Here is a 72089-nt window from a genome sequence, read left to right as displayed (position 1 = left end):
TAATGTGTTTAATAAACCTATTTTTGATAGACCAATTGATCTGGTATTGAAGTAATCCTCATTTAAAGATAGCTATAACATTGACTGTGCTCCAGTTCTCTTCTATAGTAGCTAATTTTAAGATAAATTTTATATTCTTTGTCAGCAGCTCAGCCACTTCATGCATAAGTTCCTTCAGAACTCTTGCTGATTACCATCGGTCTTGGTAACGTACTGCTGTTCACGTTATTCATATGTTCAGTGGCTCATCTTTATTACCTGCAAAGAATAGCTCCTGGAATATCTCTCCAGAAGATGTAGGGCCTGATCCTATCAATATCAATGAAATTGACTCACGTGAGTGGCCGAGCTTGGCACTAAACAGTTTTCCATCCAATGAGAATTTCTGAGATTTCAAAAAGTTTCCCTATCCCAAAGCAGGACAAGTCAAAATCTGGAAATTTTTTCATGAATCTAATATTTGCGGGGTTGGGGGGGGGGTGTTGGAACAATCAAAATGGTTCATTTTTAGTTTAATTTTTTAAATTTTTTTCTTAGTTTTAAAACATTTGTTACTCTAAATTAACTTAAATTTTGAAACAATCTCATTTTGAACTGAAAAATGGAACTGTTTCATGTAGAAAAATGGAACTGTTTCATGCCAGTTTCAAAACTCTCCATTTTACCAACATCCTTCTTGAATTGTGGGCACCAGACCTGAACACAGTCTTCCAGCAGCGGTCGCACCCAGTGCCAAAGGTAGAAGTGAAATAACCCCTCCATTCCTGCTCAAGATTTCCCTGTTCATGCATCCCAAGATCACATCTGTTCTTTTGGGCATAGCTAGGAGCACATGTTCAGCTGATTATCCACCACAACCCCCCAAATTTTCTTCTGAGTCCCTGCTTCCCAGGATAGATTTTCCCATCCTGTAAATATGGCCTACATTCTTTGCTTCCAGTTTGCCACATTAAAACGTTTGCTTGGCAAACCGAGTGCAAGGAAACAATCTAGCTCACTCTGAATCATTCTTTATTATTTACCACTGCTCCAATTTTTGGGTAATCTGCCAATCAACCAATGATTTTGTTTTCTTCCACATCATTGATAAAGACGTTAAATAGCGTAGGACCAAGAATGAATCCATGAGGGATCCCACTGCAAACAGACTAATCAATGATGATTCCCTGTGTACAGTAATATTTTGAGACCTATTAGCCAATTTTTCATCCATTACATGTGTTTCATGTTAATTTTATATCTTTCAAGTTTTTTAATCTAAATTTTGTGCTGTACCAAATCAAATGCCATACAGAAGTCTACATATAGTATGCCAACACTGTTGTCTTTATCAACCAATCTTGCAATCTCAACTGAAAAAAAAATCACGTTAATTTGACGGGGTCTATTTTCCATAAATCCATGTTGATTTGCCTTAATTACATTACCCTTCTTTAGTAATTTATTATTGAGTCCTGTATCAACTGCTCCATTATCTTGTCCAGGATCAATGTTAGGCTGACAAGCCTTTAATTATCCCAGGGTCATCCCATTTTCCCTTTTAAAAAATTGACACCACATTAGCTTTCCTCCAGTTTTCTGGAATTTCCCCAGGGCACCAAGACTTATTGAAAATCAACATTTACAATCCAATGATTGTAAGCACATCAGCCAGTTCTTTTAAAACTCTTGGATATAAGTTACCTGGACCTGCTGATTTTAAAATGTCTGCTTTTAGAACCCTCTGTTTATCATCCCCCAGAGATACTAGTGGGATGGAAAGAGTGTTGTTATCCTATGATGAGAGTATATTATCTATTTTGTTCTCCAAATACAAAACAGAATTTTTTCTGAACACTTCTGCCTTTTCTGCATGATTATAGATAATTCTTCCATCTCTTTCTAGTAATGGTACATATGGTAGGTGTTTACTGAACAGTCTACAGAGCAGTATGCAGTATAAAGTTCACATAGCGGATGTGACTTCAAATTCATACAAACAGTTTCCTATTAAAAAATGTATGACTATTATTTTTGCTGGGATGGTATGCAATGAAGACTGTTGCACTGATGTAGGCCACAATCTTGTGGTTAGATCCACGAGTACAGAACCTTGCTAGCAACAGATTTGTCAGCCAGCCAAGGTCCAAATATGGGATGAAATGTATGACAAAGACCCAAAATGAAGGACACACAATAATTGAATATGTAGGAAACACAAAATGCTGTGGAATTCCTTTTTTTTAATGGAGATAACTGCCTGCGATCATCTTCTTATGTTTCTTTATTTCTGATGTAAACAATTTTCAAAAATAACACTCAAGAAACACCAAATTTATGTGGAATATGAGAAGTTTGGGATTAAAATGAGTGACATCCTTGCAGGATGGAGGCCATATTTTGTGTTGCACTCAAACAAAATACTAATAAAGCAAAATGGAATGTTTTCAGCTGATTTTCCAGTAATCATTTATTCACGAGTAAAAGTTAAAAAAAAAATCAACAGCGCTAAATTGTTCTTTATTCTACTTTTGCTGCAGTGGGATTGTTTTTAATAAGCACAAAAGGAAATGTGCAAAAACAGTCTAGAAAAATCAAACTGATTGAGCATTAGGGCTATTCATAATCTTCTTTTCTCCAGTGAGTTTGATCAGTACTATATCCAGTGCTGCTCCATGATCGATTTTTTTTTCCATCCATGATTGGAGGTGTAATTTTGATGTTAACTGATGATGCTCACAGACAATTGCCTTGTGGTTAGTCAGTGGAAAACTTCATGTTACTCAAAGGTTAAAGCCAATAGTAACATCCATAAGCAGCAAGATAGGGGCTAATAGCCACTGATGGACCTATCCTCGATGAACGTCTAGAGCAAGGTTTCTCAATCTTCTCCTAGTACTCATCCCTTACAGGAGAATCCCAGTGACTTGGTGCTAAGTATGATAGCAAGTCTCTCACTGGTAGCCTGGCAGCCAAGAATTCTTTGTTTTTTCTTTGTTTTTCAACAGCTTATATTGGGCTGCCTCTTACCCCATTATTTTGCTCCCATCTTCTCTCTCCTCCCCGGCCCCTGTCCTGTCACCAATCAGGGCTCCTACCCCCACTGACACTTCTAGCTTTGGATTCTCGTGACTGGCTTTGCTTTCCCTTGTGGCTTCTGTGCAGAGGTTGACAGGTTGATGGACAAAGTCTACTGTGGAGCTAGTGTTGCAGCCAATCACAGATTGGAAGCAGGAAAGCCAGCAGAGGTAGGAGGGATGTTCTGCAACTGATTTGATTAGGGAGCTAAAGGAATTACCCTGTAGGATGGCAGGTAGCATAGCTTTAAAAATGAATCTGAGGGTTTTAGCTGTCTCCCTAGTAGGTAGGATGCCATAATTCCAAGAAACCATGTGCCATCTGGTGTGATTAGACCCACTTAGTTTGAAAGATATGGAGGAAGCAACAGAGGTTACTTACAGTCTTCACTGTGGATCTTTAGCACTGTCAGTCCTTGTCTTTTTTTTTTCCTATTGAGCTCTAACTTCTGATTTTCCCTTTTTTTCTATTTCCAGAAGGCAAATTTAGGACCCCAAACTTATGAGGTGCTCATTAATCCCATGCTCCATCCTCCTTTCTATCACCTCAAGAGGTCCCTCCCAATAATTTTTCCTCGCATCTTGTTTTTCCTCACTGGATTCAACACTAGCACCACATCACCCTATATCAAAAGATCTTTCTTCAGCATGACTGTCATAACATGTTTTCTGAGACTTCTGACTCATTTCAAGATAATAACTTTTGAAACCTATAATCAATAAACTCTATTTGTCTTCTAGGACTAACCCTAGCTAAGCAGCTGGGGATCTCTTGTTTATTCTAGAAGCCCCTTGCGCCCCCCACACCCTGAGTCTAAGCAGCATAGAGATGCTTAGTTCTTTTGATTTGGGGATCTATCCCCCTCCTTCCTTGTGCTCTGAGCTGCAACCTCATCTGATGGGAGGAGTCCACTTGCATGACTCATCTTCACGGGGAGGAGAGCAGAACAACAACAGTCTTTAATCCTTTTGTTGTTGGGTTTTCAGTCCAGATGCAGGGAGTTTCCAGTTGCAAGACCCAACCCTAACTCATCTGGTATTGACGGGTCTTCTCTGTGGAGAGGGGCATAACAATTTCTATAGAAGAGCCACTCCTCACACTAATTAACTCCCCTCTCCTGTATGGTGATTTACATAGTCACAGAGGCTCACAATACGGAACACAGATATTACAAGTAAGATTTAATGCATTCTTGGGGTATCATTAAAACTAACTATATACCAAGGTCTAAAACACCCAGAGCATCTAAAATTTTGCAACAGGAGAAGCACTGATAAGATTTGGCTGTACAAAATTTTTTGGGCTTTGAGTAAAATAAAAAATCCCCTGACAAATTTGTATTTGCAGAAAATGAGAGATGTTAACGTTAAAGAATCATAGTATGCTCTCTAAAATTCCCTTAATAGACTAAGGGGGAGCATAACATGCACAACTGATCTAAAACGTTCAAAGGAAGGATTGTTAATGATCAGAGTTAAAAGTTTTGTTAGCTCTATTTGTAATGAATTGTAATTAGAGATATTGAGAAAGTAGAGATAAAGTAACAGGCAGGCCCAGGTTTTCCCGGGCATCAGTGTATTTTTGTTAATTTCTTTTTGATGTAACTGGCTGATTTGTTTAGTTATCCTGCTAGCAACAGCATTTTAATGTGTCATATTAGAAGATGTAAGTAAAAGATACCAACATGTAATGATAAACAAAATCTTGCTTTTTTGTGGGAAACTTAAAAACTGGATGGCCCAGGGCAAAAGGACCCAGAACCTGTAAATTCATCAGGAAAACTGTGGATATTAGGTGATTGTGCATGTGTAATACACAGGTTATGTAAAATTCAATGGATAATGTGTTGAATGTGATGGGAGGAAAATTAGGTAGTGGAGAAGGTAAAAATGTATCAGAATATATGTAAAATGGCCCCCTAAAAACTGGAGAAACACTGGATCAAAAACTGAAGAACAAGACTAAAAGACCAGCACAGGAGCTGAATGTCATGGAAGAAGGATGGATTTCTTCATCCCCTGGACTGTGGTAACCTGAGCCCATTTATCTATTCTGTCATTACTTGTCTGGCATGAATGTATGTGCCAGATACAAGAAGTGGTGATAATTCTGTCTGAAATTGTATTAAATAAAGACAAAACTGATTAAGCCTAAATTGGGGGGGATGAGACTCTGTTTCCCACTCTCTGCTCCCCAAACCATGCCACAGCTCACAACCATTCAATAGATTCTGAACACGTTCTTATACCTATTTCATCAATACTCAGCCATAAGTGAGCCAGACACATTCCAGCTGTGTATCTATCAGTGTCCCGCTGAGACATGGGGACCTCGATATGAGCTGGCACCTGGCATGCCAGTGTCACAGCATCTCTGCAGCGACCCCCAAGGCAGCTGCTTTGAGCTCATGGTGGGGTGGTTTTGTGATATGGTCACTTGTTCAAAGGGAACTGGCCTACAACCCCCATACTGCCATCAGGGACTGTGGCCTTTTGGTTATGAGACTTGGGTTGGGTGTGAACCAGTCACCTCAGGAAGGCTCTGTATTTCCTAGCCAGCCAGTCCCCTCCACAGTTCGAATGACACATTGTAATGGAAAGCATAAGGGAGCTGCTCATGTTTTCAATTACTTAGAGCAAGACAGCGACTAGCAAGAAGAGCACAGCACATTCCGGTCCCCTCTTGTGGCTGTGGGGTCTTCCTGCTGCCTCTTGACCCCAGTTCAAAGAGAGACACGAGTGGTTACAAGGTACCAGCTCTGTGGGTACCTGGAGCCTGCGTGTACTAACGGTGCACACACGGCTACCCTCACTGAATCCCAGCATGCAGCATTCCACTGAGCAAGTGTTTCCAAATTAACTGGAGGAAGGTGGTTCTGCCCAGGCACAGTCCCTGATCCTGACAGTGCTGTCACGTTCATACCAGTGTGGGATGGGAGATGAACAGTCCCCACCCCCGCGTGCAGAACTGCATGGACACCAAAGTACTTGACTTGGAGTTTGAGCAGCATCTGTGGGTTAAAACCCCTGGTGCCAGCCAGCAGTCTGCCATGGGGATCTCTGCCTGACTTAAAATACCCATGTGGGGTGGCAGAGCTATGCCATGTGTTTGAGAGATGTTGAAGCAAAGTGGTTACAGGCTGATCAGTCGTGTTACAGGTGCTTCCACCACTCAGTGCTTTCTGTGTCCTGCTCTCCTCTGCAACATATTTCCTTCCCTCACCGTGTGGGTTCCCCACTATGTACCATCTCTGCTGCCCCTGCTGTTGTGCTAGGGGCTGCAAGATTTGCAGCATGGACTGTTCCCCATTACTGAAAGGGTTGGGGGGGGGATGCACGTGTCTTGTTGGCTGGTTTGTGCAGGGTGCTAATGACACCAAGAATGTAGCTTTTGGGATCTGTCTTTTGTCTGAATGCTGTGGACAGTGGACAAAAGAAGAGGGAGGGAGGCAGTCAGGGGCTGACTCGGAGGTTAGACTGTGCTGCTAACAGAGTTTGCTTCCCCGTGCTTCCTTGTAGCAGTCCTCAGCTTGTAGCTACTGCTCTCCTGTTGATACTCAGTGAGAAGCACTCAGAAGAGGGAGGCAGCCAGCAATGACCTATTTTCTGCTGGAGAATGAGGGAATCGGGTCCATTTCTGCTCCATACTAAGCAAACACTCTACCATTGGAGCCTTTAGCAAAGTGATCAGCCAGGTCCAGCTCCCCAGCTGCAGCAGAGCGGACTGGAAAATGGAGACATTGAGCCCATCACTTCTCCCATGGAAAATGAGTGCTTTGCCATTTGAGAGAATCCACCAGGCACCAGCCAGGCAGACAAGGGCCAGGGCTGAGCTGCTTTTCTAAGCATTCCCCCCACCCCCACCCCCACCCCCCACCCTGCATTTCTTGCAAGGAGAGAGGACGGGGTTCTGGAAATGTACAGTCGACAGGCTGGCAATGCCCATTAAAAAGGAAGAGCAATCAGTTGGCACCCAGCAACCATCTGCTGGAAAATGCCATCAGCGACTCCATGAGCTTAGATGTGTGCAAGGAGCCCTATATGAGTTGGGCTAATTCCCTTCACCAGAAAAATATCCTGCTCTGCTGATGTCAGCTCTTAGGCTGCTGGTTCCCAGTTGCGGCCAGTTGCTAATATCAGCAGTGGCCATCCAGCGGCGGGCTGGTCCTGTGCTGGGTCACTGAGGTGGGTAGAGCAGAGTGCTAACACCACCAGTGCTGGGGATGAGGCTTGAGGTAGGTTATTGGGTGAAATGCTGCTGCACAAGCTCCAGCCTGTGGGGTTTTTTTGCTTGGTTCCTGGAGGGCCATGCTGGGAAAAAAGGGCCAAAGACAACAGAAGTGGTGAGGCCGACCCAACCATCTCGCAGGGAACTGGTGAGCTCCACAAGCCCAGGAGATGGAGAATGAGAACATCAAATCAAAAACTTTTGAATGTAAAGCAAGTGCTAATCCCTCAAAGAGAAACTGGCCCCAATCTGCCCTTGTTGTGCCAGAAGCCACAAAGACCGTGGGGTGGCCCATACCTCCTTTACAAAATAGCTGTGGGAGGTGTGCTGATTGTGGCCCTGCTAGCTCAGCTGGCTAAAGCGTGGTGCTAGCAACTCCTGTACACACTCACCTTCCTGATGCCTGAGTGACCCCCAACTACTTCCAGCCTAGATTGCTATGACCCCCCATGTGATTGCATTGCCTTTATACCCTGCCTCACTGGTCCCTGCGTGACTCATTGACTCCAGACCTGTGTAATCCCACTGTCCCCAGCATAATCCCCACGGACCCAAGTCATGACCCCGCACTGCCTCCAAGCTAACCATCAGTGAGCAAAGTGAGACTCCACTGACATCGGCCTAACCCTCACTAATGACTGTGTAACTTCACTCCCAAGATCCAGCTTGACAATACCTAGATGACACCAACTTCCTCCAACTTCTTCCTCAATGACCCTGCATGATACCCCTTAAATCAGAGCTACGTAATCCTTAGCTTCATAGGACCTCAGTGATTTCATTCCAATCCTCACTGACCCCTTCATGACCCCAACTGAGTGTAAATTCAGCTGCTGTGACCCTAGACGACCCCAACTGCCTGTAATTTTTTCCTTCATGACCTCGTACGACCACCACCTTAATCAGAGGCTTAAGCTCCTTGTCCTCATATGACCTCATTGACCTAATTGCTTGTAAATTCAACTACTGTGACCCTACATGACCCCAACTGCCTTCACATTTTTCCTTCATGACCTCGTACAATCCCTACCTTAATCAGAGGCTTAAGCTCCATGTCCTCATATGACCTCACTGACCCCTTCATGACCCCAATGGCATGTAAATTCAGCTGCTGTGACCCTAGATGACACGAACAGCCTCCCAATTTTCCTTCATGGCCTCAAATAACCACACCTTAATCAGAGGCATAAGCGCCTGTCCTCATATGACCTAAATGACATCATTCCAACCTTCCCTGACCTCTTCATGACCACAAGTGCCTGTAAAGTCAGTTGCTGTGACCCTAGATGACCCCAACTGCCTCCAAATTTTTCCCTCATTACCTCATATGATCCCCACCTTACCCAGAGGCTTAAGCTCCTTGTCCTCATATGACCTCACTGCCCCTTTCATGACCTCAACTACTTCTAAATTCAGCTTCTATGACCCTAGATGACCCCAATTTCCTGTAATTTTTTTCCTTCATGACCTCATACGACCCCCACCTTACCCAGAGGCTTAAGCTCCTTGTCCTCACATGACTTCACTGACTCCTTCAGGACCCCAGTTGTTCATAAATTCAGGTGCTGTGACCCTAGATGACCCCAACTGCCTCCAAATTTTCCTTCATGACCTCAGATGACCCCCATCTTAATCAGAGGCTTAAGCTCCATGTTCTCATATGACCTCATTGACCCCTTCATGACCCCAATTGCTTCTAAGCTGAGCTGCTGTGACCCTAGATGACCCAGATTTTTCCTTCATGACCTCAAATGACCCCACCTTAATCAGCGGCTTAAGCTCCTTGTCCTCGTATGACCTCACTGACATCATTCCAAATCTCACTGACCCCTTCATGACCCCAATTGCTTGTAAATTCAGCTGCTGTGACCATAGATGACCCCAATTGCCTCCAAATTTTTCCTTTATGACCTCACATAACCCCCACCTTGCCCAGAGGCTTAAGCGCCTTGTCCTCATATGACCTCACTGACCCCATCATGATCCTCATTGCTTGTAAATTCAGCTGCTATGATCTTAGATGACCCCAACTGCCACCAAATGTTTCCTTCATTACTTCGTATGACCCTCACCTTAATCAGAAGCTTATTCTACTTGTCCTCAAAAGACCTCACTAACCCTTCAGGACCCCAATTTCCTGTAAATTCAGCTGTGGTGCCTCCAAATGACCCCCAACTACCTCCAAATATTCCTTCATGACCTCAAATGACTCCACCTTAATCAGAGGCTTAAGCTCCTTGTCCTCATATGACCTCACTGGCATCATTGCAACCCTCACTGACCCATCATAACCCCAATTGCTTGTAAATTCAACTGCTGTAACCAAGATGACCTGAACTGCCTCCCAGTTTTTCCTTCATGACCTCATATGACCCCACCTTAATAAGAAGCTTAAGCTCCATGTTCTCATATGACCTCATTGACCCCTTCATGACCCCAATTGCTTGCAAATTCAGCTTATGTGACCCTAGATGACCCCAACTGCCTCCAAATGTTTCCTCCATGACATCAGAGGACTCTCACCATAATCAAAGGCTTATTCTGCTTATCCTCAAAAGACCTCACTGACCCCTTCATGACCCCAATTCCCTGTAAATTCAGCTACGGTGATCCTAGATAACCCCAACTGCCGCCCAGTTTTTCCTTCATGACCTCGTATGACCCCACCTTAATCAGCGATTTAAGCTCCTTGTCCTCATATGATTTCAATGACATCATTCCAACCCTCTCTGACCCCCTTCATGACCCGAATTGCTTGTAAATTCAGCTGCTGTGACCCTAAATGACCCTAATTTCCTCCAGATTTTTCCTTCATGACCTCAAATGACCCCACCTTAATCAGCGGCTTAAGCTCCTTGTCCTCGTATGACCTCACTGACATCATTCCAAATCTCACTGACCCCTTCATGACCCCAATTGCTTGTAAATTCAGCTGCTGTGACCATAGATGACCCCAATTGCCTCCAAATTTTTCCTTTATGACCTCACATAACCCCCACCTTGCCCAGAGGCTTAAGCGCCTTGTCCTCATATGACCTCACTGACCCCATCATGATCCTCATTGCTTGTAAATTCAGCTGCTATGATCTTAGATGACCCCCAACTGCCTCCAAATTTTCCTTCATGACCTCAAATGACCCCACCTTAATCAGAGGCTTAAGCTCCTTGTCCTCATATGACCTCAGTGACATCATTCCAACCCTCACTGACCCTTTCATGACCCCAAGTGCCCGTAAATTCATTTTCTGTGACCCTAGATGACCTCAATTGCCTCCAAATTTTTCCTTTAAGACCTCGTATGACCCACACCTTACCCAGAGGCTTACAATCCTTGTCCTCATATGACTTCATGACCCCCATTGCTTGTAAATTCAGCTGCTGTGACCCTAGATGACCCCAACTGCCTCCAAATTTTCCTTCATGACCTCAGATGACCCCACCTTAATCAGAGCCTTAAGTTCCATGTCCTCATATGACCTCACTGACCCTTCATGACCCCAATTGCTTGTAAATAAAGCTGCTATGACCCTAGATGACCCCAACTGCCTTCACATTTTTCCTGCATGACCTCATACAACCTCCACCTTAATCAGAGGCTTAAGCTCCTTGTCCTCATATGACTTCACTGACCCCTTCATGACCCCAATTGCTTGTAAATTCAGCTGCTGTGACCCTAGATGACCCCAACTGCCTCCAAATTTTCCTTCATGACCTCAAATGACCCCACCTCAATTAGAGGCTTAAGCTCCTTGTCCTCATATGACCTTAATGACATCATTCCAACCCTCACTGACCCCTTCATTACCCCAAGTGCCTGTAAATTCAGCTGCTGTGACCCTAGATGATCCCAACTGCCTCCAAATTTTTCTTTTAAGACCTCATATGACCCTCACCTTACCCAGAGGCTTAAGCTCCTTGTCCTCATATGACTTCACTGACCCCTTCATGACCCCAATTGCTTGCAAATTCAGCTTCTGTGACCCTAGATGACCTCAACTGCCTCCAAATGTTTCCTCCATGACATCAGATGACCGTCACCATAACCAAAGGCTTATTCTACTTAGCCTCAAAAGACCTCACTGACCCTTCATGACTCCAATTGCCTGTAAATTCAGCTGTGGTGACCCTAGATGACCCCACCTGCCTCCCAGTTTTTCCTTCATGACCTCGAATGACCCCACCTTAATCAGAGGCTTAAGCTCCTTGTCCTCATGTGACCTCACTGACCTCTTCATGACCCCAATTGCTTGTACATTCTGCTGCTGTGACCCTAGATGATCCCAACTGCCTCCAAATTTTTCCTTCATGACCTCAAATGACCCCACCTTAATCAGCGGCTTAAGCTCCTTGTCCTCATATGACCTCACTGACATCATTCCAACCCTCACTGACCCCCTCATAATCCCAATTGCTTGTAAATTCAGATGCTGTGACCCTAGATGACCCCAACTGCCTCCAAATTTTTCTTTGATGACCCCGCATGACCCTTCTTAATTATAGCCTTATGCTACTTGTACTCATATGACCTCACTGACTTCATAGGTACCCTCAGTGAACCCTTCATCACCTAAATGTCCTGTAAATGAAGGTTCTGTGACCCTAGATGACTCCAATTACATTCACAGGAAGCTGGCACTCTACCACTGGTGCTAATCCAGTTACACTGGGACTCTTATCACCTTCTTCTATCATGCTTTACACTGAACGTCATTGTGGTGTATGTTCCTTCTTCCCAAAAGGGGCAGTGGAGGGCTAATCTTTGTGGTCCATTTAGCTCAGCTGGGCAGAGGCTTGTGTTACAAACACTAACATCATGAGCTGAAGCCAGAGACTCGGAACGCGTTTTCAGGCTGTGGCCAGTGCTTTTTGGCTATGGGCAATAAGGCCAACACTAGAAAAAGAGAGAGACCGATTATGTGGCAGGGACTGGGAGAGTGCGTTCTCTGGCTGCTCTCAACCGCTTGCTCTTCTTGTGGGCCAGCTCGGTTGTCTGGTTACATTGTGGTGCTGTAAACACCTTCTAAAAAGAAGGGAGGCTGCTTTTCCTTCCCCTGCCTTCTGCCAACCTTCTGCGGGACAACAGGATCTATGGTTCTAATTACCAGGGAAACGAGTGCTTTGGTTTGATGAGTGCAAATGAGCAAAACACATATTTGCTGAGTAGTTTTTTTATTGAAAAATGCTGTTTTGTTCAACCTGAAACTATTTGTGAATTCATGTCCTATTTCCTCCACACCGTCCACTGATCCAGAACACAGCAATGATATTGTTTGGAAACATCAGAGCAAAATATTTTGTTTCGACTTGAGTGAAATGTGTTTGTTTTTTTGATTCACTGACATTCATACTCATTACTTTGTTTTGCCTAGCCAAACAAGCCTGTTTTTAGTTTGCCAAAACTGCCAGCAAATTGAACAAGCCATCCTTCCCCCAGCTTTATTTGTAAGGGGCTTGTTTTGGAGTCATGTGTCCAATCAATAGGCAGCAAATCTCTGAGGGTGGGCTGCAGCCAATTTTCAGGTGCTGGAGGGGCTGTCAGAGGCAGATCTTGTACTCCTTGTGGGCATCTGGCCTTTCCCTTCTGGCTAAGGACTCCCTGTAGAAAATTCCCTCCATCCATTTGCCACTCACTTTCTGTTCCTCCTGCTCAGCTACTGGTTGCTCCCCCCTGTGGGTTACATGCTCTGCTCCCTGCTAGGGCTTTAGCAGGTCCCATCTCCGCATTAGTCACTCAGCGCACACTTTCCCAGCCTATCCCAGCCCTCCTTGTCTCCTGAGCAGTCTAATCCTCATGCATGCAATGACCTGCACTGGCTGCGCCCTTCTATGCACCACACTACTTCTAAGCTGCCTATTCTTCCCCAGAGCCATCATCCATGGGAGAGGATCTCTCTGACCATGTTTACTTAAGGTGGAGCTATCACTGCTTCTAGCTAACCTGCAAGGTAGTTTCCTCCTCACTGATGTCCCCTCCTCAGGTGAATCCTTCCTTGCTACCAGTCCCAGCCCTGACTCCCGCTTGGATAGTCCCAGGTTCCCCTCCCTTTTCTGTACCACCTCATTTATCCAGGTATGTTCTCTGCTGCCACATTTGGCTGGGGGAGGTCCTTCCAGCAAGCTCCCCGGGCTGGCTTTTGGCATCTGCACTCGGTCCAGAGAGCATCCCCGTGCTTTAGAAACAACCAACAGATGCCTTAACTGTTCCTGAATCTAAATGGGTAACAGTTGAGGCCAGGCCGAGTCAGATGACTCCATCCAACGTGCTCTTCAGTCTCCATTTGTCTGTGTGTCAGGGGAGTCTCGCAGCAGAGGGACGACAAATTCTGTAGGTGATCCTAATGTAAATTTGCCTTTAGAGCCCTCTCTAGCCTCAGCCTGGGAGGGTACGATCTGCTACCGGCTCGTTTCTCCACAGGGATGTTGGAACCCAGCTGGGGAAGCAAAGTAGAAGCCATGTCATGTTACCTCCCACACACTTTAAGCAAGTATTTAGTTTTATTGTTTAGCTCTTTCCCCCAGCGTCCTGTGCTAAATCCAATCCTGGACCGTGGGTTTCTTCTGGACATTCCAGTGCTGCCCTAAGCTCAGAGACCACTGCCCCCCGCCCCATACAGCCTGGGACACTTCCTGTCCGTCCGAGTCGCCCCCAGTCTGCCCTTTCCCTGGAAGGGGAACTCTCTGGGTTAGGCGGCTCCAGGCAGACAAGGAGGAGCTGGGTACCATGCGCCAGGGCCCACCCTTGGGGAACATAGTGGGCAGTGTGAGAAGGAAGATGAGCTGGGAGATCTGGTGGGGCCTGGCATTCATGGAGATGGGCTTACTATCCCCTCCACCACTGGTTTCCTGAATGACCTTGCCCAGTACCAATACTCTGCTCCCCATCTCTGCCAGGGGTGGCAGTGGATCCCTGGCTCGGGAGCTAGAGCCCTCGGATAGTGCCACTCCTGCATGAGAGGGACCCACCCTCCACCTTGAAAGGTCCAGGCTCGTCCATCGGGAACCCCTCTGATCTCATCCCACTCTGCTGGCCCCACGCAGCAGACTGGCTCTCAGACTGAACAACAGGTTCTCTGGGGAGTTTGCTTGAGGCCAGTGCTGGTGAATTCTCCCTGCTGCTCAGGCTAGGGAAAATTTAGCCCTGGACAGAACCAGCACAAGAGCAAAGCCTGATTTTCAGGCCCGATGTAGTAAATACGCTTTGTGGGGGGTGGGAACATCAGGATTGCAATGGACAACTCAATGTTTATCAACTTTGGGGCCTCATCTGGGAGCAGAATATTCCTGATGTAGAAAAACCAGCACCTGGAAACTTAGCACCTAAGTGCAGGGCAGGGTGTTTTCAGACACATGGACCCAGAAGGACTCAGCCATTCCCATGCCAGAGCCAGTTGCACCAGCCTTCTGCAAGAACAAGGGATGCAGAGGATTCTCTGTCACTTCCCGGCTTTCCCTCAGGACTGGCTCTTTCCAAAATACAGGCTGTAGCCCAGCCACAAGCTGTGGGTCATTGGATGAAATGGTCCCCTGGGTAATGCAAGAGGCCAGAGTAGATGGTCACAATGGGCACTTCTGGCCTTCACATTTCTGACAGTAACTCTGTTCCCTCTGTCGGTTTGATTATTTCACTGAACACTCTGTCTGGGATCTCTGCCTCTGTCACTTGCTCCACCAGCTCTGCCTCTTGAGCTAAATGTTCCTGGGTTAAACAGAGGCACTGCAGTGGGTGTCCCAGTGGGATGAGAATATTTAAAACATCCCCAAAGCACAAATTACCACTAATTACTCTGATTTTACAGTTCACATCATCTACAGTCCAGTTCACACAGTCATGACTGCTCCATCTGGGGACATCTATGACACAACTGGGCAGCCCTCAGATTACATCTCTCTCCGGCAGTGCCTGATAACCCACACAATTGCACACTTCATGGTTACGGCCTCGCACAGGCTTGACGCCGTATTTCTTCTTCAATGTTAGATCATACTGGCCTATAGAATAAGCATCTCTTCTCTCTCGGCATCCTGTTGAGCATCTGGTTTGGGGTCTAGGCAATACCAGATCAGGCCCAATCCATTTGCTCCTTCAGAGCATTCGGTGTCCAGATTCTCCAAGTCTTCTGAAGAACCATTGCTGAGCTGCTAAAAAATTTAAAATAAGAAATACGTGTGTGACATTAAGAACAACCCAAGAGCAGAGGACAAAGGGCACAGAATTACAGCTGGCTTAGTCAGTTCAAGCATCCCCTAATTCTTTAATGCCAAGAACTGTATCTGATAAGTGTCATTGAAATACTCATGGCTCTGTGGACATTGGAATTTCAAAAACAATTGGCTTAATTCCACTAATGGACCATGCAGTTACATTGGTGTAAAACCACAGTAGTGCAGGTGAAATCAGGCCCAGATAGTTTCACAATGCCAGAGAAATGCAGTGAACATAGATATTTTGAAGTTCCATATTTCAAAGTGCCAAATACGTAGCATGGAGTTAATGCACAAATCCACATTGCTTCCTCCTGCTTCTGAGCCACTTTGCCAGTTTATCTTCCTGTCTTAATCTGTTCCTTTGTTCCATGGCTCCCTAACAATGGAAACGGCAGTAGATTTCCTGTGCTGCTGCCCTTACAAGAACTCAGTTGAAGGCAATAAGAGGAAGATCCTCCCAGATCAAAGGTAGCAGGAAGACCAAGAGAGAGTTTCCTCTGAGGTTTACCACTGAAGTCAAGGGAAGGATGTGTCAGGCTGTCTGGAGTGTCTCACGAACGTGGGTACCAACCTCCGGACAGACTATTACAGACCAGGGTGCAAACTCCAAACTAGTTGTGAGTTCTATACTTAGATTTCACCACCCAAATATCAAGTGTGAACAACTCAAGCACTTAACATAGAGTCATAGACAGTACCCTTGGGCAAGCCTGCCTTTGTGAGAGATTGTCCCTTACACAAAAATCACAATGATATTCAGGTTACTCCCAGTCCCAAAGGATGTCACTTACCTCAGGTCAATTGCCCCTTAGCTGGCTCAAAGACAGCGCCTGTAGCCAATCCTACAGGTTTATTAACTAAGAAAAAGATAGGAGTTATTTACAAGGTTAAAACAGGTAAACATAAACAAAAAAGTTACAGCATTAGGTTTCAAAGAGCAATAGAACCTGCGGTAATGTGCAAGCTCTATATGTCTCTTAGGGCTAACCCAAAATAAGCAGGATGGGGATCCCTTGATTATTGTGGCAGGGCGTGCTTGCCCCACACTGGTACTGCAAGGGTTAATCCCACCCTTTGAGCCGGGGAAGCCATGCCCCCTCAGCCCTGCTGGGCATGCTCGGGCTGGAGACCAGGTATAAAAGGGAGCAGCTCAGTTCATTCTGGTTTGACTGTCCAGGAGTGAGGATACATGCTGTAGGCTCCAGCCTGGGAACTGCTGAAGCCCTGGATGGTGTAAACCAGAGATGTTGACAGCCAGGTGATTACCCAAACTCCTGCAGACATCCCAGGAGTGATGTAGCTGCACAGGCAGAAGATCCCAAAGACCTTGGAGATGCCAGGACCACTACACCAGGGATAGGGTAGGAGGTAGCTCAGTGGAAATTATTCATTGTGCTGGGTGCTGTCAGGACATTTTTGCCAGCTCCCCACTAACCTAGTGGTGAGTGCACTTGCCACTGCCAGGGCCCTGAGCTGCGAACTGGTGGAGCAGGGAGGGCCTGGGTCCCCCAATCTGGCTGCCATCTCCCCCACTCCATGGCAATCCACTTCCCTGGCCAGTGGGCCCTGCAGACCTTGACTTTTGCCCCTAGGCTATGCTATCCTGAGGCAAGGAATGATTGCACAAACTTAGCTGTGGGGAAATAATAATCCTCACCCTGCCCCAAAAGGGGATGGAGTGTGCTTGCCCCATGACTCTTATGTTTGGCAATATTGCCCTCTCCAAATTCAAAGCTGTACAGTGACACATTTCCTTCTGGTCAGGGATTTTTATTCCCTTCCCCCACTGTTCAAACTGGGACCACGGTTTGTGCACAAAAGTGTGGAGGGCGCAATTGGTCTTTTGTCCACTGATGTTCCACAATGGTTCATCTGGTGTCTATGGGCCTTCTTTGAGATGGCATCTCTTGTGGTAAACTAGTATTTCACCCTTGATAATGCTTCTCTCCTGACTATGGGGGCTCATAACAAACACTCTTATTAGCTACGTGCATCCATTGTCTATGTGTAAGGTAAAAGCAGCCAACACTGTGGTGCTACCCCCCCCTTCAGAATTTGTGGGGATATGGGAGGCTAGCACAGCTGCTATATGGAGTTCCTGGAATTGTGGCCTTGTTGCCATAATTAACTCTGCTGCCTAAATTGGTGGGTGTCGTGCAATAAGATTTAGGTGCATAATGTTCCATGTGGGGCCTTAATTCTAATCAAGGTTGCACAAGAATGTCTTGTTTCCCCCATGTCAAAAAATAACTCGTTGTGTTATGACAGATAAAGACCTCTTTCTCCATATTAAAGGAGGCCTGTCCTACTTTATTCAATGTAACACGACACAACAATTGCCCCATTTCAGCCCTTTGCCATTTTCTCTCAGCATGCATGAAAGTTAGATTTCTCCCCCCCACACCACCACCTTCACAAACTCACCTGTGGCTATCTGAATGACTGAGTGTTGTTCTAGGTCTGATCTAGCTCTCATTGGGCTGGATTGGCACCTTCTAATCTGGCTTGATTGCCCCAGGAGCAGGGTCAAATTCCCAATCCTGCTTCCCCATTGTTCAAGGGACAGTAAACTCTGAGCATTTCCCCCTCACTCAGCTGTGCTGGCTAGTGCACTGGGGAGGGGGGCTCTTGGGGCTGGAAGAGGATGAGACTATCACACAAGAAAAGCTGGATGATGAAAACTGGAGTAACAGAAATGAGATGAAATTTTAATAGTGCAAAGTCATGCATTTAGGGACTAACAAGAATTTCTGCTATACACTGGGGATTTATCAGTTAAAAGTGACAGAAGAGGAGAAAGAGCTGGGGGTGTTGGTTGATCATAGGATGACTATGAGCTGCTAATGAAGTCCTAGGATGAATCAAGTGAGGTATTTCCAGAAGAAAGGGAAGTGTTAATTGCCATTATGCAAGGCACTGGTGAGATGTTATCTGGAATACTGTGTGCAGTTCTAGTCATGGTGAAGTGAAACTGGAAGAGGTGCAGAGAAGGGCTACTAGGATGACCTGAGGAATAGAAAACCTACCTTATGAGAAGAGACTCAAAGAGCTTGGCTTGTTTAACCTAACCAAAGAAGGCTGAGGGTAAATTGATTGATTTCTATAAATATGAGGGAGGGAGAGGAGTTACTTAAATTAAGTACCAATGTGGACACAAGAACAAATGGATATAACCTGACCAGCAAGTTTAGGTTTGAAATTAGACAAAGGTTCAGAGAAGTGAAGTTCCCGAAGGGCATTCCAAGGGGAGCAGCAGGGGCACAAAACCTAACTGGCTGCAAGACCCAATTTTTTCCTCAACTTTAAAAGGTGGCATGTTCTTGGTGTTTGGTTTTAAATAGTCCCCTGTGAGAACTGCAAGTCAATCACTGCAGTGGTGTGTTTAAGAGCCTGCTGGAAAGTAACTAGCCTTTAAACAGTGAAAGTGACTTGAAAGTGTCTGTTTCATTCCTGTTTTAAGACCCTTTCTTGTCTTTTATTCTTTGTTAGGGGGAGCCCCAGGCAGATGCAGTATCAACTCATGGGGCCTTGACCTAGTAGGATGTTTCCAAAAGGTAAATGATCTGTTCCAAGCTTGTTTAACTGCAAAATGTAAGTAGCCTAAATGATAGAAAGGAATCTACATTTTTCTAAAATTGTTTAAATTGTTGAATGCAAGAGTTAGTAATCAAGTAAGAAGATACTTTAACATTTTAACCCTAACCAGTGTCCCTTAAGGGACTTGCCACAAGATGTCAGAACATGTTAGTATTAGAGCTGAGCAGGTCAAATATTTAATTGTCTTTATATAGGAATTAAAAATTAGCTGACAGGAGTATTGAATCTAAGTTATCTGCAAAAAAAAAGCTACTTTTCAGGTGCTTCAGTAGCCCCTGGAATCATGCTTAAAGTTCCCCTCCCCCAATCTGAAATGGTGCCCCTAGTTTAAACTAGTGTAAATGGTGGAGTCTCTATAATTTGAAATCTTTAAACCATGATTTGAGGACTTCAGTAACTCAGTCCTAGGTTAGGGGTCTATTACAGGAGTTGTTCTGTGGCCTGAAATGTGCAGGAGGCCAGACTAGATGATCATGATGGTCTCTTCTGGCCTTAAAGTCTGAGTCAAGGGTTTGTCTAGTCCCCATCTAATGGCACAGGAGTGCAACTGTTGGCCTCTGCTTTATCCATTATGCAAGAAGGTCTGGAGATGTCTTGCAGTGCTTTTCTCTCCTGAGTTGGGTGGTTCAGTGGCTCACAAGTTAGCCCTTTGTGCAGGTCTCAACTGCACCTTTCTTTTTTGACAGATAATGTTTATTTCAAAGTGGCTGAGAGGCTTGATATGAAATTAATAATTTAAGAATAGTTGCATAGGAAAAGCAGCACTAGTAGTTCAGTGTGAGACGATACGGTTACATTTTGCAAGGCTCCTTTGATATCTCTGGAGGCTGTTTGCCATTTCAACAATCATAATAAAATTGTTGCATTAAAATGGTCTTCAAAGATTTTAAAAAATTGCATGCAAACGAGTAACAATCAGTATAGCATAAAAGTTGCACTAACACGTAGCATGTCAAACAGCAGAGTACATCAGAAATCAAACTTCCATGTCTACTAAGTCTGGGTGACCAATACAAATTAAAGATGGCAAAAGGGAGCCCCAGGCAAATATTTTAGTTATGAAGTAAGATAACTGCATGGAATAAAGGCAAGAGAAGGATACCAACATCCTGAACACCATTATAATTAGTGATAGGTCTGAGTTAACCCCCCCAACTTGAGCTTTATGGTGAATGTTAGAAAAACCAGCTCCAGATAGGAATCTGAATTTTATGAATAGCCAAAACCACGACAGCAGAGCTGAGCACCCCCAGGCTGGGGTATTTATATGAAAAATTTGAATTTTGTGGCCTGGGGTCTCTCTATAATAACTGCTATCTGTATTATATAGCACTTTAAATATTGGACCAGATACTGCTGTAATCTAAACACTAGTTTAATCAGACTGAACAGTATCCTGATGTTTTGTTCTATCTAGCAGGTCGGTCTGACTCCTCAGGACTGCACTCCATCTAGTGGTGATTGTGCTGCCTGCACGTGAATGGACACAGAAGTGCCAGCAATGCCCCTCTGTCATGTACATTGGCCAAACCAGACAGTCTCTATGTAAAAGAATAAATGGACACAAATCAGACATCAAGAATTATAACATTCAAAAACCAGTTGGAAAACACTTCAATCTCCCTGGCCACTCAATTACAGACCTCAAAGTTGCAATATTAGAACAAAAACTTCAAAAACAGACTCCAGTGAGAGACTGAGAAAGCAATCGAAACACCCAGAAGCAGCTGAGGATCCTACGAAGTTGCAACCATAGGCTGAGAACAAAAAGCAGCCAAGAGCCCAGAGACCCCCTTTATCCTTTCTTCCAGCCTACTGACATGCTACCTGGGGGTAGATATTACCCCAATTAGCTGAGGTGCTCTCAATCTTCCTTTGAGGTGGGGATGTATCCCCATTCTGCAGATAGGGAGCTGAGCTAGAGACTAAAAACCTGATTTTTCAGCAGTAGATTTATCCCCTAGAGATGAAGATAGCAGGTATTTGCATCTTTGGGTGCCCATATATCTTTGAAAATCTGACCCTTAGTGACTTACCCGGAGTCCTTGAGGAAGCCTGAGACAGAGAAAGGAATAGAACCAAAATACTCAGGGAACTAGTACAGGGCTCCATCAACCAGCTCCTCCTCCTCTCTGGCTTTAGCAGAATAGCACAGCCACGGGAGAGGCTTGGGGTTTTTTTATTTTAAAGTGAACCTATGATTATTGCAGTCTAGTCATTCTGCCTCCTTAAAATTACCTTGGTGGGTTCAGTAGGGTTAGGGTTCTAGAATTTTCAGTTTGATTCTCTACTACTTGTACTAGGGCTAACTGCAGCCTTGGAATAAGTAGGCATAACGCCATTAATCTATTCCATGTGTCTCTATTTGGATTCATGTTAATGGCGCTACATCCACTGACTGTTGGACATTTTCCACATTTCACCCCAGAGGTGGCTGCATTTCCATGCTCAATTAAATTACCCCAGTGTATAGTCTTTTTAGAGCAGTGTTTAGGCTTTTGGGGGACAAAAGGTGCCGTATAAAAGTAAGATATTAATTACGGGCCAGATTCTTAGCTGGTATGAATGGTGTAGCTGGAGCCATACAGATTTACACCAGCTTATGAGTTGGCCCTTAGTCTATTTTCTGAGCAGTGCAACAATTTTTTTATCCTGTAGAAGTCAAATGTACTGTGACCAAAATTGCATAATTCTTCCCTGCACATGGAATGCAGAGGGCAGTTTTGTGGGGAACAGAAATAAGAGGGGAAAGCAGTAACAAAAGCTAGCACTGTGGTGAGCTAAAAAATATTTGATGCTAAATTAAATCCAGCAGTCCCCGGTCACAGTAATATTTCAAAAAGACACAGCACTTTCTGGACAAATTCCCTTGGAAATCACTCTAACCTGCGGCTTGCTAGAAAAGGCTCGTTTATGAGAATTGGAGTCTCTGATCTGTCTTACAGAAAAGGAACCTCAAAGTGAAATACAAGGCTGAAAAGAGGGATGCATCTTTTCAGAAAGCAGGGAAGAAGGTTTTTATATAAAGTTTCACAGATCAAAGTTGTTTCCCTACAGTCTTTGAAATACACTGTTGCTGCATATGAGGCAAGAGCTCAATTTAAGTTTTATTGAGAGAGCGCTGCTGAAAACAGGCAGATAAAATGGTTCTCTCAAAGGGAGAATATTTTTTCATTTTTATTTTTTGATTCATGATTAATGAACAAATCCCAGGCTGTGGTAATAGAAGCACCACAGTTAAGGTTGCATTTGAGAGTTCTGTTTTAACAGGAGCGTTCAACCTTTATTTTGTAGCCATCTTATTGAAATGGTGCAATCCCACCACAGAATATAAACTTTGGTTATATTTGACTTTTTCCTGGTTTGAAAATTCCTTGAGCTGGGAAAGTGAAGACCAGGAGTTCAAAATCTCACTTCTAAGAGCAGTTTATATTTCCATGCAACCTACTACCCTTTTGACTAACTGTATAGAACCCTCACCAAGACGACAGGGAAGTCAGGGGGTCTAGAACATCCCTTCAAATACGCCTGGAGCCAAATGAAGATCAGTCTTGCTGAGATCCCAAACACCACCACCCATACTTTATGAGAACTATGATTTGTCCCCCATGAGCCTCTTGTGGCTGGAAGGTTGGGGAGCCATTGGTTTACCTCTAGTTGGCCACCTAAGTGACTTTCTCTGAGACCAAAACCAAAGTTGTTCAGTGGATTGGAGCAGCTGGGGAAATTAGCCTTTTTTTCTCCCTAGTGCCAGGAGTGCTCTTCACTCCCTCCCCGATCTTCTAGAAATCAGAGGACTGAGGTATGATTCCTGCTGCCTACATTGTGTGCAAAACAACTCCCCAAGTGTCCAGTTTAGTTACAAGAGTGGTCTATTGAAAGCAAAGGTATTGGAGTGATCCTTAGGTCATAACAAACAGCTTTACTTTTCAACTATGAGAAAGGTAGTTAGTAATTTGCTTCAAAGAATGTGAACTCTTTATTTGCACTTTCAATGTCACCTGACACAGGGCTACAGTTGGGATCATTTCAACAGCAGTTCAGCCTGTCAGACAAGATTTGAGCTAGATTTGCATGGCATCATCCATCCTTTGACAGAGCTCACAAATCTGAGATCACTCAGATTGGGACCCATCCTCAGCTTGTGTAAATTGGTGTAGCCCTGTTTGAAGTCATGTGATGAAATCCTGGGCCCATTGAAGTCTCCCATTAACCTCAGTGGACCTGTATTTTACCCATGGAGTTGTACTAATTCGCACCCAGCTGAAGCTGTGACCCATTATTGGCAAATCTCACTTCACAGTAGAGATGATCCAGTTCACTGAGCCAGAAGCCATTACATATGCAGAGCTGTAGTCTAGGAATGTCAACAGATGAAATGAAGACTCCAATTAAATTATTGGCCTGCTAGCGTTAGGCACAGCTGTGAAATCTATTTCTTTAGTCGCTGGGGAAGTAAATTCAGTCCCATGTAGATTAGCTTACATATTGCATTGCTAAACAAAAACACCAGTTGTTCAATGAATAGTCTGTCCCTACACATTGCACTGTGGTGCCAGAAGACCTCTAACAACACAACACATTAAGTTGTTTCAATACAAATGTCAAGGGCTTTCCTGACCCACTTAATCAATAATAAATATTAATAGTAAAAAGGTCAAGCCCTTTATTGCTCACCTAAACCCACACCTGTGATAATTTACTTTAGTGATAACTCCAGTAAAGTGGCCCAATGCTCCAGCAGTTTCAATTGCAAATACTCAACACCTTGCCCAGGTCAAACTGTTCTGTAGTGGGGTAGGTGTCCTGGCTGGTTATTAACTCTCATGGGGTTAGGTTTAGATGTGCCTGAGGCCACAAATAAAGTGGCTTTTGATGCATTATTTCCATACTGTCACAGCTGCAGTCAGCAGGGCTTTTGAACCAGATCTCCTTTATCAGAGACATGGGGCACCTTGCAGGGAAGTCTCTGAAACATGCTTCCCCACCTTGCTCTGAAATAGCCCAGACTTGGTAACTTTCCAGGCTGCAAAATGTCTGTTTGCTAGGGCTTTTGGAGGGGGCTGAGGTCATGTTTCCTATAATGCTGGAGGGGTGGCTGTCTGGCTGCATTGCTATTGAAAAGGTCACTATAATGCTGCTAGGAAGTTATTGATTGTTTGTTTTATAATGCTAGGGTACCTAGACCAAGATCCTCAAAGGTATTGAGGCCCTAACTATTTTAGGGGACCAGGTACCTTTGAGGCTCTAGCCCTTAGCAGCTTGGATAAGTGTGTTTTTATTTTAATTCTAAATACACTTTTTTTAAAAAAATCTATTTTACTCCCCAATAGACATTTGCCCACATTATGAAATGTTGCTGACTACTCGGGACTACTGGCTGGAATCTGTGCTCTGGGGATGCCTGCAGAGAAATGGTGGCAGAAGGGTTGTTTCTGGTGGGCACTGGCAGAGCTTTGTGAGGAAAACAGCAGGTAGCTACCATATGGATGATCTTTCTCTAGTGCTTGATTTCTCAAGAGTGGGAGTTGCAGATAAAAGCACCAATAATAAAAGGTGTACTTATGGAATATAAATGGATTTGGTAGCTGGCATGCTGAATAATGGAAAAAGGGATCAAGTCCATTCCTGGAATAACTCTAGACAACAGTAAGTTACGGCAGGGATGAATTTCTGTCTTACCTGATCAATGTGGTACCTGTAATAGCTTGTATAAAAAGGACTCTGGTTTTGTTCATATGAACTCCCAGCATTAGCTACCACACAGACCAATTGTCCCAGTACTGGGCTGAGGGAGTCAGTCTGGGCTGGGTAGGGAAATCTGCTTGTGAGCTGGCAGGAGGGTATTGGGAGTTAGAATTTTACTGTGGTATGTGACATCACCAGACATTCAATGACAGTCCTGTATCACCCAGCTGCCTTTATTCATTCTATCAGTAATGGGTTGTGGGGAAGTAAGACAACAGGTTGGATTCCCCCCTGGTGGGTGTGTGCTGACCAGATGAAAAATAAGCTGCATCAATTGTGGAGGGCATGGGAAATTGCTAAAACAAAATAGGCACACAAAAGTTATTATTTGTAATCCTCCGTTTTCTTACGCCGGCAGGTGCTTTTGCTGTCGTGCATTGCAGTAGTTTCTGTGCACCTCTCACCTGAAAAAGGCACAACAATGGCTCTCTCCCTGCTAGGCAAAACCCTGCGTTGAGGTAGAATGGAGCTGTCCCTTGCCAGCACAATGAAATTCTGAGTATGGTGAGGTAGTGGTGGAGATCCTCAGAGGTATCTAGGGGTTCTTGTACTGCAATTCTACCTGTGTTTGTGATCCACACAAGGAGGCGAAGGCTCTTTACGCTCTCCCCACCCTATGCACTTGTGTAAGGACCAGGCAGAACCCCTGAGGGTCACATCCAGAGGTTCAGTTATAAAAACGCATCAATATTTTCATTTCAAATGTGAATTCACAGTATCCTACAAATGTAGGGCTCGAAGGGACCTTGAGAGGTCTTCTACTCTACCCCCTGCCTGAGGCAGAGCCAAGTAAACCTAGACCATCCCTCATAGGTGTTTTGTCTGACCTGCAAGAATAAACTTTAGTGATAGGCTGTGGAATCTAACAAACCTTAGATTTTGATTTTCCCCCACCCCTAATATTTAACTTAAATCTCCTTTGCTGCAGATTAAACCTATTACTACTTGTGGACATGGAGAACAATTGACCACTGCCTTTATAACAGCCCTCAACATATTTGACTGGTATCACGTCCCCTCAGTCTCCTTTTCTCAAGACTAAACCTGTTTAGTTTTATTAACCTTTTGTCACAGGTCAGGTTTTTTTAAACCTTTTATAACTTTTGTTGCTCTCCTCTGCACTCTCTCCAATTTGCCCACATCTTTCTTAAAGTGTGGTGTGCAGAACAGGACACAGTACTCCAGCTGAGGCCTCACCAGTGTTGAGCAGAGCAGGACAATTCCCTCCTGTGTCTTATATATACCATTCCTGTTAATAAACTCCAGAATATTAGTCTATTTTGCAATGCATCACATTGACTGATACTCAATTTTGATCCACCATACCCCCTCAATTATTTTCACCAGTACTATTGTCTAGCCACTATTCCCCATTTTGTAGCTGTGCATTTAATTTTTTTACTACTGCATGGAGTACTTTGCGCTTCCTTGAATTTCATTTTGTTGATTTCAGACCAGATCTCCAATTTGTCAAGGTAACTTTGAATTTTAATCCAAAATGTTAGCAATTTCTCCAAGCTTGATGTCATTCACAAATTTTATAAGCATACTCTTCATGCCATTGTCCAAATCATTAATGAAAATATGAATTGTACCAGATCCAGAAAAGGCCCCTGCAGAGCCCTACTCAATGCATCCTCCCAGACTGACAGCAAACTATTTAACTCTTCTTTCAGAATAGTCTTTCAACCAGCTCCAAACCCACATTATAGTAATTTCATCTAGATCACATTTCGGTCATTTGCTGTCAAAAGCCTTACTAAAACCAACTTATTTCAGGTTTACTGCTTCCTCCCAGCCACTAGGCCATAACCCTGTCAAAAAAGAAATTAGGTTGGTTTGGCATGATTTGTTCTTGACAAATCCATTCTGGCTATTTCTTATAACCCTGTTACCCCCTAAGTGCTTACAAATTGATTGTTTAGTAATGTTCCCGTATCTTTCCAGGAATCAAAGTTACGCTGATTGGCCTGTACTTCCCTAGGTCCTCTTTCCTCCTCCCCCACCCCCACCCCCTTCTGAAGAGCTTGTTTGCTTTTCTCTGTATTTTGACTTTTGTAGGATTCCTTTTTGATTTCCAGGTAATTTTCAGGTAGCTTCTGATGGAGCCAGGGTGGCCTATTCTGCCTATCTTTCTTTCGCATAGGGATAGTTTGATGAGCCATTAATATTGTCCAATGGAGAAACTCATTGTCTCATAAATCCCTTAGATTTTCTTCTCATGGGATCTTACCTACCAGTTCTTTGCATATGTTAAAGTTTGACATGGGCAGAATCAAATAAAAAATGTCAGTCCCTTGCTTACTTCCTCCACCTTCTGTAACAAAGTTGGACCCAATATATTCCAAGAACTTATTAGATGTTTTGTGATATTACTTTCCCAACAAACTCTTGGATAGTTAGTCCCCCATTACTATTGTAGTTAGATGAGGCCCTGAAACATAAACCCTTGTATTAGAGGCCTGGTATGAGGCCTGAACTAAAGCAATGGTTAAGACTTTGTAACATAAAGCAAAGTTAAGCTGTGAGCCAGAGGCAGGCCCTTCTCAGTCTGGCAAGGAGAGGGCTGATGTTGCAAACACACCCATACCTAAAAGGTACTGGACACTAGAGCTATAACCATATGCCAGGATTGTAACAGAACACACTGATATTAGCACATTCCACACAGATAAGAAGGAACATGCTGATCCATCCTAAAGACAGGGGCAAAGGGGTAATATGATGGATGGGGTTGTTTTGATCGAACCAACGTGTACAAGGTGATGGGCGACACCTTACTGCGTAGAGGGGTTGTACCTCAATACGTCAGGAATGAGGTGTAACTTTGTTTGTACCTGTGTATAAGAATGCACTCCTGAGGGGTTGTCTGTCTGGCCAAGGAGGCAGTGTTTAACCCCTACAACTGAACCGGTCCAGTGTCAGGGAGCATATGTGTATTAGCAGAACTGTAGACACCTGATGCAGGGAACAAGAGACTCTCATTTGGCAATAAAGCTGGCCAGGTTCCTTCATACCTTATCGGAGTCTGCTGTGCCAGCTATCTGTGCAGATCCACAGCAGCACACAGAGGGAACACATGCACGCAGCTGACTTATCAACATTGGCTAGAGCAGAGCACCACGTTGCCGATGCTTGATGACAACTACCAAGTCTTGTTGGGATACTTTGTCTAACTCCTCTTCCTGATGTGGTGGACTATCGACTCATATAGATATTTCTAGTTTTTTGAAACAGGCTCCATAAAAAGCACCTGCAGTCAGTACAAACTAAAATTTCATATGATGACAAGTATATAGAGCTGTATAAACTATATGCTGAAATGCGAGTAAATATTTATATTCCAATTGATTTGTTATAATTAGATGGCAAAAATGAGGAAGTGAGCAATTTTTTAGTAAGTGTGTCATGACACTTCTGGATTTTGTCTGATTTTTTGTAAGCAAGTAGGTTTTACGTGAGGTGAAACTTGAGGTACATAGGACAAATCAGATTCTTGCAAGGGACACAGTAGTCTGGAAAGGTTCAGAGCCACAGGTTTATAGTAGATCCCTTTTTTCTCCCCTTTAACCAGAGCTTCTCAACTGGTCTGCCTTTCATGACCTACTGGGGATTGCACCACATTCAGGTGCATTGCTGTATACCAGCATACTAGTTACAGACCAGATGCAAATCTCATTGAAATAGAAGCAATCCCCTTGCCTTCACTGGGTTGTGGATCAGGTCCTACGCACTACAGAGGTGGTTATTGTCATAGCAGCTACCCATTAACTGAACATTTAGGGCCCTCTCTCCAGCCATGATTTACTTCATTTAATGAATGCAATGTCTAGCTGAATTGTTGGCTGCATTCCCAAGTGCTGCATGTATAAAGCACGGCAGAGTAAATAATCCTTGGAAGACTCGAGTACAAAAGGAGGAAATGAAATTTCAAAGTGATATTTATTTATTTTTTTCATAGTTTGTAGTGAGATTCCCATTACTGAAGGGAAACGATACATAGCGGGCAAGCTTATACATCAGTTGTGAAACGTGTTCTTCACACTGTCACTGCAACGTGCCCTTGTGATCTTGTCAATGATCTAGCATTTCATCTTGCAACTGTTGTGCAAATTGATTTGTCTTAACAGCATCAAAAGATGGGAATTACTAAAGGACAAGAAGGCAACAGCCATAAAATAAATTAAAAGCATCTGTAAAAGTTTTTTCCATATACAAATAACTTTTTTTGGTAACTATTTTTTTACTTACTGCCGCTGTCTGTACACACTAACTTCCAAACTAAAAACATTTACAAAGGTTTGGTTTGTTTGCAAGGAGAAGATGGGTCAATACTTTAAAATGACCCTGCAAACTGCTGAGCATCTCCCAAGTGATGGGAACTTAAGGAGGTAGGCCCTTGGTACAGGGACTGGGGCCTTGGAGGCACTTAGCACCTCTTGGCAGATGCTCAGTAACTTACAAGGTCAGGCCTCCAAAGACACTCACTCCTGCAAATCTTCACACAGAGGAGTGGTCTCATTGGCTTTACTCCTGTGTGAGTAAAGATACTTGCCTGGATTTGCAGGCTAGGCCTCATGGTGCATACTGTGTAATATGCTAATAAGCTTCCTTATTTAGGCCTGAAGGTGGAGGGTACTTCACAAGCCTTCAGCACTAACCTCACTATGCTCCCACAGGGGAACTTTACTGCTGTCATCAGGGGAGCAGAGTGAGGCCAATACTAAGTGCTTTGGAAACCCAGCTAAAGAGGTATATGGCTTTAGCTCAAGTTGTTCTCTTGTGTTCTGAGCCAGCTGCAACAATGCACTAGCACGAGATGGGATTTGTTAGCTGGGAAGCAGAGCCCTTTACCAATGAACAGATAGATAATAAATGAAATCCTACCATTCGACAGTGCTGCACACAGACTCAAATCAGGATGGTTTAAAGAAGCCAATAGGACCATTGACTATAAGGATTTTATAGGAATAGAAACAGGGCCTGGATTGCTTAACAACCACATTCATAGCCCAGCTGCATGCTGTACTGCTGAATATGAAAAATCTATGGAAGAGAATCATGTCTGATGTCCTTCTAGGAGCTGGTACAGGTCAACTCTCATGTTTGTACACTGAACAGTTATATATTGCTGTAGCCCCATTTCTTCTTGGATACACTTCTGTGGTGATTTGGAATTCTTTATTGTTGCTTTTGCAGGTACAGAACTGATGGAACATGGGGCCAAAATCCTGAAACTCACATAAAAGTTGTAAGTTCACAGTCTGTGAAACAGATGAGCAGCAGCCAGATTGTGCTATCAGTTACATGGCTCTGCCAGTTGAAAGTAACTGATAATGGGGATGCTCTGGCTTGAACAGGTGTAACTGAGGGCATGTCTTCATTGCAGATAGGTGTGTTCTTAACTCAGGTTAAAATGGCACTGTTCATTGAGGCATACACCTCCCGGTCAAACTCATCCTTTTGGTCAGACACAATGAGCCTTTCCTGTCTTAGGCTCCAGGCTTACACCCTACACTGTTGACAAAGGCTCTATTCTTCTTTTGCATCATTACTAGAAATCTGTGTGTCTTGGCCTACTTACATTATACCTGCCTAACTGGCTGAGATGCCTTTTACATTGTGGAAAGATTTAGGCCCATGAATCTGTTGTTCACTCTCTCAGCCACACACAGCAGTTATAAAACCTAGAATAAGAATTTTCTAACATTCCCTCCCCACCCAAACTGCTGTGAAAAAATTCTGGCTAGCTGTAGAATAATATATTTCTCCATTCCACGTTAATGACGTCAATAGCATAAAATAGTCCCCATTCCTTAATAACAAGAATAAATGCTTTTTCCCCCCTAATAAAAGTAGATACATACATTGGCAGAGACAATTGCATACCACTTCCTTAATACAGAACTGTTAAGAATTGCAGGCTTTCTGGAAGGCAGCTGGTAAATGAATCATCCCTACTGTAGTGTGTGGCACAAATTGTAGAAAGAAAAACATTGCAATATTTAAAGACAAATTTAGGACAAGTTCCACCCTCATGTACAGGTGAACGGCTCCCATTGTCTTCAATGGAAAGTGTGGGTGCATATCACAATAAAGAATTTAGCCCCTAATGATCATCGACAATATTACATGGGAAGAGATGGGAAAGAAACTATTTGTCTTTAGCTGGCACCTAAACCTAAAGGGAAAAATATCAAAACTACTGACTCGGCTCCCCACTAATGCTCTGCGCAATTTTCTTTTTGACAGTCTCGCTAATGGTTAGTGACTAGAGCTGGTCAGGGTTTGTTGTTAGCAGCCTTTGATGTACCCTTTTTTTGATAAAAATGAATTTTTTCTTTGCAGCTAGTAGGGAGGGAGTTTATTTAGAAACCATCTACATTTTACTTCGGCAAGGGCTGATGTGTGTTAGTGGGAGCCAGTCCTGGGTCCCGTGCACTCAATGGCAAACTCCCAGTAGCTTCAATGGATGCAGGATTGGGCCAATAGTTAAAGTTCAAGGCAATCCTCACAGAATATGGGGACTTGGGTACTTTGAATTGTCCTTTTAAATCTTTCCATTTATGCTGTATGGAGGATCTCTCTCTCAGACAGACACACTTGCTTCCACCAGCAGCAATTCAGGAATCTGTTGGGTGAAGGAAGGATCTTTCTGTCTGCATCTTTCTTCCCTTTGCATCAGAAAAATGTGGCCCTCTCCTTCCTCCCCCCCCATCCCCCCGCAACTGTTCAGACATAACTCACCACATTTCAGTGCTAACTCTTCTGCCACACATGGAAGTACATCAACTATTAAGGAATTCGAACAGGCAGAGTTTATGAACACAGGGGTTGCACATCCCTGGTTTGCGTCTTAGAGGCTTACATTTCTACTGATCTCTGTTACAGTTCATTGGAACTCCCCCTCTAGGGCAAAATTCGGAACACTTGAATTTTTATGACTTTAGGGACTAGATCCTCAACTTGTATAAATGGTCATAACTGACATAGCTCCACTGAGCTTACACCAGCTGAGGATCTGGCCCCAATTCATACCAATAATGAATGAGCTTTGGGCCCACAGCAAATTAAGGACTTAATCTACAATTTTTTCTGAAGCAAAACTCCCACCGATTTTTCAATGGAACTTTGTCTATGTTTCTCCACACCTGCAGACACACATCCAGTTGGCAAACATGATGGCACTGATGACTCAACAGTAAATTATCATTGGTAGTTTTCAAACTAACTTGAGCACCACTGAAGCTTGTTGATGACTTCAGTACAGTGGGAAACTTAACACAGCAGTACAGCTCTCAGCTGCCATGAGAGCTGTGAAGGGATTCGGTTATGAGAATTTGTCCCCTTGTCAGGAAATGTGAATATTTTACGATTAGTGATGCAGTTTCACAAAGTTAGTTACTGACGTGGGTTTCGAAAAAATGGAAGGTTGGGACCAGAATTAATTTTAACAAATTAAATAAACTAAATTATTGTTCTTTCAAGTGTTGACCGGCAGAAGTCTCTTTCAAAAGCATCTGTGTCTCTAGGTTTCATGTTGCTGAAAAGGAGGAGTTGGGCAAATACCTCAGAAATGTTTCCATGAATATATTCCCTTCAGTAAAAAGTGAAATCTCTCCAACTGTGTTTATGGGCCATAGAATTCACTTTCTTCAGCTGTTCTAGCAAATGTATTTACAGGCAGGAATGTTCATGGAAATGCCACATTTTAGGTATTTATTAGAGAAAACTCTCATGGAGCAAATTTTGAACTGGCAATTTGATAAAAGCAACATATATCCAATAAGGGAATGGAAACAATACCACCTGACCTCTGTAGCCAGTCAGAACTAGCTAACAAACTAAATCAATTAAGTTCATACAAATAAGCTACAGAAAGAATTATTCAGCAAATTTCATGTTATAATTTTAGACATTTATGAGTTCCTTAAGGACTATCTGCACACATGAGATAAAATATTTGTTCATTATTCAGCCAGCTGTCTTGTTGAGTATGATACTTGCATTTTGCTAGGCTGGTGACTTTTTAACCACTTTTTTCATTTGCAGACCCCTAAAAAATTTCAAATGGAGGTAGAACTCCCTTTAGCATCCTTAGACATAATCTGCAGGTTCCCAGAGATCTGTGGACCACAGGTTGAAAATCACTGTGCTAGGCTTTTGGGTCAGTTGTTTCCCACTATACTCTGGCACGAGAGAAAAACCTCTCTGTGTGACATCACAACTTCTCATGTAGCATAAATGGGACTTACATTATCTAATCGAGGGGAGAAATGTCACATGGTCTGAATTCTGAAGAACATGCTAAACAACAATGAATATACACATGAAATCAATGATGTCATATCAAGGAAATAAATGTTTAAGTTGAATTTTCTAAGGCTCTTAGGATAAGTTAGATTTGTTCAGGTTATTCAGCACTTGCTGAGCTGTTCAGTAACCCAAGGCCTAGCTTCAAATGTATAATGTATTTCTTAATCTCCCTCCCCATTAGTCAATAGAAGAACAGAGACAAAAAAAAATAAATCAAACAGCAGCTGCCGCTTTCAAAGCCTTGTACAAAAATAAATCAACCGCTGTCCTCCTGCCAGTTCCAAAAAATCCCGAACAGTCTTTGTAAATTTCACTTTTCATTTGTACATTACAACAGAAATAGTTAGCCCCAGTCCCTAAAGCTTACATCGCAGTCAGATTCAAGGGTGAGTTAAGTTTAAGTTCCCCTGCCTGGATATCTCCATTCAGTATCTTCTCTCTTATTCAGGTTTGTTTATAAAACTATTTTTTGAATGAAATGCATTGGCTGGGGAGAAAAGAAAAAGCAACAGCTCAATTTAGATATTTCAAAGGGCTCATTTGGGATGTTATCTGCATGCACAGGACTCCACTGTCATGTTGGGGTAGACCTTAAGCACCACGTTCTTATTTTCATCAAAGAATAAGATGCTGAGAGAAGACATTTTGTCAGGGACGCAGCAAGGCTCAGGAATACCAGGGATGACCCCAACTGCTCTCACTATGCTCTGGATGGTGGCATGGTTCGACGGCTTCAAGACCTGCAGAAGAAAGAACAAGAAGAGAAGGAAATGTTAAGGTGCATGTTAAAATAGAACTGTATTGTTTACATGGTAACACTGTGTTTCATTGTCTAGGACAAAATATAGCCAATTCCCTGAAGAAAGATAGCGATGAGTCAAAAAGGCTAGCTAGCGGCAGCAATTCTGAATACCTCTTTTAAAGACTGTTCTCAAGTATCATGGTATATCCCCTTGGGATATCTTCAGGGAATACCATTCTTGGATTAATTTTACTGGCCACTGGGTGTCACTGTTGCTCTACAATTCAGCTAGAGTTTTCTTACTCTGAAGAAAGTGGCCCTTAACTTCTTGCCTTTTCAAGAGACACACCCCATCTAGGGGCAACCGCTGCATGAAAAACATATAGACCAAGTTGTAAATTATATGCCGGATGTAGCTTAGTCAGAAAAGCAGTGTAAGTGGGTATAAATGTATCTGATTGTAACTTACACCATTTACATCATTGCACAATTAGACCCAACAAATTCCATCAGTAGTAAACCTATTTACACTAAGGCAAAATTCTGCTCTCAGTCGCAAACCTGAAGGTACCTGGAATTACATTTCTATAACTGAGCAGAACTTGGCCACTGACTTCAACTAGAAAACAAAATTGACTGAGCTAACTTCATTGTCCAATATGAATAAACAAACTTAGAACAAGATTTTAAAAATACTTTCATTTTCAGTAACTGAAGTAGCAGTACTAGTAACATGGGAAAACACAGTAATACAACAAAACCCAACAAGAATATGATTTTTTTTGTTGATACTGTCCTTTAAGAAAGATGTTCAGAACTTCATTTTATAACTCATCTCAGACCTAAAACCTGGGAATCACAGAGTTAAAAATACTCCTACTCAAATGTCAGGCATGTATACTATAAGGTTCAGTGGGCCAAATATTCAGAGTGCCTGCAATTTTCCTGACACAACAGATAGAATGTGTGTCTGTAAAAATCAGTCACAGGGATTAGACATCTAGCTACCTGATTTGCAGGCCCAAGTGACTTTCCACTGAAAAAGCACTGGAAAAATTTGGAGATTCTGGCTCATTATGTCATATACGCAATATAATTAGGAATATCTATTTGTAGTTATGTTGGCGGTGTGCATGGATTTCCAACCTGCTCCATTTAAGCAAACAAACACCAACTGTATTCTTCTGCTTTATCTCAGAGATAGGTGAGCCTTAAATTCCAACCACAATGAGTCAGAATGGACATTTTCCATATTATGTTGCTAGAACTATTCTCAGCGAGGATAGGAACCATTTGATGCAAGATTCAAAAGGATCCATTTGGGAACATTCCACTATTTTTTTGTTAGGGTTAACATCATCCAAACTTTTTTTCCCCCTTCTATTCTACCACTGAAAAATCTATTCTAGTACTCAGAGACTGAGCAATGCATGGGACACATCCTGAGTTCCTCTAACTCCATTTTAAGGTAGTTAAATTTGAGGGCAGTCAGGCTCACAACTTCAAACATATTTAAGCACCTAACTTCCACTGAAATCAGTGGGAGTTAAGTGCCTAAATACCTTTAAGGAGCTGAGCCTCAGAACCTTGCAGGAAGCTCTCTGTATCTACCTGCAGCAAGACACTCCCCCCTTTTTTTTTCTTAAACACGAAGTTCGGTAAAATTCTCTTTTTAATTTCTTGCAGGAAGCTTCAATAAGCTTTACATTATTATGATTTTAAATAGAACAAAACTACCACAGACCTCCATGTCCCCAGTGCAATAAGGCATGGCGGAGTGCCTTATAAGCCATGAATTCTAAGCAGAGCCCTCTTTATAGCCATAAGCCAAATATGGTTGAAAAGGGACTGCTCAAAAGTACAGTTATCCAGACTCGGAGATCCTGCAGCGAGACAGCTTTTTAAAGACAGACTGTGATTTCCTCTGCAACGTTTTATAGAGCATTTTAAAATTTCAGTGCTCCCACGGCCTAAGATTTTTGTATAAATTGTGAAGTCAGAAAGCAGGTGATAGATAAGGTTAAGGTTGTATTCTACCCTTGTTCCAGACACACAGCTCTCAATCAGCATTCTGCACAAAAATCAAAGGGAGCTTATGGCCCTCGATGTCCTGGGGTCCCTATAGTTCTCACAAAAAAACCAATAAGAATCTTGTTATTGATAAAATAGCCACAGTGTCTATTGGATCGATAGGAACTGAAAATGGATTTTCATATTTTCGCTGAGCTTCTTATTGGGAGCCCTGAATGGCTCTTCGGACAGGGAACCTGTGCTACCGCAAGCTCACTACATCAGGTGCGAGGCATTAGAGGATCACGGATTGCTCGTCATCACTGAAATGGGGTCTAAGGTGGTGGCCGTTCTGCACTTGGAATGCATCTCAACTGTCTGGAGGAGGGGAAGTGAAGATTAATCAGTTTTAACAAAGTTGCTATTTGGTGTTTTAGTTTAGTTTCCTAAAGACTTTGCATTTCTCCCCACTCTTATGGTTTCCTTTGGTCAAGTTTGAAACTATCAGCCATAATTATGTCACACAAAAGAGGAGAGCAAAGATTCCCTGGTTTAGGGTATAATGCCCGTCCTTAATAGCTGAGGTTTCAGTTCAGCTAATCACTAGATCTGACTCAGTCTGGGTGAGGTTTTAAATTCAAACCCTGGACTACTCACTTTGGATGGAGCACTGAAATATACAATTGCATCTTAATAACGCTCTGAATTAAACAGATTGAAGTACACGTCTGTTTACAGGATTGATTCCAAAAGTGCTCCGAGTAAAGGCCTCCCATGGGAGACAGCTTTGGGTGTGGTCGATCATCTGGCAAAGAGTCTCAGTAAGTGTCAACATTATTTGGTACTGGGCGGATCACACCTATTTCCTTAAATATCTGAAATGTCTTGTGTGTTACCCTCTAGCCCACAGAAAATACACAGCCCCGAAATCTTTAGGGCGGGATTTTCAAGGCGCTCAGGCTTGGGCTAACTTTGCTCTCACTGAAGTCAATGGCCAACTTCACCGGCAGCAAAGTCTGGCCAAAGCTGAGCATTTTAAAATTCCCAACGGAAAGGGTTAAACTGGCATATACCCTGCATAGAGAGTGTTACGTCACCTTTGCCTGAAGGCAGCCTGCTCTGTCTGGTTCCTACTAATGAAAAGCAGGCTGGATCTCACATGAGATTTTCTCTTAGAGGAGGAGTGGGGTAAGGGAAAAACCCAGTAACCTCCAAATGGCCAGATCTGTGAATGAGTCCAGCTGTGGTTAGGGCTGCACCTGCTAAGCTGCATGCATTCTTGAGAGACTTGCTGCCCCGTTGAATTTCATTATAGATGTATTAGGAGTGGAGAGAATGATGTCAGCGACAAGCTTTCATTCCTGACCTGGGAGAGTGACTGTCTGGCCTGTATGCTCTATAGTATTCCGCAAGTTCAGCACATATGGGTTTGACAGCACTCTAACCATTTAACCAAAACAGGGAGAGGGTATGGCTGGGAATTGGGGGTGGGGGTAGGAGGGGAAGAGACGCATCTTTTGTTAATTACCCAACAGGTTTGCCAACCAGGCTAGATGGAGCTCAGTTCTCCTTCACCGAAGGGCCACTGTATAACCATAAGCACAGATAAATTTCTGGTATTACCTGACAGCTACAGTATTAGTTTGCAAATGCACAGCTCTCATGAATGTCAATGGGAGTCGTGCGCATGGATCAAAAATACTACATGGCTCTCAACCTGCCTGTTTCTCCTTCTCATGTGTCGAATCTTCATTCTCACTAGAAAACCGAAGTGAATTTTGGCTCACATGGTGCAGATTGTATTTCACACTGCACGTGCACAACAGGCAGTTCTTGGATCCCAAAATCAAGGGGAATTTGCTGTTGACTTTCACGGAACCAGAGGCATGACACTAATAATAAACTAGATACACTCCATCTGTACACAGGAAAGAGTTATTCAGAGGTCACGTTTAAGTTTACGTTAAGGAGCCAATCCGACATTCCTTGTGTACTCCAAGAGCGGGAGCTTTGCATGCTTAAGCAATGCAGGCTCAAGCCCTACATTTGTACCAAGTCTTCTAAAACATGTTTAGAGGTGAAGAATGGGTTTGTGGTTACGGCACTGACCTTGGACTCAGGAGATCTGGATTTAGTTCATGATTGTCACACACACCCTGTGTGATGTTGGATGAGTCATTTAATTCCTCTGTGCCTCATGTACCCGCTTGTAAAATGGGGTTAATGGTCCTTCTTTGTCCACCTCATCTATGTAAACTTGAAGGTTTTCCAGGGCAAGGACTCTTTCTTACTTGTTTGTACAGGGCCTATCGCAATGGGGCCCCAACCTCAGTTCAGACTACTGGGCACCAAGTAATATATACAATAAATAGCAGCCGTTACTGTGAAGTGCATTTAGCTTTCAGAACCAAATTAAGATCTCATGCAACTGCGCTCAACCCTCCGTGGACTCACAACTGCTTTCACTGAGCATGAATTTGACTCTAAGTGTTTAAAGAAGACTGTTAAGAAACCACTACGGTTTCTCAGGTAAATTGGAAAAAGATGGGAAATCTTCTCTGACATCCAGGTAAGCACACAGTCTCCCTTTAGCTTATCTAGACGTCAAATAGCAGCTTTGTGAGAACCAATTAATCTTCCCTTCCCCTTCTCCAGACTGCTGAGCGGCATGCCTAGTGCAGAACGGATGCCACCTTAGACCCGGTTTGATGGTGAGCAATCCCTTATTCTAGTATCAGAGGGGTAGCCGTGTTAGTCTGGATCTGTAAAAGCAGCAAAGAATCCTGTGGTACTTTATAGACTAACAGACGTTTTGGAGCATGAGCTTTCGTGGGTGAATACCCACTTCGTCAGATGCATGTGGGTATTCATGCAATTGACGAAGTGGGTATTCACCCACAAAAGTTCATGCTCCAAAAATGTCTGTTAGTCTATAAGGTGCCACAGGATTCTTTGCTCCCTTACTCTAGGTTTTGCACCTCCTGTAGTGATTTACACTAGTGCAGTGAATACAAACTAGTTTTGATAGTAAAATGATCACATCAGAATGGGAGATATGTATTTGCTTTTCATTACCAGAGGTGCAAGGCCATGGGAATTAGGCCCATGGTTTGTGAAGTGTTTTAGGGCCCTTCAGGGTGCTACACAAAGAAGATGCTAGGTACAAAAGGTCCATGTTCTTATCACCCTTCCTATTTTCTGGGTTTTGGCAGTTTGTGAGATAAAGGGACTTTTCTTTTGCCTTGGGATCTCCACATTCAAAAAAAAAAAACCAAAACAACCTACGTGCCATTTACCTGCTACACAACACAGGCGCCCTCTTACCAAGCTATCACGGGGTCATCAGGCGAATACAGAGTTTTGAAATGGCACGTTACTTACTGGACGTGAACTGTTACACTCCACCAAGAGCTGAGCTACTCTTCACTGGGAATTGAAGGCCCAGATCTTCAAAAGTATTTAGGCACCTAGCTCTCATTGCAATTAACGGGACTTAGGTGCCTAAATACATTTGAGGATCTGAAGCCCTGCAGAAAATACTATTTTTTTAAATCTAGAGACCCTAAACAATGTCCAAGGAACTGGTCCACTTAGCTAGGCAGATGTAGTTTCTACACCAGCACACTGAAGTGTAGCATTTATAGGGAAAAAAACTATTGTCCACAGATAGAAAAATAGTGTCGTCGTTGTAAGATATGATCCAAATCACATAGAAGTCAGTAGAAGATTTCCAGTGGGGTTTGGAGCAGTCTCACACAGAATAACTGATGGCTTAAAATTGTTTTCCTTGTTTGTTTTGCTTCTTTCAAAATATCCATCTGTTTGCCCATATTACACGGCTCACAACATGCCCAAATTAGTTTAAAATGTAAAGAGCTTCCAGGTAGAAGGAGCAGCTGAGAGAATTAGTTTAAAAATTATTTTTGTTTTTGCATTCCCGTAAATTAAAATCTATTTCAAATATTGCTACATATATGAATTATTTGCTCTTGGGCCAAGGTCAATCCCCAGAGCAAATTTTTTACAGTTGCATTTAAAATCCTTATAAACAAGGTTGAAATTGGAAGTGCTGACACAGCCTTAACCAGAGTAATGCCCAAGGCATTGCTATAACTTAATGTCCTTAAAGTTAACATGGAAAAAGTCCAGGTCAAATTGCTGCTAAAGTTAAGGGTCTTTTTCAAAACCATCTGTGGGGATACAGGTATGATGGAGCATGGATGCTATCAATCACAGAGGGAGAAGCCAAAAAGACCCAGTAGAATGTTTTACTACCAGTGAAAAACAATCTTGTTAATACCTTTTGTTGGACCAACTTCTGTTGGTGAAAGAGAAAAGTCTTCGAGCTCTACCGGGCCCTTGAAAGCCTGTCTTTTTCACCAACAGAAGTTGGTTCAATTAAAGAGGTTACCTCATCCACCAGTTCTTTCTAATAACATGGCTCCAAGAACATTGCAAACCTCGTTTTCCTTTTGAACTCTCAGCAAAGGCACAAAACTGAAGCCAGGCCTCCAAGTTTTAGAGTCTGATACTGCAATCTTAATTCAAGTGAGCAGTCTCCCTGAAATCAACAGAACTGCTCACATAAGTAAAGGCTTCCTGATCAGGCCCATATTGGACTAAATTATCCCGGATGTTACCATACATCTCATCTGTCTTTCATTGAAAAAAAGACATCGTTCCGATTAATCCCAAAATTCCACATCGATTTAAAATCATTTTGCTTTCAGTGCTGGCAATTAGTTACATGAAAAAGAGAAAATGGAGAAGATAAGGCTATGGCAAGAACAATGAACCCTACATCTACTGTAGTTTCCAGATACCAGGAATAATTTGTGTGTCCCCCCCACCTCGCCCCATTTTGGGTCTTTGTTACATACTGCATCCCACTTTGCGGCCTTGGTAGGCTACGAGATGTGGGTATGACCTCCAGTGGAGCTACACCAGAAATAAATTTGGCCAACTGATTTCAAGAAGTCAAGCTCATGCAACAGGGCCAGATCATGGAACCCTTACTCACCAGAGTAATCCTTACTCAAAGCCATAGGGGCAACTCTGTAAAGAAAGGGTTCCAGGATCAGGTCTCTTGAGCTTATGTATGTGTCTCAGGATGGCACTGGACAGAGGATACAGTTCTTTAGCAAATAACTGTTATGATTTTCATTTAATTAGCTCCTTGGCTGATACTCAAGAGTCTACTTCCAGGACTCTACACCCTCCTCCCCCTTTCCAAGCCACTTTAGAGCCCCACCCTGCAAATATTAACTACCAAGCATAGTACTTACTATGCCGAGTGTCCCATTCACCGGTTTCTATTGGGACTAACTCAGTAGGGTAATTAGTGTAGTAATTACCTACACTTGGTCATAAGCATTTGTTGGATCAGTCCTTTATTATGCTTGATTAAACTGGACGGTCACCAGTTCACACATTATTACCCAATAAGCAATTTACAGCACATTTGGATTCTGGACAAAAATAATTCTGCTATATAACTTTGATTTTATATCTTTGCATAAAGCAATTCTAACTTCATATCAGCCATTTTTACAACTACCCTTTACAGAACAGATATAAAAAATTACTTATTTCCTACATTCTAGAGCTTAATAGGAGCCAAGCTGGATTTTACTAATGTAAATAAATATGTGCAGTTCATAAAACCTGAATGTGTTTTCCTGCTCTCTGGAGAAAGGAGAATAAGACAGTGGGGGGAAAAAGTACTCTACCTTTGGAATGGGGAATTGGCATTCACCGGAGCAGTAATATGCATCAAAAGATTTAGGGGAAATAATCCATTCACTCCAGCCAATGTCTGCAAAATCCACTTTGAGATAGCGCCGTGCACAGTGTCTCGGCTCATTCCATTGCTTCCTTCTTGCCTTCTTCAAGGTTTGCTCATCAAACTGGAGCGTTTGGCTCTTCTGGTGGTTGTTCTTTCTCTGCTTTTTCTTACCCTTTGTTCTCTCTGACAGCCGCGGCTGGAGGGTTTTGTAGGATTTCCTGTCTTCCCACCCCTCACCCTCGTTGTACTGGTACTCAGCACCTGGGAGCTCGTTGTTCTGCAAGGGCAACAAGATGCTGGTGGAACGTTTCCGTCGCTGTTCACCAAGGCTGCTCTTTGAGTGGCTTTCGGGTCTGGGGAAACCCTCAACCAGGGATTTACGGTGTCCTTGCAAGCTAGAGACAACACTCTCTGGCTCTGAAATAGCAGAGTCATTGGCATACACCAGAATGTAAGGTTCATAGCAGGACGGCACCCTCCTCCGGGAATAGCGGCCAGTCAAGGCCATTTTCACACCAATCAGAAGTTCATCATTCTGCTTCGCCTCACTCAGGACATGAGTAATGTCCTTCCACTGCCAGGAAAGGACATCCCGATAGGCCATGGAAACATTTATTAGAAAACGTCCCAGGGTTCGAGTTTGGTTTCCATCAGAAGGAAAGCTCAACACAGAGAGATCTATTTGAATTTCAGGTTTCCTGTGTCCATGACGAGAGCAGCCTCTGGATCGGGGACAACTCCAAGTAGCATTTAGTAGGTCCCCAATGTAATAATGCAATGAAGCCGACAGGATATTTTCAGACTTGGTTAGGGAGGTCAGATTAAAAACATGTGGCTCTTTGCTTCCTGGGCTCCCTAGAAGAATAAATATTCACATGAGAACACAGGAAATTCTAACACCCCGAAAGACCAAAGGGCCAGTGTTACCTGTTGCTTTGTATTATCTTCACTTATTCCGATGGAAAATTCCCCACTGATTTTAATGGGAGCAGGAGCAGACCATTTCGTTTGAATACACAATCCCCATACAGTCCTCCCCACCCAGTGTTTGATTTTAAAGAACACACTTTACTGTTCAGTTCTCATCGGCCAAGCGAAACTTCAACGGCAACTAGCAGTTTTGTTGGCAACCTCAGGAGAGAGGCCAAGGATTAACTGAACTTGGAAACTAGCTAGGTACTTATACATCATTAGAATATTTGAGTGCCTAGCACATATCAACGAGTGCATCCACACTGCACCCTTCTGAGGTCAGGAAGCAAAAGATGTCAGAAGAAGCAGGACTGCTTAAAAGGATACACTGAAGACTGCAAAAGAACATCCAGGAATTTGAAAGCCAAGTGTATTTTTAATGTGTGTTTATTTAGCATGTGTGCAAATGGCTAGCTTGACATCCCTAGAGAACAAACGTTCTTTCTCTGTCCAGGAGACGGGTCTGGCATGGGCAGCTGCAGTTTAGACCTCATCCAAAACCCACTGAAGTCAATAGAAAGACTCCTAGTTGACTTCACTAGGCTTCAGGTCAGTCTTTTCAAGCTTCAAAACATTCACTTACCAGTATGATTCACTTCAACCCTAATGTCTTCCTACCAACGGAGGATGGGTGTAGGGAATCAGCTAGAACTTAGAAGAGTTGGGCTCAATTCCCAGCTTTCCTGTGTGACCTCAGGCAAGCCACTTGGGTTGGGATTATCAAAGGTGCCCAATTGAGTTAGGCACCCAAATCCCATTGAATTTCAATGGTTCCTTTGAAAATTCCATCCTTAATCTCACTGCACCTCAGCTCTCCATCTGTAAAATGGGGACAATACTTTTTGATCTTTATTTCTTGCTTAGTGTCTAGCTGTCATTCAGAATCTTAGGGGTTCAATATGCCAGGATAATTGCTAATATAAATTAGGATGTGTTACACTTCCTTATTAAAGATATTGTAAATTTCAAAAACTAAAAACAAACGAACGTTAAGCACTATAAATGTTCTGCTATATCAGGGCCCATGCACAAAGTCTACATATCATGTAAATCCCACTCAGAATAGAACCCTAGCTGGCCCTTTAACCAGGGTAAATTTCATCCTGTATTTGTAGATTGGTTCCCGGCATGCTGGAACAGTGGTTCTCAACCTTTCCAGACTACTGTACCCTTTTCAGGAGTCTGATTTGTCTTGCATACCGCAGGTTTCACCTCACTTAAAAACTACTTGCTTACAAAATCAGTCATAAAAATACAGAAGTGTCACAGCACACTATTACTGAAAAAAATTTTAGTTTCTCATTTTCATCATATAATTATACAATAAATCAATTGGAATATAAATATTGTACTTATATTCCAGTGTATAGTACAGAGTATTATAAACAAGTCATTGTCTGTATGGCATTTTAGTTTGTACTGACTTTGCTAGTGCTTTTTATGTAAAACTAGGCAAATATCTAGATGAGTTGATGTACCCCTGGAAGATCTCTGCGTATCCCTGGGGTACATGCATCCATGGTTGAGAACCACCGTGTTAGTGCACTTCAGGTCCAGTGGGATAGAGATTGGAACAGCAACAACTACAAAATTAGGAGAATAATCAAAAACATATCTAAGTAAAAATAATGCAAGCCTCTAAAAATGTGGAAAAGCAAAAGGTTTTCTCTTTAGTCCCACCAGCCCAGGAAAGTACATCAGAAGCCATAGTATGGTTATTTTAAGGTTTGAGTAAGGCAATAAGAGAAGAAATATTTCTGCACGATTGGATAATCCATGACATGGTATTTTACAGATCTTTATTACAAGGTAATGGCATTCTTACAGCATCCTGTTTTTAATGCAGACCACAGTCCACAGCATAAACTTTCCTCCAGAATAAGCAGGTCACGTTTTGACCCAGTGCATTAAATGATGTCACATTTCAAGGTGCAGAAGTCGAAAACAACCTGTGCACAATGTTTGAGAGATAGGGAGAGGCTGCTAAAGGAGAATCAAGATCTGAAGCAAGGTATTAATGAGAAAAGACATCCATGTTATTGGAGTGGAAGGGTCAAACACACCCTCTTTCCTGAATGCATGAGCAACAAGGAAATAAAGCAAGGGCAATAATTCCATATAGGCACAATATTATTGTGCCAATGAGCAGGTTCTTGTGGAAAGGGGGATTTCCATGGCTTTGAAACTACAGAGGTCAGTCTAACAGGTATCTCGCACAACCCAAAGACACACTTACAACAGGGGCCCTGAGTCACCAGGGCATTTAAGCTTGTGTTTTGATTATAAGCGTAAAAGCAATTCCACTGGGTCTCAACGAGCAACAGCAGGTTTTCCTTTAAACAAGTTCTATGCTCAGATTGTGATGACGTTTATATTGGTCAAACTGGCAGAAATATAGATTCTAGCATTAAGAAACACTGGAGAGCTGTAAAACTCGGCTGGATGGAAAATACAGCTATAGTGAAACGTGTATATGCAACAGCCCCCAAAAGGACTGGAAACAAACTAACACATTAGAAAAACAAGGGAACATTAAGTTAAAACCTTCTTTGACATCATGGCAATCCACCTTCTCAAGAGTCCGAGGAGGGATTTTAGCTCACAGGGTTTTGAAAGAGTTCTTTCATCTAAAAGGAACGACAAAAATAAAATTCACAAGTGCTCATGTAAATAGGGACAAGCAGGTCTTTGGATAAAGGGAAAATGACTGCTGATATTAACCTTTGCTCAAGCACTTCAACTGAACACAAATCAACACTTCCGCCCCCCCTGCCACCAATCTTCCAAAAAGTTTGGGGTTTTGGGAGCAGATGGAACTCTGGGCTTCCAGATTCTGACTGGCAACATCAAAATTGCCAGTAAGGTCTGAATAAAGCCAGCAAACGAAATAAAACACACATCTAGCCCATCTCTTGCTAATAGAGCCGAAGAGTTTTAGGAAAAGCGGGTACTGCGCAGGTAAGGGATGGAAAACAACTATTCTATTACGCTCATTGTTCTGCAAAGACAAGAAAGAATAGTTCATGCAAATTTATGACCCAGAAGGAAGAACTGAGAATCCCACATGGACAAGAACCTGTTTTCACATGCTTTCCTGACGGGTTTTGTGGATTCGAGATGTTCAGGTAATCTAAGCAACTGGAAGATGACCTAACTGAACTAAACTGCACAATGCTTTGAGATTCACCCAATTTGTGTCTATGAATCATTACCTGAAGACTCTGTTTTCAACAGATGAGATCCTACTTTATTTTATTTTACGAACAGGGCAGGCACAGTGTCTTACTATTGGTCTGTGCTACACCTAGCACATGACCACTTGATCTCCGTTGGGGTCTGTATGGACACATGAATAATAGATATATCTACAAATAATGAATTACATCAATCTACTTCTATGGAAAATTATGTTATCATGAGTGTATCTGCTGTTTGAGCTTATTTTTACATGCAGAATCAAGTTTTTCTTTTGGGATTTTAGCAATTAACAAAAATAGTAACAGTTCAGAATCTAGGAACAAAAGAAAATGGAAACACAAATTAATCTGCTCTTGCTTAAAAAAAAAGAAAGAAAAACTAACTGGTTTGTAATACACATGAACGGGGCAATATGTATTTTGATTAACAAACAAAACCAGACAAGCCATTCTTGCACTCTTACTTAAAAAAATTAACAGTAAACATCACGAGCTACCAACAGATGGTGCTGCTTTCATACAACTAACTTATGCAACTAACTAATCCAGTTTTCCACCTGCATGTAACTGGTGCTGCCTGACTATTAGCTATTGTCACTGATGTGTTATGTATTTGGTTTTAGAATCAGATTAAAACAAAAAATACACAACAATGTATGTCTTGGTTTGACATTGCTTGGGAACAGAGTCCAATTCACCAATCATGCAGCAGGGATAACGGATTTCAAAGCATGGGCAGCGGACAAATTAAAACAAAGCCCTGAAGCATCAAACAAAGGATGAAGATTTAAAAGAGGATTTAGCCACAAGATACCTGATCCTGCAGTTTTTTTCTCAGGTAAAACTCTCACTGATCTCACAATGAGACAGCAGCTCTTAAACCCAAAGAACTTAAGCTACTAAACACTGGCGCCCACAAACACTACAGTCCAAAATCTTGATTAAAAATCAAGAGCTACTGAGGAGCATGTTACAGAATAGAAAAATCCTGTAGGATATTTTTAGTTTTGTACAGTCATGGACCAGACCAGCCTTTGGTGTAAATCAGCCTCTCTCCCTACTGACTTCAATAGTTAGACTGATTTATACCAGCTGAGGATTTGGCCTTTAGCATATGAATAACGGCTAAGAGGTTTCTTAGTAAAATAAATATAATTATTTAAAAATGACACATTGGGAATGACTCTCATTTACATGGCAGAGCGGTTTAAATGAAATCAGGCCTGATAATACCACTGAGCTATTATACAGCACTTTTCATTAGATGATCTCAAAGCTGCTAATCGATTGCAGGTGTCCTGAGTTCCAGTTCAGTGCTTTATATGCCACACTGCCTCCTCCCAATAAGAGGATTTAAAGATTCTACAGACAGTATAATCTACTTGAAACAGCAGTCTATATCTCAAACAAAATCATTTTAGAGGTCAAAAATCTAAGCACTCCCAAGTGATAGCATCATAAGAGCCCTCTGATATGCTTTCCACATCAAACAAAATGGCAGAACACTTCACTGCCTATTTGCATAGTCAATCCTTCCCTGTTGCTTTTCAGTTGTGTATGAAATGTTCATCAACAGATCTGAATACACATCTCAGGGTATTTCATGCCAAAGAGAGAAAGCCCAGAGAGGAGTGTTTACAATACTGGAGATGGGCACGGTGCCCAACACTCCTGCCAATGCTTTCTCTTAGGATCAGGCAGCATTGGGAGAGGTGGTCTTACAATGGTTGAGCATTACTGCTTTGCATATGGTTACTGAAGCTGATAATCAGAGGGAGAGATCAGTTTATTGACTGAAAATATGGACCCAGATTCTCCGCTGGCACCTCGATACCACAAAGTGAGATTTAAAAGGAGAAGATTGCTCCCATTAAGGTATCTAAATGAAGTGGCTAGATTTTGCTACTGCTTGCTCAGCACTTTGGAAAATCAGGCCCTATGGTTTTCAGCTCCTTGTACATTCAAATAGACAAGACAGACTTCAAACACACTTAATGTTACTACTTGTATTGTGGTAGCATGTAGGAGCCCCAGTCTGGACCAGAGCCACGTTGTGGTAGACACTGCACACACACACTTTACTGCTTATATTCTTGCAGTATATCCTGGGGAGGCAGACATGGTCCAATCACTAGGGCATCAGACTCACCTGGCCTTAACTTCCAGTCTATACTGACTCACCGTATGACAGTGAACAAGACATTTAACTTCGCTGTCTTGGTTTTCCTGCATGAAATCCTGACCTCGTTGAAATCAATGGCAAAGCTCCCACAGAGCCAAATGGCACCTCCTTTCTGTAAGAGCACAAGCGATGGCGCTCCACAAAGGCGGGTAAGCCTTGTGCGACCTATAGCAGGAAGGTTCCCTCTACATACTACTAAATACGGACATATTCTGTGTTTAGACACCACCCTTAATCAAGTCAGCATTTGCCTTCAGTTTCTACACAGTGATATCAGAGATGCCAGTGGAGTTACTTTGAATGGGAAACGGACCCCTGATGGCACCTTGAGGTACCTTTTCGCACATGACGACTCTTCAGAGGTGACTGTTGTACTTTCTCTTCCTCCCACAAGAACCCAGAGCTGTTTATGCTGCCTACTACCATTACTGGCATAACAAGGATTTTTTAAAAGGCAGCATGCCTGCAAAAACTGACATCACCAGCATAAACATGTATTCATGTTACAAGGGGCATTCCCAGGCATCAATAAGCTGGAACCAGTCCACTAACATGTGGTGTGTTTACCTTTATAGAGGATACACTGACATTTTTATGGACTGCCAAATCTATCCCATGGGTGAAAAAGGATGCAATAATGAGGGCTATTTAGCTATACAGTCGTCATTATCCATAGTTTAAATTAGATATTAAAGCAGTTCACTTGTACCAGTATATAGTTAAGAATGTATCAGCATTTCCATTATAAAACCCTGTTTTCATGGGTTCATAGCACAACTGAGCTGAAACTTGGAATAGAAGAGCTCAAGGCTGGGGATATAATTTTTGATGCCAAAATTTCTTTCCCCCATCCCTTCCTATCAACCTTCTCCCAAACTCCCCAATTAATTTAGCTATTTCTAAATTATCCAGGTAAAAATATCAAAATAACTTTCCAATTTTGTTAAACATAGCACCAGATTCATTCTTTTAAAAGAAGAGTCTTCAGATGTAATATTGGTTGATACCTGGAATTAAAAAAAACCCACCCTTCTATTAAAGTTATAATAAAAAAACTCTGAAAAGCAATGAATCTGCATGCTCAGTAACTAATTTACAGGAGGCGTTTTATGCCTGGAAAGATTTTAATATGCATCTTACACATCATAAATGTACTGTGTAGTGAGTAAATGATACATCTTTTATAAATTAAACACAGAGGTCATACTGGCTCTGAAAGTAATATATGGTTTATAGTGCTCATCCACGAACTATGGACTTCTTTCTTTAAAAGATTTGTTCCAGTATATAGGCTCAATATTGCAATCCACATGTAAAGTAACTGCAGGTGTGTGTAAAAGCATCTGTAAAAGCGGATAAGTAGATTTTCATGCCTGGGCTTGTGAATTTTTACCCCAATTTCATAAGGGTGATTTTATCTGCTCTTTGATGGATATACAGGGCCTGATTCTCCTCTTGTTTACCCTAGTTGTACAGTACTGTAATTAAATTTGCTTCAGGTGAGTTACTTATTTACACCACTTTGCGAAGAATATCAGACCCATAGTGAGTGTACTCCAATGTAGTACAAAGGGTAATATCAGTAACCTGGTTAAACGGTGGGTTTTTCAACTAGATAATACATGGGGCCTGAGTCTCCTATCACTTACACTGGTGCAAGTCAGGAGTAACTCCACTGAAGTCAATGGAGGTACAGCAGTCAATAAATCCAGCCTAAGATCAGAATCTAGACCAACCAGAACAAATTCTGGGCGTGATCCTGCAAGCCCTCGTCCTGTGTAGCTCCTATCAATTTCCAAGCAGAGAAAGTTTATAGTGCCAGGCCCAACGTTGCTAAGTCATAATGTCTCACCTTTCAAGTTTCTTATGCAAAGAATCTGATTTTGTTTGTATTTCATCTGAAGTGGTGTGACTCCAGGGGTCACCAACAACTGAAAATATATATTATTTATGTCACACTTCTATCAGAATGTTTTGAAAGCTGCTGTTGCAAATGACCCCCTGAAAGAGGTTAGAGGACAAAGAGTAGAGTTTTCTTTATTTTGTTTTCAGTCTGACTGCAATTAATGATTAGTCAGTTTCACTATACTCAGTTTCCCTAGCTTTTTTGTGTGGGTGTTTCATGCCACAACAAAGGGAAGGAAAACAGTCTTAAAAATAGGAAAAGGTGGTTATAAAACCACGAAAATTGGCTCATGGGTTGATGTAATACCTGAAATTACTTTAAACACATTTTAAAACAAACTGACTCCATTTCAAGTTGACAGTATCACCTTTAATGATGCTATGGTAAAGATGTTTCAGTTTGTATTTCAGAAGTCCCATCTTCCAAGGTTGATAACTCAGACAAACGTTTATTCTGGGTTATAACTTTGCATTCAGGGCCAGAGCCTCAGGTAGTGTAAATTAAGATAGTTCCATTGAAATCAAAGAAGCTACATCACTTTACACCAGCTGAAGAGATGGTCCCCTAATATCCTAGAAACCCAATAAAAAAAATCAGGTGGGGTTTTTTCGCTTGGTTGGTTGATTGTTTTTTCTCCCTCTCTCCTATCTTTCTTCTTACAAATGCGATTGCAATAGCACTTAACTAGCACTAAGAAACCATTAAGTTAAAATCAAGTTTACATGTCAGACTTATGTTTACAAAACTAAGGAAATTTACAATGATAGCTGAAGTACTGTTCTTAATCTACCCCCTTTTATGCTTAAGTCTTCTAGCTCATGTGGTATGTAGAATAACTCACTCTTGGGACATTCTGAAGCAAAGAACTATAAGCCATATTCTCTGCCTTACTGTGGCAAAATTTGTCTTTGAAACAAATGAGGAGTTTTACCCGAGCAAGGACTGCAGACTTTATCCCATGAATATCTCACTACTATAAGTTTATGACTTCTCTCAAATTTTAAGGTCTGATCCTGCTCTCATTGAAATCAATGACTGAACATCTATTGAATCCTATACAGGATCAGCCTCATACACAGGAAGAATCAAGAATAACTCCATTCAAGTCAGTGAGAGGAAATTGTGCCAGAACACAACTTAATGTATCATATGTGATGTATATACTCACATATTTAACTTAGTTCATTGTTTTTACTTGGTGAGGGACTTCTAAGGTTCTTACTGACTGATGTAAAAACCCAACAATTAACTTTTAAGTTTATGTAACCGTATTTTTAAAAATTATTTTTATTTGCCTAAATGAAAAAAAATGTGAAGAAACATCAAAATCAGAAATGAAAAACAACTACGTAATTAGTCCATTTCTCTGCCATTGCAAGATTATCCCCCGTAAGTAAAGGATTTCAGTTCAGCATAGGGTGGACTTTTCAATCCTAACTTCCTTAAGTACTTCTGAAAACTCCATCCAGAGAGGGCAAAGTTTTAATTTTACAATAATCATGAAGCTTGTTTTCATTACTCATTTTTCATCCATATTTTTAACGGCCCTTGTCACTTTGTAAGATTACAGCGTTCAAAAGTGATGCCCTTTCTTTTGTTTGGCTAAAAGATTTGTAGGATTTCAAGTGACGGTACCCAATTTTTGGACTCATTAGACTACATATGTTATCTTTATAAAGTTCAGAATGTTTGCCAGCGGGGTTAGTTGGAAATCTAGCAAAGAACTTTCATTTATGTCATGTTATCAATATTGTATAGTAGCCAAAATTTCTTAATGAAAGTAAAGTGTTGTGGACAGCAAGCTTTCAAGAACTTCCATATGTCTTCTCACTCCTCATTGGTTATTTTTGATAACTGTTTTTTCAGAAAAATTAATCTACCTCCTTTCTCAGTTACACTATAAATTAGATTAATGGATATTTCTTTTTCTGAACTGTTGCTCTGGTCCTATTAAGGGCTCCATTCCATCCCCATTACTGACACAGGCAACTCTGCACTGATTTCCATGGGAGCTTTACTGGTCTCATGAGTATAAAATCAGTCCCTTGTCAGCTAGGGACATCATCCAAAATTATTCAGGGAACAGTGGCTATGAGGTTTATATTGTCATATGAACAAGAACAGGGGTGGGGATGGGAAGAGAGGGAGAGTTGAAATTTACACGGAGAATGTCTCAACAAGCTGACAGAATCTGGAAACAGCTCAAAAGGGAAATAACGTCAGTGGCCTAATTCTACTGCATTAAACGCCAAATATTAACTACTTTTAACCTTCAATAAATATAAGATTTTTTCCCTCTTGCCATCCTCCCCCATCATTTGATCTAAGGTCTTACAAAACTGCAAGTTTCTGCCATCAATAACCTTACAAATGAGCTGCTGTATCCTAAGGGAAAGGGAAGACAACACCTAACTGGTTAAATATTTTGCATAAATACTTATAAAAGTGTCAGAAAACTTATAACCACTTCAAATTTATTGCTTTGGCACTTGAACTGTGAAAGTATTGGAGGAGGAGGAAAGGGGTTAGTGAACAGTGTGTTCATAGGACTGCTGCCACCCACAGTCAAGTAACAGTATAAATTTAATCAGAAAGACCGCAGAGATGGGATTTCAACCAAAGGCCTTCTAGGTTTAGAACAATAAATACCTTTAATCAGGTGTGTTTAAAGGAGCAAATGCCACTCAGCCTGGATTGTATCATTCCCTTTTTCAGTGTATTTCAGAATCAGGCCATATGCATCAACAGGAAACATTTAAAAGGCTGCAGCCTTTTGCATATGAAGACTAATGTTAGGAAAGAGAGCGTGCTTTTAAAAAGAAAGGACAGGCAGGATTTAAAGTAGGTATTCCCTGTCCCTCAGAACTAAAACTGTATGGGAGCAGCTTAATTGGAACAGTGTAAGGAAATCTTTACATACCTCAGGTCCACAGGTTCTGACACCAACAGATTTAGGGGCTGACTCTGCAAACACTTATTATGGTTGTCCTGGACAGAACAACTCACAGTAGTAAATAAGTAGTGAACATTTTCAGGATTGGGCCTTAAGTGTCTTGCTTCCAGAGGAATTTGGATACTCACAGTAGTTTGCACTATGCCCAGTGTATGCACAGTCAGGTCCCTAACAACCAATACGTATTGTAGCCTTTAAAGAATCAAAGGCTGGGAATTTCAAAGAAGCCTCAGGGAGTTCGGCACCCAGTTCACTGAATTTCAATGCGAGTTGGGGAAACTACTTCTCTTAGGTGGCTGTGAAGGCCCAGACAACGATTTCATTGGGACTTTTGCATGTGAAACGACTGCAGGGTCAATCAATTAGTGTCATGAAAAATATATGATTAGTAAATGAGGCTTTGTAATGTGTCTGTATCAAGGCACATATTGCAGGAATGGAGAAGCGTAATGGAATACAACAGTTTGGAATCACAAAACTACATTTCAGGTTTCCAGCATGTATTTTTGATCCCTACATATTAAAAGCTCTTGAAATGGCCAGATAGCTAAAGAATCAGGAACAAATTCTACTTTTTCCCCTTTGCTGTTAACGCTTGCTTCTTTTGGTACACAGTCTTGGTGGACTGCCAAGGTACATACATGCTTGGGCAAACAGGATACAATTTCCAAAAGCATCTACGTGACTTCAGAGCCTGAGTCCCATCAATCTGCTTAGGAAAAAATTAGCTATTGACTTAATTTCATAACAGCAAAGATGTGCAATTTTTCTAGCTTTTATTTTTTCTTTAAAGATCAGAATAAAAAAACAACCTAGCCTATCAACAATGTGCTACTTCACAGCAAGAAACTAACTGCAAAGGACATGAAGCCAACAAGTAGTGTCAAAATAGGCACTGTAGATTTTTTCCCCTCCTTAGACAGATATTCCCAAGTAAGAAGCGACTTTCACTATTGATAGGTTTACTGGTGCATTTCAGTTTAAAGCCCCAACCCCAATTATGCCAAAAAAAGAGATAAACTCCACTTAGCAGAGCTCCTGAGGGGTAAATTATTCTGAATGCACAACTGTACTTAAAGTAAAACCATCTTCCTATTCCTGTATTTGTCACTAAATAGACCTTTGCTGCAACCAACTTTAAGTAATTATATTTCTGTATCTAGCTGCCTGAGAGAGCCCAAAGCCACTTTACAGTCCTAATATATATGCAAAACACTCTGAGAGTTCAACAGGAGTTATAGAACAACTATAGGGATAATACTTACTAGGAGATACACAGTACAACTTATCTAAACATCAACTATCTGCAATTTCCTGTTAGCCAAAAGAGAGTCATGTCCCCTACTGCCTGTTAATTACACCGAAAATCCCCTCAATTATACAAATCCTTGGTTAGCCAAAATCCCTATGATATTTGGTTAATCAGGGTTGTACTGTATCACATATGGCACTCAGCTACCAGAGGGATAGGAGCATTAGCAACATAAAAGTAAAGAGTTAGAACACAATAGATAAAACACTAATTAAACTATCTATATGATGCAGCCTATGCATTGCATCAGAAGACATATTGGCATATGTGTAGGGAGCACTACTTGTTTGTTTCTTTCACATTCAAGTTTCAGTCCCTGGCGTTCCCTGTCAGTTTAAATGTGATGTACTCTAGGGCCCCGATTCTGCAAAGACTCATGCACATGCTAAAGTTAGCCACCCCCTGCAAGGCCTTATGTGCATGGCTATTTCATTCTCCAGAACACGCTCATTTTCAATGAATTGCTTTCTTGAACCGTAAATCCTGCATACTACGGACAAATCTTGCAGTTTGCAGTGCAGTGGCCAAATGCTCACAGATAATCCTAATGCTTTCAACAACTGAAACATGCAACTTCAGTTTGATTTGACATTGTAAGTCAGGGCAGCTAGAAAGGGGATTTTTGCATTGAAAAGACTAAATGGCATATTAACTGTAAATGCCATTTGGCCAGTAAAGCTCCAGAGTGTATTTATATTGTCATCCTAAAACTTTCACTGATGAATGGATTTTTCAGGAGCTGTGCATGTTAGAGCTTTGGGAAAATCTCTTCATAGTGGTTTCAGACAGAGTAAGAACATTATCAGCACCTTAAAATTATGGGCCTGATCCAGCCCCCATTAAGGTCACTGGCCAAACTCCTATTGACTTCTACAGTGCAAGATCGCTTATTACCGTTACTAGACATTTCCTTAACTCGAATTGGATACAAGTGTTATCAATTTGACATTATATATATTTGGTTTTATATGCAAATTCGTTACTATTTGTGCTGTGTTGATACAGAGCTGGATTAATCTCTGCATCTGCTGAAAAAGGAGCACCTATCTCTAAACTCAAGTAGGATCCACCGATTATTAGACACACATATCACCACGAGGATTATAGCTAACGTAGGGCTAGAAAGTCTCTGGCACAAGGTATTGCACAGCCAGCCCTGCAAAATACATGCTCCAAACTCCCAAAAGAAAAATGGATCTCGGACTATAGGTAAACTGCTTCCATATGGAGCTTCTCTGCTTTGTTTCAATGTTTGTTATTCTCACTTTGCAGACCTGCAAGCTTCTCCCCATGCTCATACCCCGTGCAAAGCCTGTTCCATTTCCCCCAGCCCCTTTGCATGAAGTGTCAGTTGCATTTTCAATGACAGTGCAGTCAGCTACACAAACAGCCTTCACCTCTCTCCTCCCACCCTCCACAAGTAGTCACAACCACGCAACAGATATAGATCTACGAAGCCTCAGCGGGAGGGAGGCTCCCAGGTTTCAAGGTGGGGTGGGGGGGGTAATATTTGGGGGGTCACACAAAGGCAGCGTTAGAAGTTTCTGCCTCCTGTGAGAAAAGCTCTGTGTGGCTTTCCAAGTTGGTGAGGTGCTGTCTTTTATCCGATCAACTTCTGTTGGCGAGAGAGATGAGCTTACTCAAGAGCTCCTGACATTTCAGCTGCGTGTGCCTGTTTCCCTCACTCACTGTCCCTGCTTTTGACAGCCCCGAAGAGACACAATTTCGAGAGACTCACCCTGGGCTCAGGGGAGGGGGAGGCCAAGGCTGCGGGGCGGGTTGGGGGCAGCAGCTGAGCGGGCGGAGAGGAGCAAGGGGGTCAGGGCCATACTCACCCGCTGGCAGGGCTCGGAAGCTGCGGACCGTGTTGCCCTCCCGGAGGTGCAGCGGGTGGAGGCTGGGGAGCTCCTGGCGCCGGGCGCCGCTGTACTTGTCATAGAGCCGGAGCATGTGTTCCGAGACCTTGTCGCCCGGCGGCAGCTGCTGCGGTGCGCGGCCAAGCTCACCTGCCGCCCGGGCTCGGCCGCCGGTGACTCCTCCCAGGGCAGCCTTCCTCCGGAGCCCCACCAGGTGAGCTCGCAGCAGGTCCCCCAGCGCCAGGCACAGGCAGCTCCAGCCCAGGCAGAGGCACAGCAGCGAGCGGGGCGACCCAGCCATCCTGGCCAGCCCCCGCCCTCGCGAAAGCCGGGCGTGCAGAGAGCGGATCGCCAGCAAACCAGCCCAGCGGCTGCTTCACCCCCCGCCCCAGCCAGGAACCAGTCTGCGGGGGGGAAGCTGCGCTCTGTAGCGGGACTGTTGCTGGGCGCTGCAAACCCCGGGATCCTGCAGACAGGAGGCTTTAACACAAAAATGCATGCATGCGAAAATATAAGGACAGCAACCCCCCACCCTCGCCGCCGTTCCTGGCGTTTGCAATGAGCTCTGGGGTGGGGGGTCTCCCCTGCCTCTGTGCCGGCAGGGTGGGTTTTTGTACGGGGGGGGGTGTTATTATTATTGCAGGCGGGTTAGGGGGTGGTGCTAAAGCAGCGGCGGCTGGTGGAGCGGAGCCCGGAATCGCAACCTCCCCCTGCTCGCTCGCTCCGGCTTTGGAGGGGGCAGGCGCAGCCTGGCGGAGTTTTGTGCTCTGCGCGCGGAGTCCCCCAGCTCCCGGGGCTGAGCTGTGTCATCCGCAGCCAATCGCGCCGCCTGCTCGGCCAGACCCGGCTGCGAGCGAGAGGCAAAGCGAAGGGGAAACCGCCCCCCGAAGGGGACACGCGCCCGCGGGAGAGGCCGTGCAGGGCTCGGCCCATTCAATCCCTCGCGTCCCGCGGGCAAGGGTGGAAACTCCCTTTTCCAAGAAAAAAGGCGGGGGGGGGGGCTGCTGCTGCAGTTGGTCGGATCAGAGGAAGCGCAGAGAGTTTGGTCACCTATAAAGGGCTAGGAACACGTGCGCCCTGAGCGGTAACCTGGGAGCTCTGCCCACCTGACCAGACCCAGCCACCGGGTGGGACTTCTCCTTAAAAGCGCTTTGGTTTTGCCCGCCCCAGTCTAACGTGCACATGAGTGGAAAAGGTGGCCAAGCACATTGCAGAGTCCCAGCCCTGGTCAGAGGGAGGATCAGCTGCTTCCAAGCTAGGGTGACCAGACAGCAAGTGTGAAAAATCGGGACAGAGGTTGGAGGTAATAGGTGCCTATATAAAAAAAAAAAACAACTAAAATCAGGACTGTCCCTATAAAATCAGGACAGCTGGTCACCCTGTTCCAAGCATTTTTCTTTCTTTCTTTACTGGAGTTAAAGCAGGGACATCGTGCACGCCACAGTCTGATCCGGATACAGCCGGGCATCCCACCCTAACGCATGCTGAGCAAGATCCATGCAAAGGACTTCACATGCCTCATTCACCAAACCTTTTCACAGTCACCCAGAGGGAAATAATTGTTCCCCCCCCCGCAAAAAAAACCCCCCACAATGCCACAATATACTCATTGAACGTGCAATAATGTCCCTTTCAACTCAACTCCCATTATATTCTGCAAGAAAAACGGAGTCATTGTCAACTGGAATCCTCTCTTTACACATCTGGAAATGAAAACAAACAAATAAATCAACACCAGATAAAGTAGAAAAATCCCTGCCCTTCCAAAGTTTATATATGCATCTGTTCGGGCTTGGAAAACAAGCATCTTTCTGGTCTGAAGAAGGGAAATATGAAATGATACTGCATTTAGTACATGGGCTTTATCACTCATTTTTCCATTGTATTCATACACTCTGTGTAATTATGCATTACTAATTTATATACTGGTAGTTTGTATCTTTATGTGCATATTATATAGCGATATAAACGGCAAGCCCATACACAGTATAGGCTAAAATTTTCATCATTGCATAAGGGAGTTAGATACCCACCTTTAATTGATTTTCAATGAGAGTAGGGTGCCAAACACTTTGAAGTGTTTTAAAAATTTCCACCTATTAATTACAATACATGCATCTATGTATGTATATAAGGGGACAACCTTAGTAACATCACTGCTATACCATACATATATAAAATGGAGGCAGGTTAATATACTAAATATATGGTATATTAACCTGCTTTGCTCCCCTTCCTCCCCCCATAAAAATGACTAATTATTTTGGATGCCTTAATTTCTGGGTGGCCAAATCAAAACACGATCAAAGGGCCTGATTTTCAGAGGATGAGTGTTCAGTGATTCATTCAAAAAACCCAGACACTTCTGAATATCTCAGATATATACATATGCAGTAGTATGTTGCCTCATGCTTTTCATTTTGCATACGTATGTAAGTATCAACATCCTTTAAAGTAAGGAAATTAAACAAAAAAAGGGACAACATGCAGAAGTTAAGGTGGTATGGGATGGGTTTCTTTCTTAAAGAGATAAAATATTTCTTGCTTGTGAAACTGAAAGACTTGAATTGATTTTAGCTAAAAACATACACCATCACATCTGGCTGAGATCAAGCTAAGGAAAGCTTCAGTCTAAAACAGGAATACCGGATGGAGCAAGTGAAAATATGGGTTAGAATGGAAGTGCCATTTCAACTTTAATTCTAGCATTCTCTGCTGCTGCTGAGAGATATAATGAGAAATCCATTTAAATAAAACTAAGAGAGTGACACAGTCTGGTTTAAACCTACACAGGCAAAGCCATTCACAGTTAAAAATGTACTTTGTTGTGCCTTAGTGTGTGATGATATCTCCAAAGCATGAGGGATCTTACAGATTTTGGCCTTGATTCTGATCTTACATCAGTGTAGATCAGGAGTGACTTCCCTGTTGTCAAAGCAGTATAAAACCAGTATAAGAGAGAGAAGAATCATACCCTCTGTGTGTACATCCTAAGCAAAACTGGGTTAGTTAGGGAGGGAAACCCAGCCTGGAATCTCACATTCCTTTTGTGGATTTATTTCAAATCCTTTAACTTTCTTGTAAAACACTGTTTATGGGTTAATTTCTTTTGTTTTTATTTAGTTTTTAAAGATTGCAATAATGAATACAAACCGAGCATGTATGATAGTTTACACAGTAAACCACAATGGCTACTCCACAGCTATTACAATCAAGGATCTAAGAATGTATTTAGGGACCCGAGAAACAGTAGGTACATTGACCCTTTATGGTCTAGTACAGGGGTAGGCAACCTATGGCACGCGTGCCAAAGGCAGTACACGAGCTGATGTTCAATGGCACTCACACTGCCCGGGTCCTGGTCACCGGTCCGAGGGACTCTGCATTTTAATTTTAAATGAAGCTTCTTAAACATTTCAAAAACCTTATTTACTTTACATACAATGATAGTTTAGTTACATATTATAGACTTATAGAAAGAAATCTTCTATAAATTTTAAAATGTATTACTGGCACGTGAAACCTTAAATCAGAGTGAATATGAAGACTCGGCCACACCACTTCTGAAAGGTTGCCGACCCCTGGTCTAATATGTTAGATCCTGAATCAGGCCTTCTTTACACACAGTTCTGAGACCTGATTATGCAGTTCAGATGTATTTAAACTCTGATTGACTTCAGCTGAAGTTATACATGTGGAAAGCCTACAGGACTGGGTTCAGACTATAATTGTGAACATATTAAAGATGCTACCTAAATACAAATAGTGGGTCAGATTCTGCTTGTTTATGAATAGTTCCATCATGATGTCATGAATAGTGACATCAGTGGGACAATGTATGCGAGTAAAACCAGCAAGATTGGCTCAATACCTGTGTTTGTACTAATCTGCAACATTTGGAGTTCAAAAAACAACCAAGCAAGCAAGCAAACAGACCACAACCCCCCCAGACTGAATTTATTAAATAAGCAATAACAGTCCTATGAGTACAAGGCTCAATAAAGAGATGGGTGCTTTTCTAGGTGATTCATTTCAAAAGGAGGAAAATTTAATGTCTTAGGGCCTGATTGTGCAACTTTTACTCAAGCTTTAATACAACTTACTCGAGCAAGTTACTTGTAATCATCATGAATAAGCGTTGCAGATTTGGATCCTTAGACTCTTGGGGTCTGGCTGATTCCCGTTTCACAGGTTTAACACCAATGTATTTTTATTAGTATTATTTCTATTGCAGTAGTGCCTAGGAGCCCTAATCATGGACCCGGACCCCTTTGTTTTAGGTGCTGAACGAAAAGCAGTCCCTGCTCCAAAGAGCTTAGAATCACCAATGTGTGATAAGCATCACGTCCTTGAAGTCTACACAATTTCTGCTGCTATGTTGAGGAATTATGATGATCTGTGGGAGGGCTATGTACTTAGCACCTAAAAAATTGGTATTGTGCTTATGTTATAAACATCCTGGCCGTTAGAGATCCCCAGAACTGACAGGTTCACCCTCTGGGTGCCCATGAAATGATCTGATAGTGAATTTTACAGAAGCAAACATCACTGGGGAAGGTTGTTAGTTTGTTCCCCATCTCGACATGCCATTGTGTCCCTATACGAATGCAGCACATTCATCTTCCGTGAACAATATTCCTAACTATAAGACACATTTCTGTTTTATTGTAACAAATCCAAACACCAGATATGCTGGGTTATTTAGGCTTAGGTCAAGTCCCATCTGTTTGTATAACCCTATAACAATGTGTCTGTATGTGTCATTTTTAGGAGGAGAGAGGAAGTGAAAAGAGAGAGAATCCAGCAGTGGACTGGGAAATTGATATAGCTGGAGGAGGACATGGATGATGAATTTACAGCCTGCCTGTCTTGTGTAGTACATCAATACTATCAGCACATTTGAAAGGATCCTGAAATCGGCACAGTCAAAGTGTGAGTCTGTTGTACTGTTGCTGCTGCTCTCATTGACTGCAAAGAGCACAAGAATAGAAGGGACCAAGAAAAACCAGATTAAAATGTGTTGGGAATATTAAGACTTTCAAGTACCTACAAAATACGTGGAATTGCAGGGTCTTTGTCTAAAATCCCCTTGTTGAACTACCCTGTAATGTGGGGGCAAAACGAGTTTTCTTTTTCCCTGGTTTGCCGTATTGCGTATTGCTTTGTGTCTTCCGATTATGGCCTGCTGCTAAATTCTAGCGAGATAGCAATAGGGCCGAATTCTGGCTCTCCACACCTCAGCTGCAGGAGGAGTGGAGCTGTATCAAGCGAGGGAAAGGCCCCTGAATGATTCTAGCTGCACGGGGCAGATGCAAATGAGGTCCCATAACTTGCCAATGCAGCTGACACAGGAGCTGTTGCCACCAGGTTTACGCCAGCAAAGAATTTTCCCTTCCACGTCTGCATGAAGGGGCAGCTGGATCAAATTTCAGTGGCACGGTGACTAGCCTGTTCTGGCAGCAGCCGTATGAATTTAGTATAGACCACTGCTTAAAAATGGTCAGGCCTCGCCCCGTGCACCCCTCTCCATGCCAGCTCTGTGGCCTAAGGAACTTTGAGCAAGTGAAAAACACCTTGACGAGGAGGGCTGTTGTCTGCCCCCTCACTCCACCCCCCCAACTCCTGCTAATTGGTGCCATTGCAGATAACACCATTTTTTTGTGTTGTAGATGCCTATTCACGAGGAACTGGCCTGAGCTCACCAACCTGTTTCACACAGGATGTTGCAAAGATGACAATGAGTTCAAGCCACTGCCAGTCTGGACCATATCCAAGCCAGTAATCTAGAGCGGAGAGGTTCCATGTCCTACTGCCAGTTCCCCGAGACATCTAGGTCACTGTTTATGCCTAAGTAAATACCTAGTGTAGGGCTTATTGGTAATGACCTAGTCAGTAAATAAAAATTTGGTGTAAAGAATCTGTGCTTAACTCAAATTATATCACTTAGAATTTCTGACGGTGATTTTGTACCCGTACTATTAATTGCAATTTGTTTTACGCGACTGCAAATGTCTGGTCACATTTTACGGAAGATGTTACAGGCTACAATGCTTACACAATTACACTGTGGATCTTAGTCACAGTAACTCTTATACTGTAAGGATGGGAGTTAGGTGCCCAACTCCCATTGAAAGTTTATGGGAATTGGGAGCCTAACTTCTATTAGTGCTTTTTGAAAACCTCTTCTAAAATCTCACAAGATAAGGGCTCAGTTTTGTGCTGCTGAAATCACTGGGTATTTGCTATTGACTGAGGGGGGAATTTTCAAAAGCAGCTAGAGGATTTAGGAGCACAAGTCCCATTGACTTATCAATTGAAAGCCAGTGGGATGTGTGCTTCTAAATCTCCTAGGTATTTTTGAAAACTCTTCCCCTTAAATGGGACAGACTCAAACCCTAACATTATTATGTGTGGGGCACAATCTTTTTATATTCAGGGCCAAAATCACCCAACTCCGCGATGCTAGTGAAGTTTCACTGCATGAATTTGGCCTTTAGGTTGGAAAGAAGTTTCAAAGCAGAAAGAGAGGGTCAAATCCTGAGCCTCCCCTTTGCGCTGTTCCCACCCCCTCTCAAGGTTTCACGAGTAGCATACTCCAAAATGGAGGTATTCAAAATAAGCCTTGACAGTTTGGTCTTGGCAAACAGACAGCAGCCAATCCAAGAGAAGCATCTCAAATCCTAGGTTTTGAAGACGATTCTGTCATGAGTACACAACTATTCGTGAATACTACTTTCCGCACGTTATGGTTTTTAAGAGTATGTCCGCACTGCAGCTAGGAGTGAGCCTCCCAGCCTGGGTAGACAGGCATGCTAGAGGGGCTCAAGGTAGCATGCTAAAAATAGCCACGTGGACACTGTAGCAAGGATGGCAGCTTGGGCTTTCAAGCCCACGCAAGCCCTTGGTCTGAGCTCAGGCAGCTATCCCCAGTTTCCAGTGGAGCTGCTAATTTTAGCATGCTAGCTCAAGCCCTGCTAGCGCACGTCTGCCTACCCAGGCTGGAAGGCTAGCGCCAAGTTGCAGTGTAGATGTACCCTAAGAGGCTGGCACAGAGACCAGTTTTCTATCATGTCAGCTGTGGTTTTCTTTTTCTTTCTGTCAGTGTTTATTGCTAAGATAAGACCACATTAAAAAGAGAGAGAGGGAGAGGGAGATGCCTGGAGATTTGGCAACGTGAGGAAATGGGTTCCTTTAAAATCAAACATTTGGATTTGAATAAATTGCGGTTGGTTGGTTTGGATTCTTAGTATGTCCCCATGTGAAATTCTCAATGGGCATCTTTTCAGCTCGGTTTCTTGAATAACATTTTGCAAACAGTAATAAAGGCTGTGGGAAGAAACTGTGGTTTGGTTTGCAGTGGATATTTTGATCCTGGTGCTACTTTCAGAATGGAAACGTAGTAATGCAAGACTTTTATAATACCATCTGTGGCCTCAATCCTGCTCCCAACGAAGTCAGTGGGAGCTTTGCCATTGACTGCAGTAGGTGCAGAAACAGAACATAACAATAGACTTAACGGTATCATTGGGCTAGTCTTTAATTTCAGAATGAAGCCTAGAGATGCCTGAATGAGCATATATGAATATATCTGAATGAGACTTTCCCTGACTAAATGGATAGTAATTTTTTTATTGGGGCCTTCTCCTCCTCTAGTTTTAATTTAGTTATTATCTATTCCAGTGGTGCTCAACCTTTTTTCATTTGTGGATCCCTAAAAATTTCGAATGGAGGTATAGACCCCTTTGGAAATCTTAGACATAGTATGTGGACCATTGTTGAAAACCACTGATCTATTCCATTAAAAAAAAGACTTCAGAGTAACGAGCTAAATGCCCATCTGACAAAGACAGAAAGGATGCCACATTTAGAGAAGAGCTCCTGGAAAGAAATTCCGTGAAGTTCCTGTATTGGAAAGAAGGATGGATCTGGGCCAGAACTATGGGGAGATTATGACTTTCTCAGCTGACACCTTATCTGCAAAATGGAGCAAACCAAAATATTGGATCTCAGTTCCTTCCCAATGTTGGGAGAATCCAGATCTTGAGCAACCTGGTCAAGAGATCTCTATCAAGCAATCATAGAACCAGTATAATAACTAACAGCAGCTAGCTGAAGTGAAACACCTCTGTTGATGTCAACATCATTTCTAAGAGCCAAATTGTGTCTGGCCCTTATGGATTTGCATAATGGGAGTGAGCGCAGGTGGCTATACAAACCTACTGACTGTGTTAGAGGCAGGCATAACTACTCTCAAAGGTAGGTGCCAACAATTACTTTTCTGTGGAACCAATTGTTCTGTGGAACAATTACTTTTCTGTGGAACCAATCGATACACCTAAGCTGCTTCTCAACTAAAATAGTACAATTGCTGCAATATTATTTAATTCAGAGAGCATCTTCTGTATATACATTGTTAATATAGGGTCAAATCCTGTAGATTTTTACTCGGGGCCAAATCCTCAGCTGGTGCAAATTGGCAGATAGCCATTAAATCCATTAACTTCAGTATAGCTGATCTCTTCATACCAGCAGACTGTTTGGTCCTTGTTTATCCCCTACCCTCCAGCCCTAATTAATGCAAAACTCCTATTGGGATAAATGGGGGATCTTCTCAACTGGCTCAAAGCTGAGCAGGGGCCTTAGCATTTGACCTGTAATTATGTACACAATAGGTGCCCTTAAAAATTAACATTTACCACACTGTAGTATTTTTACTTTAAACCAGGTTTGCCTACATTTTAAAGGGACCAATGCTATTCCAGTTGAAATCAACAGGAATTTTTCCACTATGCTAAATGGAAGCAGAATTGGGCTCAGAATTTGTAGGTCAGTGAGGCAATGTGGTGTAAATCATATTGACTTTTGGGTCAGATCCTCAGATGAAGTAAAACAGTGTAGCTTCATTGACTTTAGATTCACCTGGTGCAAACCAGTGTGTGTCTAGCTCTTTCAAGGGCAGCAACTGTTAAATTTTATACCTGGGAAATCTACTTTCTGGGCCATAAACATCACGGGTATAAATGGCACAGTTCCACTGCATTCAGTGGAAATGTGTTATGTCAGCAGTGAATTCCACCTTCTTCCTCCCTTCTCCCCCTTTTCCTAAGGGGTATTGGGAGGTTTCAGGAAAAAAACACAACTGACCACACCCAACAGTGTATTTTGATGGGTTTTGGCAGTCTTCATTATCAAAGAACTACTAGGTCATTTGGATGAAACCCAAAGGCTTAACGTGTTGAACTCTGGTTGGTGTTGATGGAAGAGCAAACTGCAATGAGATCTAGTCTGAACTTGGTGTAATAACACTGTGCATATTTTACATATTTAATGGAGATGACTAAATGTGGTTAATTCCCCCCTCTCTGAATCAAACAAAACATCACTGTTCTGATTTGCCCAATACAGCAGCTCAATGGCATAATCAAAGCAACTGAATGGAATAAAAGCTTACCTACCTTTCCTTTGTTTATAAAAACAAGACAGACTTTTCAAGATGATACACTGATCGCCTTCAAACCTCTGAGGGGATACAACTTTCTAAATCACATCTTTGGTGAAGATGTGAGAAGCAGGTCTCCGACAGTCTGGAGGACAGATCTCTACACAAAACAGCAGAGGAGACATGCCAAGCTAAAAAATAGGAAGACAGGCAAAAATTACAAACCTGGCCACATGGGCCAGATTCTGCTCACACACCAGTGTAAGCCTAGATAGACTATCAATCTCAGCGAAGTCACTGTGAATTTACAGGAGTGTAACTGAGACCAGAATCGGGCCTGCTGCAGATTATGAAAAGAGTGATACATTATTAGAATGAATAGGAAAGATACAAAAGGGTCAAATTATGCCAAGGGGGGGCCTGATCCTTGATGGGGCAGGTGCACACATAAAACTTCAATTGGCCATTATGTATCTGAAGCAAAATCTGGCTCAGAATATTGAATGTAAAGGAAATTCTGGCGACATATAAGATAGCCTGGGCATTCTTCCTCCCAGTATGTTAACACACGAGCAGCTTGCTTTAAAGTTGGAGGTGAGTTGGCCACCCTCTCTCAAGCTGTTGTTTTGCATTTCTGATTTCTCTCTGGCATCAGATACAAACATCACTACTAGGGAAGCTCCTCACACATGGCTATCGGTGCAACTCAAACCTGACCTACAGCACTTCCTACTGTTTCCACCTTAGCCCCAACCATTCTTGGCCACTGAACCTCAATCCTGTCTGCTGTCCCCTTGCTGAGATTCCATTTTATGCTCCATACATTCTGCTACTGCGCTGCACCTTGTAATAAAACACAGGAGGGCTGGGAAGGGGCTAGTCTTTATTTCTTGGCCTCAGTCACATTGTGGGCCTCAGTGCCAATTAACTTCATTTGAATGATGTGTGACCCTTCTGCCAGTGACATCAGCTGCAGGAAATGCCAGGTTCAATGCTCTCTACCAATTGCTTTTAAAATAACAAACATGATCGGAAGCCTTCACTTGAAACCTTGAGCCCCTATTCCCTGGCTTTAATAAGTTTAAATTTAACACACACACACATCCTGTAGGGGTGTTTCTTTCTCCCTCACAACCACTCAGGAGTTCTTGGGAATAGGAAATAACACAGACCCTTTTTTTGTGGGGAGGGAAACAAGATAAACCTCTGTTTACATAATAAAATGAAATTAGTAAAATCCAAACAGTGCATGGGCCAATCCTACAAAAGTACTTCTTATTTGCCCAGACCTCTTATTCACAAAGCAAACCCCACTCACCTGCATTGCATTCACAAATCCAATTAGACTTGGGGTGATTAAGTAGTCATCAGCAGGTGGCTCTCCTCAGGCTATTCACTGCAGCGGGCTGAAGTTCACACCATCAGCTCCTGGTCAGGCCTGCTGCTGCCAGGTCCTAGTTCACCGCAGTCAGCTGCCCCAGCTCAGTTGCTGTCAGGTCCAGTCCCGCAATCAGCTCTACTGCTCCTGCCAGCCCATCTGGTCTCATAAAGACAGCTCCATGCAGATCCAGAATCTCTGGACAGGCAACCCAAAGCAAAACCCTCCCCAGGGCACAGTCTCCAATCTTTCTGACACAGTCTCTGCTCCCTTTGTTGATTTGGGCTCAGTACACCACAGTCAGCTCAGGGTGATTCACTTTCCCCAGGCTAAACCATTCACAATGTCTCCCTCCTTATAGAAATATATTTCCATGCACTATTTCATATAGTTTCCAAAACCAGACAAAAGTAACTCCACACAATACATCATAAACCACTGTACAGAACCACACTGGGGCAAAATTATAACATGCAAATTAATCCTGCCGGATTTAGCATTCCGCATTCTCCTATGGGGGAGCACATTGCTGCTTTTCCCTTCAAGATTTCTAGCTCTGGGGCTTACAGATGTGTACAGATAGATTTCTGCTAGACCAGGCACCCTGGAGAAGCTGGCACTGAGCAACATTCATTGTGGTGCTCAATCTATCCTGTGCTTGTTCAGATAGCAAGTACTTCTCTACCCCTGGGTGGTGATCTCCCAGCATAACTCTTTTAAAGGCCTGAAAGATCCCATGTTTCTCTGATCACAGAGAACATCCGCTGTGGGCTCTGGAATAATTCTGCTTTGAAGCTATGAGATGGGATAAAAGGAGCCTCAAGAGAATCATGGCCAAATAACAAAAGTAATGTTTTTCCTTCTTGTAAAGAGTGTGTACTATATACTGGGCTCTAATCAGCATGGGTTCCGTGCATTCTGCACCTGTGTTTTTGTTTTCTTTGCAATGGGAACAGTTGCTTGGTCTGTGGTGCATGTCCCTGCCTGCCTCGCAGAGAGCAGACCGCCAGCTTTCTTCATTTGGATCTGGTTTCTGTTCTGTATGTTGGAAGTTAGTGTTAATGGGGGGATTTACTCTACAAAACTTATTCACTGATGGCCAATTTGAGAATACCATCAACAGCCGGAAAATAAAACATTTATAAGGCGAATGAATGTGGAAATGTTGCATCCCATTGGAGGCCTTGTTAGCACTTTACACTGGGTGGGGCTAGTTCTTAATATGGCACAGGACATTGTCTCTTGCATCTTTTTTTCTGTTTCCTTTGTTCAACTTCATGGGATGTAGCTTGGTTTGTGAGGCTGCTGCTGTAGTTGTGCATCTGAGTGCAGAAAGTGCTGCTCTGTTTCCCCAGCAAATGCTTTACTATGTAGCTATAACGTTTGAATCTGGGTCCTAACTTCTGCCACTGTTCAGGGCTGTTTGGCTATGGGTGTTAGACTGGATCATTATATTGGCAGGAAACCTGCCAGTCATGGAGATTGAAACTTCAACAATTTTAGTGCTGTTCAGGTCTCTGTTACAACAGTGGGAAAGTAATATCGTTATTACCAAAAACAAAGGGCGTGATTCTCAGATACACTAATGTCCCTCTGCTAGTGTAAAGGGACCCAGCGTACCTGAAAACCAGGGTCAGAATGTACTCGTGCCCTAGGAAAGAAACAGACACCACAACCAGTGAAAAGCTTCCAGTGTGATCAACAGAAACGACAGCCAAAAACAAAAGAAAAAGGTGGATGAGTCTAACCTTAGTAAGACATGCTAGGGAGATTTTTTGAATTCATGCACAGTAAGAGCACACATGTAAAAACATCAGAAAGGAATTTAAAACCCACTGTGTTATACAGTCTTATTTCCTCGTTTCCCGCCATCTTTTCTACGTCCATAAACACTAAGTTGTGGATCGTTTCAATCCATTAATTTTCTTTTGTACTTAAAATTCAGGTGACGGTAGCAAGAGGTATAAAACATATGGCAGCTGATGGGTAAAGATTGAGTAAGGACTCTACACTCTTTAAGGGAGGTTATGTAGCAGGTGGCATCAGTTTAGAAGTGAATCAAGCTACAGTAATGCTATGGGGCACTTAAATACTTGGAGGCAGGCACTGTTGTCCCATCTGCGAGGGGAATGGGCTATGTCTCTGGGGGAAGGGGACCAAGTGGTTTGCCAAGATCACCCCAGATCTTTATTTTCAGTTGAAACTGGTGTCCTACAGGTTTCCAGCTCTTGTGGCTCAGTTTATGTAGTGTATCAGAGAAGGGCAGGCAAGGTAAGCAGGGAGAAGAATGGTGGTGTTAACCAGGAAGAAATTGCCTTATTTAAGGTTCAAAATATTGTTAAAAAACAAAAATCTTTGTAAAAACTATGACTAGGTCCAAGGTCTGTGCAGTTTTGCATATTTATATCAAATTCTGCATAAAAACAAGAGTATCAATTTCTAGGGATAAAGTACAAGAGCAGAATACATAATGTACACAGAATAATATTAATAGACCTTAGCTACCTGGAACCAGTTTAAATATGCTTTACACAAAAAAGCCATGGGCATAAAATTACAGTTGTATAGATCCACTGTTCTTGTAATATAAATTCACAGTCCCCCCCCCGATAACCCTTAATGTACATTCTAGTGCAGTTGTACCGAATAGACACTTGCCCTATCTTATATAACTGTCATGGTCAGAGTGGATTGTTTGTATTCATCGCTGCTAAAAAGTCAAGAGTGCAGGAGAGACATTCAGGGAGTTTTCATACAGTTATTTCTTGAAAAATCTATTTCCTTGATTACCATGTTTGGCATATTGGTGTTGCTATGTATCTAGCCAGGGCAGCACAATGACATGATATTGGGAAAACTCATCAGTCACCGGGGGAAGGTAATAATTTGAAAGTGTTTCAAATGTTGAAGTAGCCATAAGGAACATATTGGTGGTTAGGGGAAATTAACCAGACTGTATGAAATGTGGGGCCAGATTTTCAAAAATGCTCATGGACAGATTTCCAAGTGATCCCCACCCAGAATGGAGGCTAGATTTTCCAAAAAGCTTAACTCCCATGGAGACACCTTAAAACTCAGCCTTACCATCGAACTAAGTTATAATCACTTCAGATTTTGCATTAGTATGTATCAGCCTGGTTCTAACTTTTTAATTTGATTGCATGCAGGACAGTAAGGTTATCAGCTTTTTTAACAACCATTTGATTGGCCCATGGGCTGTGGTAGATGCAGAGACTTCTCCATGATTGGTCATTTCGACTGGTTTACTGGGTTGCCAGAGATTTTGTAGATTCAGTAATATTCTGCTCTTAATTACATTTAGTTTTATGCTGTTGTTGTTAAACGTTTCACCTGAATCTTATTTCAGATTACAAACTGCACAAAATCAGTATTTCCTAGGAGATGAGTGTCAACTTCAGAAGATGAGGCTGCTTATATTTTACAAGCATCTCAGTTGTATGCCTGTAAAGACACACAAGTCAACTATTGCTCATTCATTAGTACATTCACTGATCATCACATTAATATGTACAGGCTGTAATTTAAAGCCCATTTGAATCCAAATTTCCTTCTTTCCCCCTGCAGGCACAGACATGGTGTTCTCCTAATCTTGCTGTAATTTACCAACATCAAAAGTGTTGATTTATGGGACAAAGGCTAGTGAAAGCTGAATTCACCTTGAAGAAATTATTTCCACAACTTTGGAAGTTTAATTCTATTTACTTTTATTTCATCTCTCTCTCCCCCCAACCCATTCATAATTTCCTCCATGTTCCAGGGGCTGTTTCCCACCTTAGATTTTTATAACTTTAAGATCTGATCAGACCTAGAAAGAATAATTAAAATTCATAGCTTCAGAAGTATGAAAAATTCAATCACACGTGTTCATTTTGTTTCTCAGAAATGTCCTATCCACCAGCCTTTAGTGTTGGGGTTTCCTCTTCTCCGGCTTTCAATGGAGACAGTATTCAGTATCTTACATTAGTGTAACTCAATGGGATATGTGTACTTTACACCAGTATGAGTGAGTGAAGAATCAGGCTGTAACAGTTTCAGGAGAACTGCATCTGTATTCTCCTCTCTGGGGTCCACTCCAGGCATGCCCAGTCAGGTCTCAGGTTTCCAACAATCACCTGTCTCTCGGCAGGGATCCTTGTCCCACTTCCTTTGGATCAGAGGTTTAAAGGTTGCACAGTCCATGCCTTACACTGTGATTTCCCCAGCAAGCCAGTCTGCCTAATGGCCAGCACCCATGCTCTGCTCTCTCTCTACAAGGGCTATGAACAGTGTGTTGCCAGTCAGTGGTGAAGCCAGGTTTTAGCAGCAGGGGGAGTGAACACATAAAAAAAGGTGCCATCTGCCACAAAGAAAAAAGAAGAAAAAAAGAAAAAAGAAAAAGAGAAACCCCGACCCACCGCCGAAGTGCTGCCGAAGACCCAGAGCGGACCCAAAGCGGTTGAAGGACTCGCCGCCGAAGAGCCGCTGAAGACCTGGAGCGCCACCGGGTGAGTAAAAATTAAAAAGACGCCACTTTTCCACTCAGTGGGAGTAGCCACTCCCCCCTACTCCGCCCCAGCTGGGCTACTGTTGCCAGTGTCCACACAGCTCTTTCTAAGCAGGCACCTTTATGCTTAAGGTAAAAGCATTATAGAGAAAACCTAATAAAAACAATAAACAGATTTAAACATGCATTAAGGATACCAGGAGTCACTCCTCAGTCTTATGGTGTCTTTGTGAGCCAAAATCTTTCAAACCTGCAAGGGTTGGGGGCCCCATTGGACAGGAGGTCCCGTCCATTTGCTGGATCAGAAAGAAGTCCCTAAGTCCATTTAAATGCAGCATTTTTATATCAAAAGCCTTTTCTTTATCTGTTTGGCAGCGAAAAATCCAATTTGAATCAGTATATATAAATCTCCCATCTCTCTGGAGGTGTTTAACACCTAGAAGATTCACCTTAATCACCTCCCACCATTTCTGGTTCATGAAAGAATTGTGGTAACCCTCCCCCTGGATCTGCATACAACCCCTGGTCCATAGTGATACATACATTTAATATAATATGGTCTCCAAAAGCATTGCATGGAGTTGCAACATCTGTCACATAGACCACACATTTTTATTGTAAAATTAGCAATAGCCCAGTAATATCATTTTGCAAAACTTTCATACCAGCTAAAATTCATCAAAAGATTTTATATTTGGATGAT

General features: G+C 42.6%; 2 protein-coding genes across 3 annotated transcripts in view; both read right to left on the bottom strand.

The window, feature by feature from the left end:
* Positions 1 to 32172: 32172 nt before the first annotated feature.
* BMP3 (bone morphogenetic protein 3) lies at positions 32173 to 56684 on the bottom strand. Its single transcript, XM_050945254.1, has 3 exons — positions 56045 to 56684; positions 41632 to 42542; positions 32173 to 33890 (listed from the first exon to the last, which is right to left on the bottom strand). The coding sequence occupies exons 1-3, from the start codon at positions 56364 to 56366 to the stop codon at positions 33699 to 33701; spliced, it is 1425 nt and encodes a 474-aa protein (XP_050801211.1). The 5' UTR covers positions 56367 to 56684; the 3' UTR covers positions 32173 to 33698.
* Positions 56685 to 72028: 15344 nt separating this feature from the next.
* CFAP299 (cilia and flagella associated protein 299) overlaps positions 72029 to 72089 on the bottom strand; it is a 443463-nt gene continuing 443402 nt past the window's right edge. For both annotated transcript variants that reach the window (XM_050945232.1, XM_050945233.1), the window contains exon 6: positions 72029 to 72089. This exon is cut by the window's right edge and continues 1809 nt beyond it. The gene's annotated coding sequence lies outside the window, so the exon portion shown is untranslated.

Source organism: Gopherus flavomarginatus, chromosome 3 (assembly GCF_025201925.1).
Source record: "Gopherus flavomarginatus isolate rGopFla2 chromosome 3, rGopFla2.mat.asm, whole genome shotgun sequence".
NCBI lineage: Eukaryota > Metazoa > Chordata > Testudines > Testudinidae > Gopherus > Gopherus flavomarginatus.
Note: the sequence above shows the minus strand (reverse complement) of the source record. Positions and strands in the feature narration are given on the sequence as shown.

Coding starts and splice junctions, on each gene's coding strand:
- BMP3 (XM_050945254.1), bottom strand. CDS start 56,366: ATGGCTGGGTCGCCCCGCTCGCTGCTGTGCCTCTGCCTGGGCTGGAGC. Junction 42,543..56,044: donor CTTCCGAGCCCTGCCAGCGG/GTGAGTATGGCC, acceptor TTATTCTTCTAG/GGAGCCCAGGAAGCAAAGAG. Junction 33,891..41,631: donor GCCAATTCCCCATTCCAAAG/GTAGAGTACTTT, acceptor TTTCTTCTGCAG/GTCTTGAAGCCGTCGAACCA.